This window comes from Cannabis sativa, chromosome 8 (assembly GCF_029168945.1).
Source record: "Cannabis sativa cultivar Pink pepper isolate KNU-18-1 chromosome 8, ASM2916894v1, whole genome shotgun sequence".
Lineage (NCBI taxonomy): Eukaryota > Viridiplantae > Streptophyta > Magnoliopsida > Rosales > Cannabaceae > Cannabis > Cannabis sativa.
Window position 1 is genome coordinate 7146344 of NC_083608.1, and position 72089 is coordinate 7218432.

Here is a 72089-nt window from a genome sequence, read left to right on the forward strand (position 1 = left end):
ACGGAACCACCAACCAAGTGTCAGCCTGATCGGTGAAACCGGTCATACTCCGGCTGCTGGTCATACTCCAGCCTGTACCGACGTGACATGGTTGGATGGTTCGAAGCCAACATACATAACTAATGTAATCTAATAGGCTTCCTACATGCACGCTAAACATGTAATCTACATATGCATACTGTTATACTAATCTTACCTGGATTCCGAATTCAGGTGTGCCGGTCAACCTGACTGGAACTTTAGCTGAGCGGCGGATTACAGACTCCTAAACCATAAAAATCACAACACTATAAGTGACACGCTAAATCACTTCCCGGGGACTTAAACTAGGAACTAAAAGTTTCCCTATCGATAAAAAGCATGGCAATACCCCCTAAAACATAAAAACGAGGAAAAACACGGGTTCTGAAAATTCCCCAACCGTACAGACGGTTGCCCAACCGAATTCCGGTTCGGGAATTACTGGACCCTCATCCGGAATTCCGGTTGCCCAACCGGAATTCCGGTTCCTCGCAGGAATTTTTCAAAAATTCATAACTCGATCAATTCTAACCCAAATCATACAAGATCTTCCAGACCTGTTCTATATGCCCCAAATAACCATTCAAAGGCAACAAAACCACCCAGAACTCACAGAATCACAAAACACCATTAAAGACCAAGCTTTGAGTTCCAAAACTCAAACTTGGTTAGAATCCACTAACATGCAATCAAACTAGATCAAACCTACATAATTATGCATAACTAAGCCTCTGAAAATGAAAACAATCAACTACAGCAAGTAATTTACAGATTCAACATATATTTTCAAAATTCATGCTCTTGAACTAAAAACTCCAAAACTTGATTCCAAGTAATCATCATGCATACACTAACTCTAAACTACTTAAAATAGCAAGATTAAACCTTAGAAAACAACAACAAATCACAGCAGCAAGTATCACAACAATTCACATGCAACCATCACTTTTTACACATTTTTTTCAAGAAATTAAAGAAGGAGGAACAAGAACTAACCTAGCTTGCAATGGACTTTAAGAGGAGATGAATTAACAAGTAAAAATCAATGGAGAAAACCAGCTCCTTGCTGCTCCAAGGCTTGGCCGAAATTGAGAGAGAAAGGGAGTGTTTTTGAAAATTTCTTTCTTTTCTTTACTTAGTATTTTTTTTTTGTTGTAAAATGAAAATAAACAAAGGACACCTAGCATATAACTATTTCAGCCAACTAAACCTTAAAATAAATATTTAATCTTCAAATAATAAAGTCACATAAGACAAAACACTAATGGGGCAAAAAGACCATTTTGCCCCTCCACCTAAAACCACATAAATCATACTAAAGGGGTATTTTTGGGAAATTCTAAATTCCCGGCCATTCCCAACATTCCCAATGTCTAATAAACCGTCCCAAACTAATAACATGCTAAGTTGTGATTTCTATTGAGCCAAACGCCGAGTTCCAAAATACCGGGCACCGGAAATGCAAAATATGAAAACTACTGAATAACATAACCATGCATTTCTGAATTCCATAAATAACAGTATAATAAATTATTTAAATAGCTATAAATAATTTCATAAATAATCATGATTAACTGCTAATTTCCAAATTAACTAAGCGGGCTTTACAATATATAATCTGTGATCATATATTTTCTATAACTCTTTCAGAGTATGTATGGACTTTTAAATTATAGATGAGGGTTTCGTGGAACATTAGTCTTGTTGGAAATTATTTTACCAGGATCTTAGATCTACTCACAAGTATGTTGATTAACACCCTAAATATGAACTTTCTAAAACGATGAAATAAACACATATAAAGTTTAGGAAACCTTACATTGGGTGCAGCGGAATTAAATGACTCCTTCCGTTCAGATATCTAGCCCTTGATTCTTTTCTCTTGCAGAGCATTATCCATATCTGAACCTGGATCTCTTTCTCTGATTCTTTAGTGCTGAAACTCCTTCTTGCTGAAAGTCTTTCTTCACGATCTTCCTCACTATGATTAAGGTATCACTTGCTCTGTGTCGGCACTATTCTCACACTAAGAATTTCAAAATTCAAGAGGGAAGAAAGAGAGAGGGAGTGGTCGGCCAGATAGGGAGAGAGAAGGCTCAGGTTTTTCTCTGAAGGAAAAATAGAAAATTTAAGTGTAAATTTCCTGAAGCCTTCACTATCTATTTATAGCATTCCACTAGGGTTAGCTTTGAATTATTTGGCATTAAAATAATGAAAATATCAGTTTAAATTCCCTAAAAAAGTGGCCGGCCCTATATAGTGGATTTGGGCCTCACTTTTTGCAATTTGGCAGTTTTATCTTTTCTGCATCTGATTTTCTCAAAAACACCAATTTTCAAATTCAACCATTTAAATTCCAATTCTAACTATTTAATAACTCTAAATAATTATTAAATAATATTGTCATTTATCATATTTATTAATTGAACCATACAAAGTATCATAATTAACAAATATGCCCCTAAAACTCTTTCTTTACAATTTCGCCCTTACTTAGTGAAAAATTCACAAATAGACATAGTCTAATTTGAGAATCATAATTGATTAATCAAAACCAATTATATGAGTATTACAAGCAATATTATCTCAATTAGTGCGGGGACCATGGGTCTATATAACCGAGCTTCCAATAAGTAGATCAAGAATTTATTACTAAAATTCACTAACTTATTAATTCTTTGTTGAATCCACGCATAGAACTTAGAATTGCACTCTCACTATATAGAATGTTCTATATGTTCCACCATATAGACACATCATTAGTTATCCATTGTTATAATCCTAATTTGATCAATGATCCTCTATATGAATGATCTACACTATAAAGGGATTAGATTACTGTTACACCCTACAATGTATTTAATCCTTAAAACACTTAACCCCATATAAAGGATATTTCATCTTATGTGAAATGAGATCTCCACCATTTATTTCCGTTTGGTCAAGCTCGAAGGAGATCATCCTTTACTTACTATTCACAAGATAGAAGCTATAGATTCCATGTTTATGTTAGCGCTCCCACTCAATTGCACTACCGTGTTCCTAAAATGTACGTATCACCCTGACCTAAAAGTAGGCTTAACTAACAAATCAAAGAACACGAATAGCCTCTCGAGATTGAGCCTAATCATAACAGGATTAAGATCATTTGATCTAGGATCAACTAGGCGATATTGACTTGAATAGATATTACGGTAAGTTTAATAAATCTAAGTCAAAGTTCAATATCGTTCCCTTCCGATGCATACTCCATGCATCCAACCTGAGCTTTACTTTAACCAATGCTCTGGAAAGAACATAACACTTCTCCAAATGCAAGTAAACTCTGTTGTAGATTATCATATCAGTAAAACCCTGTGTCTGATAAATCTAGGAAACTTTATTCATATAGTCATGTTTACTTTCCAATGTGTTAACAGCACAATAAACAGGATCAAGTATGTGAAAAGGGTTTCAGACGAATTCATACATTATGTACATATAATAATGAAATAAATCATGTGAACCATGCAACATTAAATGTTATTTCTGATCTATATTAATAAGTAAATCTGATTATATTGAAATGAGTTTTATTTAGGGCATAAAACCCAACAAACTCCCACTTGCACTAATATAAAACAAAATGTGCATTTCAAATAATCTCAAAACCTTGATATACAAATCAAGTGTAGTAGTAATAAACTCCTCGTAATAGGATCTGAAAGGTTGAATTAAACACAACCTTTTCTTTACCATTACTCTTCCTTTAATCACAAAATCATTGATAATGTGAAATTCCTCTCTATATGTCTACTCTCTTGGGATACTGGATTCTATACCTTTGGCAACTACTTTTGGTTAATCAGGAAATTAACACTAGTAGTTTAGGCAATTTGGAATGTTGCCAAAGTTGTATAGAACTTTCCTTAGACTGAATAAGTACCTTTCCTGCAACTTTAACATTCAGTCCCTTTCTGGTAGACCTAGAGACTTCAGATAGGTTTTTACACTTCTCCAAAATCACTATTCCACCCCCAGAGTAATCACCATCTTATAAGAAAGATTTTCTAGCACAAAGGCAAATTTCAAAATCTGATGTGGTGTAGTCTAAGAGTTTTAAACACACCCTTATAGACTAACATATAGTTCCTCTTCTTAATCTTAAGATTTACTTGATTGTCTTCCAATGTTGTTCTCCTGGATTAATATGATACCTACTCATTACTCCCACTCAACAGCAGGTGTCTGGTCTAAGGCATACAAAAGCATATCTAAGACCTCTCACTGTTGATTTAAGAAATTCTTTCATGGCTTTATCTTTTCTGGAATAGTTGAGACTTTTCCTTAGATAAATAAAATCTATGCCTAGAAGTCGAGAAGCTTCTATAGATTGCCATTAGAAAGAAAATGCTTCAGCATCTTACTAAAGTAAGTTGCTTGCATTAGAGTAAGTAATTACCAGGTATACCATAAGCCATAGGTTTAGATAAACTCAAACGTATAATACTAGGAACAGGAAGTTTTGTTAAGTCCATTGAATAGACTTATAAACAAAAATTTCCTTTTATGTCCTTGTAATAGAAAACTTTAGGTTACTCCATGTGAATGGATTAAACCATAGTTCTATTGGCTTTTCTTCTTAGTTTCTTTTCTTGACAATCCATTACTTGTTTAAACTCACAATGGATTTTAATCACTAGTGTCTCCCAAGTCATAAGAAGGTGAGTTCCTAGAAACTCTCCCACTACGACAATGTACCGTGAATTATGTCTAAGAAATCAAAATGGTATTAATCTCTTCGGTTGTGACAAGACAACAGAGGCAGTGGGATCATCATATGTCAAATAATATGATAGAACACTTTTGGAATCAAGAAATAAATATCTCCTTTATTTGCTACTTTATTTTCAGACTTAGTCATTTTCTTAGAAAAGTAGTATTTGTTTGAACAAACACTTTCTTATCTATTGACTATGGGATGGTCCACCCCTAATCACTTAAAATAGCTAACAAACCATGGTTATCAGTTCTAGCTTTTCTTAAGATTTTGATTAGGTTATCCATGAATCTAGTAATGATTTACATTAAGTATACAACCATTACATCATTCTGAAATTGTATTACCATAGAAGGATTTAGGCAACGACTAGTAACTAATCATCAATATGCAACTCGAAATTTCTGGGGAGGTAAGTTTGGATATAATTCAAAAATCAATTTAATGATCTTTGAACTGCATATCTGTTGCGTTTTATGCCCTAAATAAAACTCATTTCAATATAATCAGATTTACTTATTAATATAGATCAGAAATAACATTTAATGTTACATGATTCACATGATTTATTTCATGATTATATGTACATAATGTATGAATTCATCTGAAACCCTTTTCACATACTTGATCCTGTTTATTGTGCCGTCAACACATTGGATAGTAAACATGACTATGTGAATAAAGTTTCCTAGATTTATCAGACATAGGGTTTTACTGATATGATAATCTACAACAGAGTTTACTTGCATTTGGTTAAAGTAAAGCTCAGGTTGGATGCATGGAGTATGCATCGGAAGGGACCGATATTGAACTTTGACTTAGATTTATTAAACTTACCGTAATATCTATTCAAGTCAATATCGCCTAGTTGATCCTAGATCAAATGTTCTTAATCCTGTTATGATTAGGCTCAATCTTGAAAGGTTATTTGTGTTCTTTGATTTGTTAGTTAAGCCTACTTTTAGGTCAGGGTGATACGTACATTTTGGGAACACGGTAGTGCAATTGAGTGGGAGCGCTATTATAAACATGAAATCTATAGCTTCTATCTGGCGAATAGTAAGCAAAGGATGATCTCGTTCGAGCTTGACCAAACGAACATAAATGGTGGAGTACTTATTTCACATAAGCTGAAATATCATTTATACGGGGTCAAGTGTTTTAAGGATTAAATACATTGTAGGGTGTAACGGTAATCTAATCCCTTTACAGTGTAGATCATTCATATAGAGGATCAATGATCACATTAGGATTATAACAATCGATAACTAATGATGCATCTATATGGTGGAACATATAGAGCATTCTATATACTAAGAGTGCAATTCTAAGTTCTATGCGTGGATTCAACGAAGAATTAATAAGTTAGTGAATTTTAGTGATAAATTCCTGATCTATTTATTGGAAGCTCAGTTATATAGACCCATGGTCCCCGCACTAGTTGAGATAATATTTCTTGTAAGACTCATGTAATTGGTTTTGATTAATCAATTATAATTCACAAATTAGACTATGTCTATTTGTGAAATTTTCACTAAGTAAGGGCGAAATTGTAAAGAAAGAGTTTTAGGGGCATATTTGTTAATTATGATACTTTGTATGGTTCAATTAATAAATATGATAAATGACAATATTATTTAATAATTATTTATATATATTAAATAGTTAGAATTGGCATTTAAATGGTTGAATTAGAAAATTGGCGTTTTTGAGAAAATCAGATGCAGAAAAGATAAAACTGCAAAATTGCAAAAAGAGGTCCAAATCCAATAAGTACGGCCGACCACTTTTGTAGGGTTTTTCCCTCTGATATTTTCATTATTTTAATGCCAAATAATTCAAAGCTAACCCTATTGGAATGCTATAAATAGATAGTGAAGTCTTCAGGAAAATTACACTTAAATTTTGTATTTTTCCTTCAGAGAAAAACCTGAGCCTTCTCTCTCCCTATCTTTGGCCGAACCCACACTCTCTCTCTTCCTCATTGAGATTTCGAAATTCTTAGTGTATGAGTAGTGCCCACACACAGCAAGTGATACCTCAACCATAGTGAGGAAGATCGTGAAGAAAGACTTTCAGCAAGAAGGAGTTCCAGCATCGAAGATTTAGAGAAAGAGATCCAGGTTCAGATATTGATAATGCTCTGCTACAGAAAGGAATCAAGGGCTAGATATCTGAACGGAAGGAGTCATTATATTCCACTGCACCCAATGTAAGGTTTCCTAAACTTTATACGTGTTTATTTCATCGTTTTAGAAAGTTCATATTTAGGGTGTTAATCAACATACTTGTGAGTAGATCTAAGATCCTGGTAAAATAAATTCCAACAACTGGCCTCAGAGCCATGGTAATTGATATACTTGCAAGAAATTTGGACTTTAAAACGATTGTTTGATGTTTTGGATGGTATCATGTTGTATTGAGTGTTATTTGATGATTGATTGATGTTTGTGAATTTTCGTGAAACATAATTGAATATCTGTTTCTGGAATTATTTTTATTGGATAGTATGGAAAAAATTAAGCAAGTTACTTTTTTATAGAACTCAATTTCGATTTAATTTGAATTAGTTATGATTTTTTGAAGTTTCGAAAAAATCGGGTTGTGTCGCTGCACCACGTGCGCGCGCGGAGAGGCTGCAAGCAGCCCCCTGCGCCTACGTTTCACGCCCACGCATGCTTGGCATACTGTCCGTACAGCTCACAATTTTTTCGTTTTTCTTCGTTTTTTCATGCTTTTTCATGGAATTAACTTCCGATTTTTTGTGTAGTTCTGTATTTATACTATTACTATTCCTAATTCAATTCTAATTATCATAATGAATTAATTTAATATTTTTTAAATTTAATTCAAGATATTAGTGTAATTTGAATTTAAAAATAGTTAGTATCTATCTTTGTTTTGCTTAATAATCTATCTTATTTTTAAATTTGATTATATCTTATCTTATTTTTAAATTTAAGGTCAGATTTTAAATTTTTAAATTAAATCTTTTTTTAAATAATTTGACCTTATTTAAATTTAAAATAAGATAACTATAGTCATGTAATTTTAAATAGATGTAAGATATTTTGCTAACTTTTAAATTTTGTTATTTTATTTATTTAAATTACATTTAAAATCTGAAAAAGATATTCATTTATATTTTTTAATTTTTTATTTAATTTTTATTTATAAAATAACATTTAAATTTTAAAAGTAGTTAGCAAATTTTGAAAAGATATTTAGGTTTGTGGAAACCTAATTTTTTCAAAATTGTAGGTTTAATTTTAAATTTAATTTTTTTTTAAATTTTCTAAATTTTTTTTATTTTATATTTAATTTTTTCGAAAATAAATATTTTTTTATTTAATTAATTATTGCGAAATTAATTATTTAATTTAAAATTAAATAAATCCTACATCCAACTATCCAGCTAACCTTGTTGCAGGAGTATGTGTTTTAGCTTGTGTGTAAGTTTTCGAAACCTATTATTACTTGATTGCAAATAGCCATGGTTACTTTTTGCCAGATCTAATGATCTGATGGCTCCCTTGGTCAAGTAAATAATTTGTAACAGGTATATTTACAATCTTCTTTCATCTGTATATGACCTAGCAACATGATAGGACCCATCCAAAGTATGCTTGTGTGAGCCTATGTGTTTAATTTCATTATAGATGTATATAGGTTGTTGTTGCTAAATAAATTATCATAGTTCTTGATAGATTTTATTTAGGCCGATTTAGTTTTTGGGCCTATTCAATTAATAACAGTTGTTCATTTTAAGGTTAAATTCCTCTCTTTTGGGCCTTGTGTGAGAGTTGGGAGCCACAGTAGTGGGTACGACATACTGAACCCAGCACCCCCTCACATGAACCACCCCAATTGTGAAGGCCCATTTGCCTGATTTGAATAACTGTACTAGGTTAATTAAACTAGTTTAACCTAATAAAATTGATTAGCAACATAATTAATTTCATTTATTTTGAAATTAATTTAAGAAAATTATAGTTTAAAGAATTTTTTATTCTAAGCTAAACTATATGTATTTTCTTGTATTTAATTAAATAAAGAATTATAACCATCTAGATTCTTTCTGAAGCTTAATTTAAATTTTTCATAAAATATTCCTATTTAAGTTGATATTTAGTTATCTACAACTAACCAACTTAAATCTGAATATCTTTTGGATTTAAAATTTTAAAATTAAGTTGAGGAATTTTAGGCATTGGTTATTAAGATTCTTTAGATATTTTTTAAGTTAATATCTTTTCGAATATTAACTTAAAATGGAATATTTTTAAATTAAGTGGTTACAACTTAATTTTTTATATTTAATTAAATTTAAATTTGAAAATATTTAAGTTCTAGATTTTTTCTAATACAACTTAAATTAGATATTTTTTCAAATTTTGTGGAAAGGATACTTAGTCAAATAAGATATTTTCTACATAGTTATTTCTAGACTACTTATTATTTCTAATATTAAATAGGAAAATATTATACATTGTGAAATTAACTATTTATATAATTAATTTTGGTACAATTTATTTTAAGTATATTTTTCCTAGTATTAAACTAGAGATTAATAATTAGGCCTTCTCTACACTTAATTATTTATTTCTTGAATTTAATACATTTAATTAATTTGAAAATTAAATATCTAAGTTGATTTTCATCATCATACTTAAATATTTCTTTTTCATGACACTTAATTATATAGAAAATTATTTTTAGTTGAAATTTATTTTTTCAACTAAATTTAAATAATTTTCAAAATACATTTTTTCTTTATTTTACTAATCAAATTTCGAAATTGCATTTCTTAAATGCTGGAATTTCGAATTTTATTTGAAAAATAGATTAAAGTTGTAAATTATTTATTTTAATTTTGGACCAACTTAAATCAATGATTTTTTCATTTATTGATTAAATTAAAATAAATGAAGTAAAATATATTTTATTTAGAAATTTAATTAATTAGTCAAAGGAAAATCTAGATAGGTGATATTTTTGCTTGAAGTATTTTTCTAGTGTATTTAATTAAATAGAAAATTAATATTTAAGTTGATTTTCATCATCATACTTAAATATTTGAAATTTTTCTTATATATTTAATTAAATAGGAAAATTATATTTTTTGTTGTAAATTAATTTTATTAATTAATTTTGGGCCAACATTAAATTAGAATAATTTTTCCAGGATTAATTTTTTATTTTAACATGTATTTTCAAAAATTGTGTCCTTGAATACTTTAATTTTTCAAAATGCGATATATATATTTATAGAAAATTAAATTTGAGTTGTAAATTAATTTAAATTTATTTTGTAACAACTTAAATTGAATATTTTTCTAAATATTTATTGGAAATTATTACTAAGATGGAAATAATTCATGTTATTTTCATATCCATCTAAGTAAAATTTATAAATATTAAATTAAAATTTATATTTAGGATTTTTCATTCTAAATTAGAAATTTTAATTAAATAAATGTATATATTTAAAATAAATAGAATAAATAAAGAGAATCAAAGAAAATACAACTCTTTTTAAATAATGAGCTTTTAATTAAAAGACATTCGATCTCCATTGTGGGTTTTACACCGCGTTTGTTTTAGTGAGTAATCCTCCCTAATGGAGGAACGTTCATTAAAAATTTTGCACCATTTAATCTCGAATGATAAGTAGTTTGTAAGTGTTTTGTATGGTATAGATCACCCTAATGGTGGCGACCATACTTGACTTGCAAATTATGAAACAATGGTGGAAGCTCATAAGATAGAATTGCCTTGACTCTCGCCTAAACGGGACAACGCTGAATTCAAATCTTGATCGAATAAAAGGTTGCTAGAATGGTTATCATTTTAGATGAGCTGACAACTCTATTCAATGGATGATGCTTTGACTCTCGCCTAAACGGGTCACTCTATCAGTTTGTTGAAAAACCTTGGAGATTATTTAGGATTGTAAGTTTTAGTATTTTCACTTGTCATTCCTACTTGCTATATGTTTATAATTTCTGAATTGTGTATGAATTTATATTGAACCATGTTATTTTCTGTTATTAAGTTGTAGTTTAATTTCGAATCTTCATTGTTGGTCTAACTTGGCTTGTTTATCTAATGAGATAAATCCCTAGTGGATTTTCACCATTAGACATACATAATAGTGTTAGATCTCGAAAGATAAATATTGTATATGCGACATCTAGTTGTTCATCAATTGATGACACCTTAGACTAGTATTTTTACGATATGAAACAAGAAGATTGTATAAATAAGATTACTTTGACTTTCGCTAATCGAAGCATCGTTGGATTCTTATTTTAAACGAAAGTATCCTAATTCCTCTTAGCTTATTCATTTCGAATTAGCTCAATAACATATCATTGGATGAATGGTCTATAAATCATTTCATGTCATTCTATATTTTCTCTTAAGAAATTTAAATGACGCATATGATTATAGTCCCGAAATTCTATTCCCAATTGATATAAATCCTCAATCTTAGAAATCTCCTACTTGTATGGGCAAATCTGACTTAGAGTTTGTATTAGTAGTGGTGGTCCAAGATAGAATTACTCATTATATTTGGTATAAATTTAAGTCTTTGACTTTAATTTTAGATTCCAAATAGAAATTTTCTTATATTTCTAATTCCAGAATACAATACAGTTACACTTTCTCAAGTGTTTAATATCCATCTTCTATTAATGGATTCAAACTGTATGGAGTATGAGTTAGGTATTCTGTGACCAGGATCCACTTGCCGTATTCTAAGAACTCTTTGATGTAACTAAACCTGTGTCATCAAAAGACACTACCACCTTTTTTTTAATCTATGGCACTTGTATCTTGTTCATAGTGGATTTGGCAAGATCAATCTCTGCAAAGAGTTAATATGCCTATATCCACTAGTTCATCTCATTCGTAGATGGATGTACATTCAGGGGTGGATATGAGTTTTTTGTTGTATTCTTAAAACGATAACTCTAGATTATACCTTTTAGCAAGAAATTTGAGATGTTTGAAAATTTTCATTAATTTCTAGCAATGGTTAAAACCATTAAGGTAAGTGGTTAAAGATCTTGCGAACTGATAGGGGTGGAGAAATAGTTAGTAGATATGCAGTTCAAAGATCATTAAATTGATTTTTGAATTATATCCAAACTTACCTCCCCAGAAATTTCGATTTGCATATTGATGATTAGTTACTAGTCATTGCCTAAATCCTTCAATGGTAATACAATTTCAGAATGATGTAATGGTTGTATACTTAATGTAAATCATTACTAGATTCATGGATGACCTAATCAAAATCTTAAGAAAAGCTAGAACTGTTAACCATGGTTTGTTAGCTATTCTAAGTGATTAGGGGTGGACCATCCCATAGTCAATAGATAAGAAAGCGATTGTTTAAGCAAACACTACTTTTCTAAGATAATGACTAAGTCTGAAAATAAAGTAGCAAATAAAGGAGATATTTATTCCTTGATTCCAAAAGTGTTCTATCATCTTATTTGACATATGATGATCCCACTGCCTCTGTTGTCTTGTCACAACCGAAGAGATCAATACCATTTAGTTTTCTTAGACATAATTCACGGTACCTTGTCGTAGTGGGAGAGTTCCTAGGAACTTCACTTCTTATGACTTGGGAGACACTAGTGATTAAAATCCATTGTGAGTTTAAACAAGTAATGGATTGTCAAAGATAAGAAACTAAGAAGAAAAGCCAATAGAACTATGGTTTAATCCATTCACATGGAGTAACCTAAAGTTTTCTATTACAAGGACATAAAAGGAAATTTTCGCTTATAAGTCTATTCAATGGACTTAACAAAACTTCTTGTTCCTAGTATTATAGGTTTGAGTTTATCTAATGGCAATCTATAGAAGCTTCACAACTTCTAAAACATAGATTTTATTTATATAAGGGAAAGTTTGAACTATTCCAGAAAAGATAAAGCCATGAAAGAATTTCTTAAATCAACAATGAGAGGTCTTAGATATGCTTTTGTATGCGTTAGACCAGAAACCTGTTGTTGAGTGGGAGTAATGAGTAGGTATCAGATTAATCCAGGAGAAGAGCATTGGAAGACAATCAAGTAAATCTTAAAATTAAGAAGAGGAACTATATGTTAGTCTATAAGGGTGTGTTTAAAACTCTTAGACTACACCATATCAGATTTCGAAATTTGCCTTTGTGCTAGAAAATCTTTCTGATAAGATGGTGGTTACTCTGGGGGTGGAATAGTGATTTTGGAGAAGTGTAAAAACCTATCTGAAGTCTCTAGGTCTACCAGGAAGGGACTGAATGTTAAAGTTGCAGGAAAGGTACTTATTCAGTCTAAGGAAAGTTCTATACATTTTTGGCACCATTCCAAATTGCCTAAACTACTAGTGTTAATTTCCTGATTAACCAAAAGTAGTTGCCAAAGGTATAGAATCCAGTATCCCAAGAGAGTAGATATATAGAGAGGAATTTCACATTATCAATGATTTTGTGATTAAGGAAGAGTAATGGTGGAGAAAAGGTTGTGGTTAATTCAACCTTTCAGATCCTATTACGAGGAGTTTACTACTACTACACTTGATTTGTATATCGAGGTGTTGAGATTATTTGAAACGCACTTTTTGTTTTATATTAGTGCAAGTGGGAGTTTGTTGGGTTTTATGCCCTAAATAAAACTCATTTCAATATAATCAGATGTACTTATTAATATTGATCAGAAATAACATTTAATGTTGCATGGTTCACATGATTTATTTCATGATTATATGTACATAATATATGAATTCATCTGAAACCCTTTTCACATACTTGATCCTGTTTAGTGTGCCGTCAACACATTGGAAAGTAAACATGACTATGTGAATAAAGTTTCCTAGATTTATCAGACATAGGGTTTTACTGATATGATAATCCACAACAGAGTTTACTTGCATTTGGAGAAGTGCTATGTTCTTTCCAGAGCATTGGTTAAAGTAAAGCTCAGGTTGGATGCATGGAGTATGCATCGGAAGGGACCGATATTGAACTTTGACTTAGATTTATTAAACTTACCGTAATATCTATTCAACTCAATATCGCCTAGTTGATCCTAGATCAAATGTTCTTAATCCTGTTATGATAAGGCTCAATCTTGAAAGGCTATTCGTGTTCTTTGATTTGTTAGTTAAGCCTACTTTTAGGTCAGGGTGATACGTACATTTTTGGAACACGGTAGTGCAATTGAGTGGGAGCGCTATCATAAACATGGAATCTATAGCTTCTATCTGGCGAATAGTAAGCAAAGGAAGATCTCCTTCGAGCTTGACCAAACGAACATAAATGGTGGAGTACTCATTTCACATAAGCTGGAATATCATTTATACGGGGTCAAGTGTTTTAAGGATTAAATACATTGTAGGGTGTTACGGTAATCTAATCACTTTACAATGTAGATCATTCATATAGAGGATCATTGATCACATTCGAATTATAACAATGGATAACTAATGATGCGTCTATATGGTGGAACATATAGAGAATTCTATATACTGAGAGTGCAATTCTAAGTTCTATGCGTGGATTCAACGAAGAATTAATAAGTGAGTGAATTTTAGTGATAAATTCTTGATCTACTTATTGGAAGCTCGGTTATATAGACCCATGGTCCCCGCACTAGTTGAGATAATATTGCTTGTAAGACTCATGTAACTGGTTTTGATTAATCAATTATAATTCACAAATTAGACTATGTCTATTTGTGAAATGTTCACTAAGTAAGGGCGAAATTGTAAAGAAAGAGTTTTAGGGGCATATTTGTTAATTATGATACTATGTATGGTTCAATTAATAAATATGATAAATGACAATATTATTTAATAATTATTTATAGTTATTAAATAGTTAGAATTGGCATTTAAATGGTTGAATTAGAAAATTGGTGTTTTTGAGAAAATCAGATGTAGAAAAGATATAACTGCAAAATTGCAAAAAGTGAGGCCCAAATCCACTAAGTAGGGCCGACCACTTTTGTAGGGTTTTTCCCTCTGATATTTTCATTATTTTAATGCCAAATAATTCAAACCTAACCCTAGTGGAATGCTATAAATAGATAGTGAAGGCTTCAGGAAAATTACACTTAAGTTTTCTATTTTTCCTTCAGAGGAAAACCTGAGCCTTCTCTCTCCCTATCTTTGGCCGAACCCACTCTCTCTCTCTTCCTCATTGAGATTTCAAAATTCTTAGTGTATGAGTAGTGCCCACACACAGCAAGTGATACCTTAACCATAGTGAGGAAGATCGTGAAGAAAGACTTTCAGCAAGAAGGAGTTTCAGTATCGAAGATTCAGAGAAAGAGATCCAGGTTCAGATATTGATAATGCTCTGCTACAGAAAGGAATCAAGGGCTAGATATCTGAACGGAAGGAGTCATTATATTCCGCTGCACCCAATGTAAGGTTTCCTAAATTTTATACGTGTTTATTTCATCGTTTTAGAAAGTTCATATTTAGGGTGTTAATCAACATACTTGTGAGTAGATATAAGATCCTGGTAAAATAAATTCCAACAATATCAACTAACTATTTCTCCACCCCTATCAGTTCGCAAGATCTTTAACCACTTACCTGAATGGTGTTTCACCATTGCTAGAAATTAATGAAATTTTTCAAACATTTCAAATTTCTTTGCATAACGTATAATCTAGAGTTATCGTTTTAAGAATACAACGAAAAACTCATATCCACCCCTGAATGTACATCCATCTGCGAATGAGATGAACTACTTTCAGTGGATATAGGCATATTAACTCTTTGCAGAGATTGATCTTGTCAAATCCACTATGAACAAGATACAAATGCCATAGATTAATAAAAATGTGGTTGTGTCTTTTTGATGACTTAGGTTTAGTTACATCAAAGAGTTCTTAGAATAGTGAAAGTGGATCCTGGTCACAGAATATTAAACTAAAATTCTATACAGTTTGAATCCATTAATAGAAGATGGATATTGAACACTTTGAAAGTGTAACTGTATTGCTTCCTGGAAATAGAAATATAAGAAAATTTCTGTTTGGATTCTAAAATTAAAGTCAAAGACTTAAATTCAACCAAATATAATGAGTAATTCTTTCTTGGACCACCACTACTAATTTAACTCTAAGTCTGATTTGCCCATACAAGTAGGAGATTTCTAAGATTGATGTTTTATATCAATTGGGAATAGAATTTCAGGATTATAATCATATGCGTCATTTAATTTCTTAAGAGAAAATATAAAATGACATGATATGATATATAGACCATTCATCCAATAATATGTTATTAAGCTAATTCGAAATGAATAAGCTAAGAGAATTAGGATAATTTCGTTGTTTAAATAAGAATCCAACGATGCTTCGATTAGCGAAAGACAAAGTAATCTTATTTATATAATCTTCTTGTTTCATATTGTAAAAATACTAGTCTAAGGTGTCATCAATTGATGAACAGCTAGATGTTGCATGTACAATATTTATCTTTCGAGATCTAACACTATTATGTATGTCTAATGGTGAAAATCTACTAGGGATTTATCTCATTAGATAAACAAACCAAGTTAGACCAACAATGAAGATTCGAAATTAAACTACAACTTAATAACAGAAAATCACATGGTTCAATATAAATTCATACACAATTCAGAAATTATTAAACTACAACTGAATAACAAAATATAACATGGTTCAATATAAAATGCATACACAATTCAGAAATTATCTCATTAGATAAACAAACTAAGTTAGACCAACAATGAAGATTCAAAATTAAACTACAACTTAATAACAGAAAATAACATGGTTCAATATAAATTCATACACAATTCAAAAATTATTAAACATATAGCAAGTAGGAATGACAAGTGAAAAATACTAAAACATACAATCCTAAATAATTTCTAAGGTTTTCAACAAACTGATATCAGTGTCCCGTTTAGGCGAGAGTCAAAGCTACCATCCATTGAATAGAGTTGTCAGCTCATCTAAAATGTTAAACATTCTAGCAACCTTTTATTCGATCAAGATTGGAATTCAGCGTTGTCCTCTTTAGGCGAGAGTCAAGGCAATTCTATCTTATGAGCTTCCACCATTATTTCGCAATTTGCAAGTAAAATATGGTCGCCACCATTAGGGTGATCCATACCATATAAAACCCTTACAAACTACTTATCTTTCGAGATTAAACGGTGCGAAATTGCTAATGAACGTTCCTCCATTAGGGAGGATTACTCACAAAAAAAAGGGATGTAAAACCAACAATGGAGATCGAATATCTTAATAATAAAGCTCATTATTTAAAGAAAGTTGTATTTTCTTTGAATCTCATTATTTTATCTATTTATTTTAAATATATATTTATTTAATTAAAATTTCCAATTTAGAATGAAAAATTCTAAATATAAATTTTAATTTAATATTTATAAATTTTACTTAGATGGATACCAAAATAACATGAATTATTTCCATCTTAGTAATAATTTCCAATAAATATTTAGAAAAATATTCAATTTAAGTTGTTACAAAATTAATTTAAATTAATTTACAACTCAAATTTAATTTTCTATAAACATATATTGCATTTCGAAAAATTAAAGTATTTAAGAATACAATTTTTGAAAATGCATGTTAAAATAAAAAACAAATCCTGGAAAAATTATTCTAATTTAATGTTGGCCCAAAATTAATTAATAAAATTAATTAACAACAAAAAATATAATTTTCCTATTTAATTAAATATATAAGAAAAATTTCAAATATTTAAGTATGATGATGAAAATCAACTTAAATATTAATTTTCTATTTAATTAAATACACTAGAAAAATACTTCAAGCAAAAACAGATAATATCTATCTAGATTTTCATGGACTAATTAATTCAATTTCTAATTAAATATATTTTACTTCATTTATTTTAATTAATCATTAAATGAAAAAATCATTGATTTAAGTTGGTCCAAAATTAAAATAAATAATTTACAACTTTAATCTATCTTTCAATAAAATTCGAAATTCCAGCATTTAAGAAATGCAATTTCAAAATTTGATTAATAAAATAAAGAAAAAAATATATATTTTGAAAATTATTTAAATTTAAGTTGGAAAAATAAATTTCAACTTAAAATAATTTTCTATTTAATTAAGTGTCATGAAAAAGAAATCATGACGAAAATCAACTTAGATATTTAATTTTCAAATTAATTAAATGTATTAAATTCAAGAAATAAATAATTAAGTGTAGAGAAGGCTTCTTACTATTCCAAGTAGCAATTGTATGTAAGACTTCTTCAGGAAGTTTTTCAAATAATCATTTTGTGATTCTTTATCACTTTGATTATATTGGATCACTAACAAATATTAGTAGATTATATATCCACTTCTGGAAATATGCAAACTGAATTAAATAGTAACTACACATATACATATCTTGTACAAACAATAGTTTGAAACTATTGATTTCAAGAAATAATAAAATATGTATATATTAATTTGCTTCTGGCATTACCAATATATGTGAAATCTATATTCTTTGAAATAGACTTTCATGTCTATTCATTCTCTTTAGGTAATGATATTTAAATATTCTAAATGTACAATAAGTTTGTACAATTCACATTCTATTCAATAATCAAATATACTTTTCTCTTGATTATAAGTGTGTCCGTACTACAGGTACGCGACTACTATTATTCAATTCCACACATGATATATAGATTTCATGCACTTTGATTGTGTGTGGTATTTCATCTTTTGGTTGTTTCCAATTTCTTCTGGAAATATTTGAGTAGCAAACAATGTCATTGATTATTTAAAATCATTACATTCACTTCGGGGAATGACGTTGAACAAGTAGAACATTATTATAAATTTCTTAAAAATTTATTACTTGTTCATATATAAAAAGAAATTACTCAGCAATTTCTTTAATAATATTTCAAAGAATATATGAATACAATTTTTGCATAATCTCCAAGATGTATGCAAAATTTGATCTTTAATATATGTCACATGCAATAATTTCTAACATTGCAAGTAATAACAATGTATAGTAACATGACTAATACAAATAATCTTTAAAAGTAGTTGGATTCAATTCATATCATTCTCTGCAGGGAATGATGAACAATAAATACATGTCTCATGTATTTAAATAACATTAGTCATGCTCACTGTTATTCTTATACTTTGATGTTTCAATGCAATTTTCTTAACATTCTTTTTAGGTATTCAAAACCCACTATAAAATTGCGTCAATAATAATAATTTTTAATGATTCTTTAGTTGTATTCACATAAATACAATCATTTTTTTCGACAAATATAAAACATTTACTTCAGGAAATGTTTGTCAAAATCTATATCGATATTATATTATATACAAGAACATAGATATAAATATGTATTCATCTCTTTCATTATATATCCATCAACTATATAATTAATATTACGTTTGCATAATCTTCAGGATATATGCAATATTTTATCGAGGATGCATAATCTTCAGGATATATGCAATATTTTATCGAGGATGCATAATCTTTAGGATATATGCAATATTTTATCGATGATACATAATCTTCTGGATATATGTATAATTTATATAGATTTTCTTTATCATATTATAGGCACACATATATTGTAAATATTATGAATGATAAGAATATAATATATATATATACATATGAAATCAATAATAAACATATAAAAATATATACATACATATATAATATATAGATATATAGATAAAAAGAAAAAAGGAAACCAAATGATTCTTAAAACTATTTTAGTCAGATAAGTATATATGTAAATATATATTTAGTGTATCGTCACCTTGAAACAATTCAAGAACTTTAACAAAATGCTTACATTGGGGCTTGGGCAGAGACTCATGCTTGAAGCTTGGGCAGAGACTCATGCTTGAAGTTTGGGCAGAGACTCGTGCTGATAACGTGTTATAAAATAATATAAAATAATATAAAGTAGATGAGAAGAAAGAAGAAGAAGATGAAGAGAGAAAGAGAAAGTGAATGAGAATTTCTATGTTGTTTATTCCAATGGGGTGAACCCCTTTTTATACAAATACAAGAGTGAAATATTAAGAAACTAAGAAAAAAGGAAACTAAGAAAAAGAGGAATGTTGATTACAATTAATGGTAATAAGTAAAAAATTTGGACATCCACATGATTATTAATATTTATAACAATAACAATATAAAAAAATAAAAATTTAAGAGAAAATATTTTATAATAATATAAAAAAATTTTAGTTATAAAAAAAAGTATTTTTAACTCGAACACATAACAATATAAAAATTTAAAATAGTAAAATAAAATTCATAAACTAAATATATATAAAATTAAAAAATATTACTATAAAGTTAATTATTAGAAGATAAATATAACTACTTATACAAATATATAAAAAAAAAAAAATTATTAGGTAAGACATTAATCAATCACCCATAAAAAATAATATTTCTTAGATAAAAGAAAGTAAAATAATAAAACTACTACTTATAACTTATATGGATAACATCTAAAAGGTTTTTAAATTGGGACTTTTAATTTATATGTGTAGTATATTTTTCAAAAAAAATAAAATAAGAGAATGTCTCGCAAAATAGGAAAAATATAAAGAAAAAGAAATAGAATGTCACCTAAACTTTTATTGTGCTTTCCTTTATATATATATACTAGCAAAAAAACTACGTGCGAGGCACGTATATTAAATTTTATGCTAAGTTTTTTCGATGTTATTTGAAAGTGAGATTATTATTGAATACTGAATGCAATATATTAGTGTTTAAGAAAGCTTAATAATTTAAATATATTCTTAAGTTAATCCAAAAATAAACTAAAAATTGATGTTCCAATATTTAAAGAAACATTACTTAAATGGGAGTAAGATAAAAAGAAAATTAAAAATTAATCTCTAAATTGTTGATAATTGAAGATAGCATTAGTCTAAAAATTGTAGATAAAAAAATTAATGATAGTCATTGGTGGATTTCAATCTTCATTTTCTTTGATAGAGACAATAGTGTAATTTTTGTATTTTGCACTTTTCATTCTAGCCGGGTTCGCATATATCTGGATTATGCATTTTTTCTTTGATAAATTGAATATGGTAGTGTCGACAAAGCGGCGATGTTCCTGCAAACAGTGATGTATTTTCATTTAAGATGATTAGACATGGTGTGCATAATTTATGTAATTAAAAAATCAACTTATGAAAGGCATGTAAAACTATTTTATTTTTTAAAAACTACACCTCTGCAGTATATTTCATTAGTTGGGCAGCATTACACGAAAATATTTTTTTCACAATATCTACGAACATGACAGCAGATAGGCTCTTTGTATTGTCATCAAGTTCAACATATGCTATAGAACTGTAAAATGCATAATAAGATTGTCAGTATATTTTTTTTATTTTAACTTAATTTCAATAACATCATATGTTTTTTGTAATATACCGTGGTGTAGGAAATCCTTCTTGGCCGCATGTTGGCTTGTCACATATGATTTTCTCATCGCGATTGTATAAATCTATTTTTTTATGACATGCGTCACATGACATGTAATAAAAATTCTGGAGAGTATCAGTTATTTTTATTGCCGCCTCAATCCAAAAGTATTTTTTCTACATCCAAATCAAATGGTGTTAATAATAGTATGATATTGAAACGAAAGTTTTATAAAGTAAATACTATAGTAGTTTTTACCTCATTCAGTTGCAGATTTTTCGTCAACTCTGAAATTTGGATGTTAGTCACTATTTCGTGTAATCCAACAAAAGATTTTGGAGAAGATTCATATGTCAAGCAGTTTGCTATTGCGTTTTTAATTTCTGTTTCGTTACTTTCCGTCCTTAAAATAGAGTAAGTATTATTATAAATATAGTATATAAATCTAGTAGAATAAGAATGTCCAAATTATAATAGGAAAAGGAATACATAGATATTTAATTTTTAAATTCTTTATGGCGAACTAAATAATAAATAAAAAAAGATAAAAAATAAAACAAAGGTTAAAAAAACAAAAAAAAAAATAAATAAATAAAACAAAAGCTAAATAACAATTGATCTATGGATCACACCAATTATAGTAATATTAATAATAAGAAGAAAAAAAAAAAAGAGGAAGAAATCATCAAAAATTTCACAATGTTGTCTTCTGCTTTTCTTGTGACCACTCTCGATTCAAGCGAATGAGATAATGTTCTTTGGTCTTTTCGAGTCTGAGTTTGCCTCCTTCCATTGTACTTGGCGAAGAGATTGGAAAGTGACTTGGGAGAGGAAGGGAGGAAGTCGACATAGGCTAAGGAGCGACCTTTGGTGCGGACGAAGTCGACAGAGTCAACCACTCCGCCAGTCAACTAAAAGAGCCGACTGAGTTCGTCCGCCGTCACTGACTCCCCTAAACCCCCAACGTAGATCCTCACTTTCTCCTCTTTCTCTTCTTCCATGGTGTTTGGATTGGACTGAACACTCTTCCACTCAAAACTCTCAACCCTTTCTTCTTTCTTTCTCTTGTATATTTCTTGACCTTATATTTTAGAGTTTATGGTCAGGGATTCAAGAATTGGATAGATAACATATAATCAAACAATAAAGACAAAGCTTTCAATCTCAATCATACACTATTATCGATGAAGAGTGAAGACAGCAATTATTGATAACCCATTAACTAATTATGTGACCACATTCTCAATCTTAGTGTCCCAAAGAGATAAATAAACACACGAAGGGATAAGGATTGCAGACACAACATCCATCCTTGCTGTTCAGTAAATAAGGCCTAATTAAAAGAAAGTTTCTAATCATCCATTATCAATAAGATATGATTACCTTCTGAGACAAGTCTTGAAGCCATGTTAATTGGACGCATGTAGTGAGTAATTATTCCAATTGGTAAAGGAGCAGCAGCAAGAGAAAGATAAAGCTTCTTGACCGTTTTCTCCTGATATTCACATAAAACAAATTCCTTATGAAGCAATTGGCCTTGAGATCAAATGGTCCAAGTTACTTAAATGACTATGTACCCATATACACCTGTAACATGTAATTATGAGCTTTTTATTTCTGCATTGCATTCATTGCAATATTGGTCACTTCTGACTGAGTTAATGTTGTATGCCCTCTCTACAAGGGAAAAACTGCAAGAAATAAAACCATATTCACTTACTCTGATTTTTCCATGAAAAACTGAGCAATACTCTTTGGTCCTAGCTAACACAACACTGCAAGAGAATTAAAATAGGCATTATTTCCACACCTTCAATTATCTTGATACACCATCCAAGAAAAATACATCACATGACAGCAACTTCAATATCAATTATACCATTATTCCGTAAAATTATCAATCTGGTGTAAGTCCCTAATGGGCTTAAATTAAATCAAATATCTTAAAACAGCAACCAAGAAGAAACAGATCACATCACAACAACTTAAATAAGAATTACCATCCTTCTGTACAATTGTCAATCTAGTGTGTAGTCCTTAATGGGCTTGTTAATCCCAAGGCACGAGTTGCAAAGGTTGCACAAGTTTCCTCAATGTTGTCAGTGGTTCCTCCTACCTGACCCAAAGTGCGTAGCATCATTCAGTGTAAATAACAAGAACAACAACAACAAAGTTCATCAAGGTTCAAGTTATAACCCCCGCTAAAAACTCTTTGTACATTCAAAACAGAAACCAAAATCTTGTTACTGCTACATAAATTCACAGCAAACACAGCATCTTAATTTAAGTATCTGCCAACCAACTTTTCTTACCTTTTTTCAATTATAGCCACTTACAAAGATGCATAAATACATACAGCAATATTATTTATCCAAGAGAGCTTTTATGTCACATCAACATAATACAAAAGTTATGGAATTGTTACATACTGATGTTGTAAAGACCGCTTACTTTAATTTGGAAATTAGCAGTTAATCATGATTAATTATGAAAATTATTTATAGCTATTTAAATAATTTATTATACTGTTATTATTGAATTCAGAGATGCATTTTTTTATGTCATGTAGTAATTTGCATAATTTTGCATTCCGGTGCCCGGTATTTTGGGAACTCGGTGTTTGGCTCAGTAGAAGTCACAACTTAGTATGTTAGTAGTTTGGGGCGGTTTATTAGACATTTGGAATGTCGGGAATGGCCGGGAATTTAGAATTTCCCAAAAATACCCCTTTAGTGTTATTTATGTTATTTTAGTGTAGAGGGGCAAAATGGTCTTTTTGCCCCAATGATATTTTCTCTTTTAGTGAATTTGTTAATTGAAAAAAAAAATGTTTATTTTAATTGTTTGTTGGCTGAAAAGAATCCATTTTATTTCATTTTACTCTTCAAAGCCTCATTTTCAACACTTAGAAAAAATTGGAAAAAATTTCAAAGAAAACACTCTCTCTTTTCCTCTCTTTCTCTCTCGGCTGGAAGGGTGTTCCAAGGGCTTGGATTTTTGATTTTCAAGCTAGCTTCAACCTAAATTCTGGTAATCTCTTATTGTGGTATGTCTCTCTAGCTTTTTCTCCTTTGTTTCTTGGAAAAAAATGATGAAAATGGTATGATGCATGCATGAATTTTTGGTTGTTGTTGCTGCTGTATGTTGTGGTTATTCTCAGAGGTTAAAGCATGTTTATTAGATGTTAATTAAGCTTCTTGTAGTGCTTGATTGTTAGGTTATTTAAGTTATGGTTTTTCTATGCAAAATATATGATTTTTGAAAGAAATGTCTATGTTCTGTTGCTGTGATGTTGTGGATGTTTGTAATTGTTTCCAGAGGCTTTGTTATGCATGTTTAAGTAGATTCAAGCTGGTTTGATTGCATGTTAGCTAGGTTTGCTCAAGTTTGAGTTTAGAACTCAAAGCTTGAGCTTTAATGGTGATTTTTGATTATGTGCAATCTGGGTGGTTTTGATGCCTTAGAAATGTTATTTGGGTTATATGGAGTAGGTCTGGAAGGTTTGAATTGATTTGGAGTTGATTTGAGCAAGTTATGAATTTTTGAGTTTGCTGCCTGCGAGGAACCGGAATTCCGGTTGTGCATCCGGAATTCCGGATGGGGTTCTGAATTTTCCCAGAACCAGAATTAAGGTTGGGCAACCGGTCTACCGGTTGGGGAAAATTCTGAAACCCTAGATTTCCTCGATTTTATGTTTTAAGGGGTATTTCCATGCTTTTTATCGATAGGGAAACTTTTAGTTCCTAGTTTAAGTCCCCGGGAAGTGATTTAGCGTGTCACTTATAGTGTTGTGATTTTTATGGTTTAGGAGCCTGTAATCCACCGCGCAGATAAGTTCCAGTCAGGTTGACCGGCACACCTGAATTCGGAATCCAGGTAAGATTAGTATAACAGTATGCATATGTAGATTACATGTTTAGCGTGCATGTAGGAAGCCTGTAGATTACATTAGTTATGTATGTTGGCTTCGAGCCATCCAACCGTATCCTGTCGGTACAGGCTGGAGTATGACCAACAGCCGGAGTATGACCGGTTTGACCGATCAGGCGGATACTGTGTCACGTCGGTACAGGCTGGAGTATGACCAGCAGCCGGAGTATGACCGGTTCGACCGATCAGGCTGACACTTAGGTTGGTGGTTCCGTACTATTGACGTATCCCGTCGGTACAGGCTGGAGTATGACCAGCAGCCGGAGTATGACCGGTTCGACCGATCAGGTGGATACTGTAACACGTCGGTACAGGCTGGAGTATGACCAGCAGCCGGAGTATGACCGGTTCGACCGATCAGGCTGTTACTTGTCAATAGTACCGTCCCTATGAACGTTCAGAACTCAGTACCGTGTTGGACACGGCAGTTAGGGGGACTCAGTATCGTGTTGGACACGGCAGTTAGGGTTATGATCAGGGGTATGGGCGTCTGATCATGACCGGGTTTTATGTATGAATGTTATTATGCTTTTCTTACTGATTCTGTCGACTCACAGTTCTACATGTCGGGCTTATGAAGATTGTACATGTCGGGGCGGTTAGGCCTGGAGCGTACGATCCTCGAGACAGCAAGGCTGATTTTTGTAACTAGTCGCTAGGCGACATTTATTTTGTATGAACAGTAAACTTTTGTAAATGTTTTTGTAATCGGGATCCCGAGTCTTTTGTAATTATATTTTACAAGTTTATTTAAAAAGCAAAAAATTTAATTAATCACGTTTTCCATAAACCTCATTGATTAGCAACGAGCTGCACAGGATGTTTAAAAATCACGTAATACGCCTATGTTAGTTAAGGTGTTACAATTTGGTATCAGAGCCGCCAGGTTGTCTTCCGAAGATCGTCACGACATGTACAATCATCATCAGCAGTTAGCTCGTTTCACGGTTCAGTAAGCCTTTATTGCTTTAGTAGTTTATTTATTTATTTATGAATAAGAAAAGCCTGTTAGGAAGCATGTTAGTAGCCTGATAGTAGAGTAGGCGCATGTTTCGTTTTTAATTTCCAAATTAAGCGGCATTAGTAAGCTCTCCTTGAATACGACCTGATATGCCAACTCTTGGTTTCGCAGGAAGTTCTAACTAGATGGACGCCAGGCGGACTACCAGGAGTCAGGGCAATTCAGTGGGGTCGAATCAAGGTCAGGGAGCTCAGTTTCTCCCGCCAGTTAGGGGCCGAGGTAGAGGTCCCCGAGGCAGGGCTCGTGGTCGGGGTGATGAGAACCCGCCACAGGCTGCCCAGGCTCCCCCAGCCGATCAGGGAGCCAAGAATTGGGAGGTTCGGTTTGCTGAGATGCAAGCCCAGATAGAAGAGCAAGACCTCGAGATTCAGAGGTTGAGACAGCAGGGTGCTCCTGCAGTTCCAGTGCCCGTAGTTCCAGTGGCACCTGCCCCTGCTGCCCAGGCCGAGATAGTGGTGGCGGCCAATAGATTGGAACCTTTGTATGAACGGTTCCGGAAGCAAGCACCTCCGGTTTTCTTGGGAGGTCCAGACGTAATGAAGGCCGAGCAATGGCTGACGGTGATTACCAAAATCCTGAACTTCATGGGTGTCACCGGTAATGATAGAGTGGTGTGTGCCACTTTCCAGTTCCAGGAGGACGCTCTGGTCTGGTGGGACATGGTGTCTCAGATTCACGATGTCTCCACCATGACCTGGGAAAGGTTTCAGGAACTCTTCAACGCCAAGTATTACAATGAGGCGGTCAGAAGCGCCAAGAGGAAAGAGTTTGCTCAGCTGACCCAGCGTGAGAATATGAGCGTGACCGAGTATACTACTCAGTTTGACCGGTTGGCGAGGTTAGCCTCGGGAATTGTGTCGACCGATTTCAGCAAGAAAGAGAAGTACCTGGATGGGTTGAATGCGAAGATCAAACATGATTTGATGATCACCACGGACGACAACACCACCTATGCTCAGATGGTGGAGAAGGCACTGCGAGCTGAGGGCGCAGTTGGGTGTATGTCGGAGTCAGCTAGTACTCCGGCGAGTGGCGGGGCTCCTACCCCTCCTGCATCAGGTTTTAGCAGGGGGAGTAGTGGTTCGGCCATTGATCAGTGGAAGAGAGCACCCACTGCATCCGGTAGCTCGAGTCAGAACAAGAGGTTCCGGGGGAACCAGAATAGAGGTAGTCGTTCCGGTGGTACCGAGACCCGATTCTCCTATCCCGAGTGCCCTAGCTGCAAAAGGCACCATCGGGGTGAGTGCAAACGTCAGGGATGCTTTCACTGTGGCATGCCCGGACACTTCAAGAGGCATTGTCCCCAGCTCCGCTCAGAGGCACCGAGAGCTCCGGCGATACCCACTCCAGCCAGGGTGTTCGCCATCACTCAGGCTGATGCAGATGCCAGCCCATCAGTTGTGACAGGTCAGCTTTCTGTTAATAACTCACTTTACTCAGTACTGTTTGATTCTGGGGCTACACATTCTTATGTGGCAGCCAGAGTCTTTAGTAAATTGGATAGACCGTACGATAGTTATGAATTAGGGTTTGGAACCCTATTACCTGGAGGAGAGTTGGTTATCTCCAACAGGTGGATTAGGTCTATGTCGATCAGGATATATGGTAGAGAGTTAAGTGCTTACTTGATAGAGATGAGTTTAGTAGAGTTTGATATTATTTTAGGAATGGATTTCCTATCTAAATATTCGGCGAGCATTGATTGCAAAAGGAAGATGGTGATCTTCCAACCGGAAAGTGAAGAACCATTTGTGTTTGTTGGTTCAGTTCAGGGATCTCGTATCCCGGTGATTTCGGCCATGTCAGCTAGAGAGTTATTGCATGGCGGTTGTTTAGGGTTTCTGGCCGTGGTGGACACCACTCGGCCAGATACCATTCGGCCAGAGGACATCAGGGTGGTTCGGGAATTTTTGGATGTTTTTCCCGAAGAACTTCCCGGGTTACCACCTCAGCGGGATATTGACTTCGTGATAGATTTGGCACCAGGGGTGGAACCGGTTTCCAAAGCCCCGTATAGAATGGCTCCAGCTGAACTTAAGGAATTAAAGATTCAGCTCCAAGGGTTGCTTGACATAGGGTTTATTCGGCCCAGTGTGTCACCCTGGGGAGCCCCGGTTTTATTCGTCAAGAAGAAGGATGGATCTATGAGGATGTGCATCGACTACAGAGAATTGAACAAGCTGACGGTGAAGAATAAATATCCATTACCTAGGATCGATGATTTGTTCGATCAGCTTCAGGGAAAGACGGTCTTTTCTAAGATTGATCTCCATTCGGGTTATCATCAGTTGAGAATCCGAGAGGAGGACATTGCGAAGACGGCTTTCCGCACTAGGTATGGACATTACGAATTTTTGGTTATGTCGTTCGGACTAACCAATGCTCCTGCAGCATTCATGGACTTGATGAATAGAGTATTCAAGGATTTCCTCGATATCTGTGTGATTGTGTTTATCGACGACATCCTCGTTTACTCTCAATCAGAGAGGAGCATGAATTACATCTTCAGATGGTACTGCAACGGCTTCGGGAACACAAGCTTTATGCCAAGTTCAAGAAGTGTAAATTTTGGCTATCTCAGGTGTCCTTCCTAGGGCACATTGTGAGCAAAGATGGGATCAAGGTAGATCCCGAGAAGATCGAATCCGTCAGGGATTGGCCGAGACCGAAGACAGTGACAGAGATCAGAAGCTTCTTGTGTTTAGCTGGGTATTACCGTAGGTTCGTGGAAGGGTTTTCAAAAATTTCAATGCCCCTAACCGAACTTACAAAGAAGAATCAGCGATTTATTTGGTCAGACAAATGCGAAGCTAGTTTTCAGGAGTTGAAGCAGAGGTCGATTACCGCTCCAGTGCTAGCTTTGCCTTCGGACAATGAAAAGTTTGTAGTTTATTGTGATGCATCTAGACAGGGTCTGGGGTGTGTGTTGATGCAAGCCGATCAGGTCATCGCTTATGCCTCCCGTCAGTTAAAGGATTATGAACAGCGATACCCGACTCATGATCTAGAGTTGGCCGCAGTGGTTTTCGCACTGAAGATTTGGCGGCATTACCTTTACGGAGAAAGGTGTGAAATCTATACCGACCATAAAAGTCTCAAGTATTTCTCACTACTACAAGGAAAGGCCTTTTATCCCGGTTTTTAAGGCTTTTTATCCCGGTTTTCGCTAATATGAAAACCGGGATGTATGCCAGTGGGATAAAAGGTATTTAAAAAACCGGGATAAATGGGGTACTTTTTATCCCGGTTTTTTCTAAAAAACCGGGATAAAAAGTACCCCTTTTATCCCAGTTTTTAGAGAAAAGTGGGATAAAAGGGTACTTTTGATCCCACTTTTGATGAAAAAAGTGGGATAAAATGTACCCTTTTATCCCACTTTTTATGAAAAAACTGGGATAAAAATGTGCATTTTATCCCACTTTTTTTTTTTTTTTATAAAATTTAAAAGTGACCTTTAATTTGAAATGTATAGGTTTTTTATTTTTTTTCTTTTAATTTTATTACATTTCATTTCATTTATTTTTTTTCAATAATAATAAATATAATTTTTCTCTTTATAATTATATAGAGTATGTATAAAAAAAACTTAATTTAAAATAAATGATTAATATCATTTTTAATAACAACAATAATAATTTGTAAGTTCAATTCTAAATAACACTTTACATATTATGCATAAATCTCTAAATTAAATACTACGCATTGTCTAAAAAAATACAATAAAAGACTACTAGTTAATTTTTATATATCAAGGGAAGCAATTGACTTAACCACTGTTGTCGAAGCGGTAAGAGATGATCGTCCTCAGAATATTGGGATAGGCCGCCAAACTGTCAATTTAAAAAAAATAAAACTAATTAAGAAGATAATACTTTTATATGTTTGTATTTATAGTAAAAATGAGTATATACTTACTTTTGCTTTTATGGCTTCAATGGGATTTGAATGTTGAAGCATATCACGAATGTAAGTTAGTACATAGTAACCACATTCGTAATTGTATGGTTGCTTTGGACAAGCAAATGTCCATATCTCCGGTCCATTTTTGCCAAATACAATAGCATTTGAACTAATATTTGCATATGCACTGTTAAAGACATTAAAAAAAATTATAATTTAAGCATTTAGAATTTATTAATTGATGATTATATTAGAATGAATAACTTAAAGTTCTAAACTTACGCCTTTATCATCTGAGCAATGTCTGACGGGATTTTAGATTTAAGCGGGTTTAAGAATACAACTCTTCCCGATGTCATTGCTATAATCAACATCCAATGCTTGCTGAAAAAAGTAACAATGTTATATTAATATAAAAATAAATATCATAGGGAAAGTGAAAGAGATGTGTGATTCTTACCCTATGTTCCATGGTATAAAATAATATTGTCCTACATGAGTCATAGTGTTTAACCAAATTGATAATTGATTGATGGCTATCACCTTGTCCTGCTCATTGTTATAACTAAGAAGCTCGACATCATAAAACTTGTATAACTCTTTTTGTCTTTGATTTAAATTTTCCCAAATGCATCTGTTTAAAAAAGAAAAAAAATCAAATAGAGTCCTAAAAAAAATGGGCAGAGTTTCCCTTATTTCCATAACATTCCCGAAATTTTTTTAAGTGCATAGCAATACAACAAATGGGTAGAGTTTTTCCTTATATCTCCACACAGTCAATCAAACCCAGAACCTACTTCCCTACGGATGAATATCTAAGATATTCAAACTCCACTAACATAATATATGACTATATGATATATTAATCAAAGTTAATGAAATACCTTAGTCCCAATAACATAGCTGAACCCGTAAGTTCATCTTGGGTGGCCACTTGTATGACATCTTCGGAAGTTATGTAGATGTGAACCGGTAGAATAAGGATGGGTTAACAGGAACCCTCACAAACTCATTTTTACCTTTTACTCTCATATATTCCAAGAACATGGCCTGAAGAGAAATATGAGTCTTGTCAAGTACCTCTGCAATGAATTTCTCATAAGATTTAGTGGAATCAAGATGTTCCACTATCTTCTCTTTTCCTTTACATTTCTCTTTCCCCTTCGAGTTGTTTGAACTATGAAGCTTCTTAATTAGAGAACCCTACATAATTACAAGTAAAATTGTAATACAATTCATATATAATTTAACATTAATGTAAATACAAGTAAATTATTCCATACCTCTTCAGTCAAAATCAATTCCCTAGGCCAAGGAACCAATTTGTTACATGCATCACAAACATAGCGTATTGCACCTCTTGGATATGGGATTTCAGCTTCCCCTTGAATAACTTGTGTGATTTGAACCCGTGCATAATCATTTGTAATTATGTCACCATGATATGAAAAGTAACCAACCGCCTCAAATGTATCATGATGTCAAAGAATGATGGAGGGAAATATTTTTCAAGATTGCATAGAGTTTTAACTATGTCATCATGCAATGAATTCAATTTCTTCATTTCTAATTCTTTCCCACACAATTGGCCATAGTTTCCCCTATTTCTACAACATTTCTCAATTTAATAACTATCTAACAATGCACGCAAGTAAATTAGATAACAAGAAAAATTAATCAAAATAGCATTTAACAATATAATAATTGTCACCCATCCGACCGCAGTACATTTATATCGCAGAATCTACTTCACTATGGATGAATATCTAACATATTCAAACTCCTCTAATAGCTTTAGAATTAGTAAAATAAGGAGTGTAAATATCAGCGAACAGAACCAACCTTGTCTTAGCTCCTGGAAAGCTTTTCAGAAACTTCACCTTTCTCTCATCATCTGTTGTAATTAAATTAAATTAAATTAATCTACTAATAAATATATATATATATATAATAAGCTAATTGTAATTTTATTAATTTTATTTTATTAGTTTCTCCTGCATCACATTCAAAATGACTTTTTCAAGGACTATTAGTTACTAACTATTACATAAACCAATGTTAGCTAAGTAAATAAATTGTTGTTAACAATGAGTGCCATAAGAAAAATAAATGTTAATTTTTGATAGTTAGACTTGATCACTAAAATTATTTCTAAGACCTATACTACTACTTTTTGGTATTTATCTTTTTTTTTATTTATCTTTTTTTTTTATTCAACTATATCATTTTATTACATACATCTCTCTTTATGTCTCTCACCTACAACAAAAACTAAAAGAATTTTAAAGTTGCAAAAAATTTCATTCCTAACCTTCAAATATAGTAAATACTTGCACTTATAGCACAAGTAAAGATGCTTGGATTGATTTCTTGCATCTTCTAATTAATCCAATTGATTAACCTAGGAAGCTGAAACTTATATAAACACATTAATTTTTACTATGATAAACACATTACAATATCATTACAGCAATAAGAGAAGATTAAGTGTTGTTGAATGTTAGGATCTCAAATTGACTGTATTCTCATCTCTCTAAAGCTAGTCTTTTGGGGTGAGTTCTACCTAAGTGGTGTGGTTCTAACATTGTAAGCCTTTCTACTATTCTAGCAAAACAAGGCTCAATAGAAGTACATACATATATCATAAACTTCAAATTCTACTCACCCTTCAGAATAATCAGCCTGGAGAAGATCAAGGTAAGTGTCCCACTTGTTCCCAATTACCTACACCAACAATTTAAACACAAACCAAAATTAACTAATTAAAATATAATAGATAAAAAGAACAAAAACTGAACTTTCATCTTCTCATTAAGCAATCAAACATACATTAACTAAGCATTTCGACTAAAAACTAAAGGAAAATAGGAATGGCCATCTTAAACATTGAAACTTTAACGGAAAAGGAAAAAAAAAAACTTAAAGCCTATCAAATCCCTAAAAAATAATGAAGTGAAATTAGTTTAATAGACTAATTGCAAGCGGTTGGATACATTGCAAGCTAAAATGATAGCAATGAACCCAAACTGAAACAATCTATTTGGGGTTCGCAATCTATTCTTTAGAGAATAAAAAATTAAATTTATGCTTTGGAACCCCAAGATAATTCCAAATAATAGACTACTGCCAACGAGCCCTCTTCTTTAATAATCCCCAGCAAGCAATATTATAATTTGGCCACTGAAAATTAGAAACTGAATAACAATTTCTTAGCTCATTTTTTAACTACTCAGGCTCAATATCAACTGTTTGATGAAGAAGGGAATTCAGCAATGCATCATATCACCCTTTTATATAACATATATATGAAATGTCTACTGAGAGGGAAAGGGTAACAGAATCAATAAATTGAACCAAACTAATATATTTTGAAGGTTGAAATAGTCATCATTCAAACATCTTTTCATAATGAAATAGTTCATGATTCCCTTCTTGGTGTCTCTATCTTATATGTTTGTAATTAGTACATAAAATAATGGCAAGCAGAACCGCATCTCACAGGAAAATATAGAAATACATTAATATAACACAAATGGACCATTTAAATTCCCTTTTCATCTCTCGAATTGTAGATAAATTTACAAGAGGCTGATCCGGCCAAAAGAACAAGTCTACCTTAAATATTCTCAGGAGTCAACGAGTTTTAATATCTATCCACAACTAAGTCATAGATATACTTTAAACAAAGCAACTGTGCAAGATAATAAACTAAAACTTACTCAGCATGCCTTTTGCCGTTAGCATAAAAATTCCTTTAAACTATACCATCAGAAATGTTCCAAAGCTGAAAAATTCCCCATGAGCCGACTGACAAGGCTTCAACAATTAAGTATTTGCACTTGCTGAAAGATGAAGGCCAGTTAATAAAACTGAATTAATGTAGAAAGAAATAAAAAGAAAGAGCAAACCTGGGAATAAAGTCCAAACGGGAGGCGTTATCAGCTTCTACGGCGCCGTCAATGTCGATTGGAGTGGATGGAATTCTGGAGTTTGGGCTGGGGTTAATTTTTGGGTTTGGGCGAGGATTTAGACGAGAGGGTTTGGGCGAGAGGGTTTGCGTGAGGGTTTGGGCGAGAGGGTTTCTGGGTTGTACGTCTGATATGTCGATCGAGCTGGTTGAGGTTTGGGATTTTAGGGATGACTTTTTATCCCGGTTATTTAGTTAAAACCGGGATAAAAGGGTTTCACACTAAACCCTTTTATCCCGGTTTTTAACTAATAACCGGGATAAAAGGTTTCCCTAAAAAATTTATCCCCTGTTTGGCAAACTCATAAAAATCGAATCTTGAAATTATTTTTTTGCCTTTAATATTTTTTTTTTTAACTTTCTACCAAACAGAGCCCTTGTCTAAAAAAATATTTGCTGCATATTTGAGGTGCCAAATCTAAAAGTGGGATAAAAAGTCTTTATATATCTTTTATCCCATTTTTTATTTTTGTTAACTAAAAAAGTGGGATAAAAGGTCCCCTTTCTTGTAGTGTCTTTACTCAGAAAGATTTGAACATGAGACAGAGACGTTGGTTGGAATTAGTGAAAGATTACGACTGTGAGATCCTCTATCACCCTGGGAAGGCCAATGTAGTGGCCGATGCCCTGAGCAGAAAGGGTCCCGGGCAAGTGGCTAGTATGGTTCAGATCTCACCTCAGCTAGCGGAGGATATGATTAGATCCAGCATTGAGTTTGTGGTAGGTCAGCTTCACAACTTTACGCTGCAATCTGATCTGTTGGAAAGAATAAAAGTCGCTGAGATGACGGATCCAGAGTTAGTGAAGATTAGAGATGAGGTGTTGGCTGGTCAAGCCAAGGACTTTTCAGTGTCAGACAGTGGGATGCTTCTGTATAAAGCTAGGGTTTGTGTTTCGAATAGTGTGGAACTTAGGAATGAGATCTTTGAGGAGGCTCATTCTACCCCATATTCTCTGCATCCCGGCACCACTAAGATGTACCAAGATCTGAAACTGTACTTCTAGTGGAGCGGTATGAAGAAGAATTTGGTAGAATTCGTATCGAGATGCCTCACTTGTCAGCAGATTAAGGCTGAACATCAGAGACCAGCAGGGTTGTTGCAGCCTCTAACCCTACCAGAATGGAAGTGGGAAGATATCACGATGGATTTTGTGGTCGGGTTACCTAGGACCACGAGTTTATTTGATTCCATCTGGGTAGTGGTGGATCGATTTACGAAATCTGCTCATTTTCTGCCGGTTAGAACAACATTTACAGTGGATCAGTCGGCAGAGTTATATGTCAGAGAGATCGTAAGACTTCACGGGGTACCGAAGTCTATAGTTTCGGACAGGGATCCGAAGTTCACCTCCAAATTTTGGCAGAGTTTGCAGCGCGCAATGGGTACAAAGCTGAAATTTAGTACATCATTCCATCCTCAGACAGATGGTTAGTCCGAAAGGACAATTCAGATATTGGAGGATATGTTGCGAGCCTGTGTTATGGATTTTGAAGGCTCATGGAATAAGTATCTACCGTTGATAGAATTTTCTTACAACAACAGTTATCAGAGTACGATAGGGATGGCTCCCTATGAACTGTTATACGGTAGGAAGTGTAGATCTCCCATTCACTGGGATGAGACAGGGGAGAGGAAATACTTAGGTCCGTAGTCGGTGCGGCGCGACCAATGAGGCAATAGAGAAAATAAAAGCTAGAATGCTTGCCTCACAGAGTAGACAGAAGAGTTACGCAGATCCGAAACGCAGAGATGTTGAGTTCCAAGTAGGGGACCATGTGTTTTTACGGGTATCTCCGATGAAGGGGATCAAACGTTTCGGGAAAAGAGGCAAGTTATGCCCTAGATTTACAAGACCTTTCGAGATTCTCGAGAAGATAGGTCAAGTGGCATCCCGGTTAGCATTGCCTCCAGCTTTATCAGCAGTTCACAACGTATTCCATGTCTCGATGTTGAGAAAATACGTTTCAGATCCCTCTCATATACTCAGTTATGAGAGCCTTGAGCGGCAGCCAGACATGACTTATGAAGAACAGCCAGTGCAGATCCTGGATAGAAAGGATAAAGTCCTTCGGAATAAGACCATAGCTTTGGTCAAAGTTCTCTGGAGAAACAGCAAGGTGGAGGAAGCCACCTGGGAGCTAGAATCAGATATGAGAGCTCAATATCCAGAGTTATTCAGGTTAGATTTCGGGGACGAAATCCTTTTAAGGGGGGATAGTTGTAAAGACCGCTTAGTTTAATTTGGAAATTAGCAGTTAATCATGATTAATTATGAACATTATTTATAGCTATTTAAATAATTTATTATACTGTTATTATTGAATTCAGAGATGCATTTTTTTATGTCATGTAGTAATTTGCATAATTTTGCATTCCGGTGCCCGGTATTTTAGGAACTCGGTGTTTGGCTCAGTAGAAATCACAACTTACTATATTAGTAGTTTGGGGCGGTTTATTAGACATTTGGAATGTCGGGAATGGTCGGGAATTTAGAATTTCCCAAAAATACCCCTTTAGTGTTATTTATGTTATTTTAGTGTGGAGGGGCAAAATAGTCTTTTTGCCCCAATGATATTTTGTCTTTTAGTGAATTTGTTAATTGAAAAAGAAATGTTTATTTTAAGTGTTTGTTGGCTGAAAAGAATCCCTTTTATTTCATTTTAGTCTTCAAAGCCTCATTTTCAACACTTAGAAAAAATTGGAAAAAATTTCAAAGAAAACACTCTCTCTTTTCCTCTCTTTCTCTCTCGGCTGGAAGGGTGTTCCAAGGGCTGGGATTTTTGATTTTCAAGCTAGCTTCAACCTAAATTCTAGTAATCTCTTATTGTGGTATGTCTCTCTAGCTTTTTCTCCTTTGTTTCTTGGAAAAAAATGATGAAAATGGTATGATGCATGCATGAATTTTTGGTTGTTGTTGCTGCTGTATGTTGTGGTTATTTTCAGAGGTTAAAGCATGTTTATTAGATATTAATTAAGCTTCTTGTAGTGCTTGATTGTTAGGTTATTTAAGTTATGGTTTTTCTATGCAAAATACATGATTTTTGAAAGAAATGTCTATGTTCTGTTGCCGTGATGTTGTGGATGTTTGTAATTGTTTCTAGAGGCTTAGTTATGCATGTTTAAGTAGATTCAAGCTGGTTTGATTGCATGTTAGCTAGGTTTGCTCAAGTTTGAGTTTAGAACTCAAAGCTTGAGCTTTAATGGTGATTTTTGATTATGTGCAATCTGGATAGTTTTGATGCCTTAGAAATGTTATTTGGGTTATATGGAGTAGGTCTGGAAGGTTTGAATTGATTTGGAGTTGATTTGAGCAAGTTATGAATTTTTGAGTTTGCTGCCTGCGAGGAACCGGAATTCCGGTTGTGCATCCGGAATTCCGGATGGGGTTCTGAATTTTCCCAGAACCGGAATTCCGGTTGGGCAACCGGTCTACCGGTTGGGGAAAATTCTGAAACCCTAGATTTCCTCGATTTTATGTTTTAAGGGGTATTTCCATGCTTTTTATCGATAGGGAAACTTTTAGTTCCTAGTTTAAGTCCCCGGGAAGTGATTTAGCGTGTCACTTATTGTGTTGTGATTTTTATGGTTTAGGAGCCTGTAATCCGCCGCGCAGATAAGTTCCAGTCAGGTTGACCAGCACACCTGAATTCGGAATCCAGGTAAGATTAGTATAACAGTATGCATATGTAGATTACATGTTTAGCGTGCATGTAGGAAGCCTGTAGATTACATTAGTTATGTATGTTGGCTTCGAGCCATCCAACCGTATCCCGTCGGTACAGGCTGGAGTATGACCAGCAGCCGGAGTATGACCGGTTTGACCGATCAGGCGGATACTGTGTCACGTCGGTACAGGCTGGAGTATGACCAGCAGCCGGAGTATGACCGGTTCGACCGATCAGGCTGACACTTAGGTTGGTGGTTCCGTACTATTGACGTATCCCGTCGGTACAGGCTGGAGTATGACCAGCAGCCGGAGTATGACCGGTTCGACCGATCAGGTGGATACTGTAACACGTCGGTACATGCTGGAGTATGACCAGCAGCCGGAGTATGACCGGTTCGACCGATCAGGCTGTTACTTGTCAATAGTACCGTCCCTATGAACGTTCAGAACTCAGTACCGTGTTGGTAACGGCAGTTAGGGGGACTCAGTATCGTGTTGGACACGGCAGTTAGGGTTATGATCAGGGGTATGGGCGTCTGATCATGACCGGGTTTTATGTATGAATATTATTATGCTTTTCTTACTGAGTCTGTCGACTCACAGTTCTACGTTTATGTGTAGGTAAAGGCAAGGCTAGAGCTGATGGACCGTGAGCGAGCTTATGAAGATTGTACATGTCGGGGCGGTCAGGCCTGGAGCGTACGATCCTCGGGACAGCAAGGCTGATTTTTGTAACTAGTCGCTAGGCGACATTTATTTTGTATGAACAGTAAACTTTTGTAAATGTTTTTGTAATCGGGATCCCGAGTCTTTTGTAATTATATTTTACAAGTTTATTTAAAAAGCAAAAATTTTAATTAATCACGTTTTCCATAAACCTCGTTGATTAGCAACGAGCTGCACAGGATGTTTAAAAATCACGTAATACGCCTATGTTAGTTAGGGTGTTACAGATGTACCAGCAGGTTTGTCCAAAACAACATAAGAATTAGCCACAGATATAATTCTTGATTTCCAGTCAATTTCATAACACCTGGTCAACAAGAAGAGTGGAGCTTAGTAAAAAATGAATGGATGCAATATTCATCAAATGTTGTGTTCTACCTTGGAGAACGCTTTGGATGCACATGTATGCGCAAGTATGTTCCAGTTTCAACAAGCTAGTCTACATGTGTTATCCGGAAAGTTTTCTAAGCTTCTCGTATGGTTTTACCTTTGATGGAAGTTCTATTTACCAAAGTTGAAGGTGTTGTGTATTGCTTGAATAACTTTACTTGCTCTGGTGTTGCAGTTGGAGGAGGCCTTGGACATACGAGGGCATAAAATATAGCTCCATAATGGATGAGATCTGCAACAAACCTTCAAACAATTAAAATGTTTTTTTTTCACTAATTACTCAAACTTCTTATAACAGAAATTAATCTTATGCATTGACAAAAATACAACATGACTAAACAGGAACAATTACAAAGGAGGAAGATCCAAAGCTTTACATATATAATCGTGAACACGTCCCCCTTCACTAACAACCAAATGTTCAACTCTTGGAGGTAAATTGTGCGAGGGACAAGGTAGCAAGCGATCATATTTCGGGTAGCTAATTTGAATTCCAGTAGAAGTGGAGGGCTTGAAAGATCTGCTTATCTACCCTTTAGGGTTTGAATTCCAATTTCACTTACTTCTTTGATGTTGATTTATGATTCGGATGGTTGTCAGTGAAGGAACAGACATAGCTAGGGTTTCGTCGATGGACGAAGAAGAGAAGAAAGAGGTTTGAATTGAAAGGGGAACAGCTATTTTTGAGATTAATAGCAGGTTGGTTGTTTTTTTTTTAAATGGGTTGTGATTCTCCAATATTTAAAACTAGGGAATAGATCCGCGCTTCGCGCGGTTTTAATAATTTTTTTAAAATTTTACATTAAAGATATTAATTTTTAGTCACGAATAAAATCTCAATTCAGTCTAATACTATTTTATATTTTTTTATGAATAATATAAAATTATATAATATATTTATGTAAAATTTCTTTTATTTGTGATTAGCACAAATTTTAATCATAATACAATAAAATAAAAGCACATTTCGAATAAGGTTATTTATAATAATTAAAAGCTATTAAAAATATAATATATTTTTTTAAAATGAATCAAATATATATTATAATGGTATAAATTTTTCTATAATTAAAAAAATTATTATTTTTTATTTATTCATTTATAGCAAAACTTAATTTTTTTGTTCATATATATTTAAATTAAATATTTTTATAGTTTTTTTTATTTATATAAAATTATTAATTTAAGTATTAATAATTTAAACATTGTAAATTTTTAACGTGAGAGGTAGATATTTTAAAATATTATTTCTTAATTTTTTCTTTCAACAATTCATTAAATTAATGAATCATGATTTCTTATCTTTTTTATTACTATTATTATTTATAATATTAATTATTTGTATCAATTTTTTAAGTTAGACTAATATTATTATTTTAATTGATGAATATTTTTGTCTCTTCTCTTTTTTAGTGCCACATTTTTTAAACTCAATTAAGATGTATATATACATAAACTAATTAAAATGTATATTTAAAGTAATTATGAAATAAAAAAAAATTACAAATATTATAAGTAAATGGACAAAAATAATCAAATCTATAGAAAAAAAAATATTAATTTTTAGATATTTATATAAAGTTGATCAATAGAATATATATATTTATATATAAATATATAAAATTAATTGGATAAGGTATTCAATTACCCCTATAAAGAGAAACAATATTAATTTTTGGACAAATCGGTGTGAATGAAGAAATATTTTACTTGTTGTATTTTTTTAATGAAATATAATATATATTGTGTTTACTTGTAGTTAATAAGTATAATACTCACATAGTTTGTAAATAATGTGAGACTCTTACAAAATATATATATTACTTAGAAGACATATTATAAAATATATAAAATATTAATAGATAAATAATAAAACATATTCATAAAATGACATCTCATTTGATTTATATTTTTCTTTATATATTGAGAAAAAAAAAATAAATGTTTAGTTTCATTTAAAATAATTTAGTTTGAATATTGTTTTGGGCTAATAAAAATATAGAATTATATATAAAATCTAAAAAAAATTAACTTATAATAAATTATATATTATTATTATTATATATTACATCAAATATAAAAAATTTATAAAACAAATATTTATTAAATAATTACTTTTAAAAATATAAATAATGAAATGTATATTAGATGAAACATAAAAAACTATAAGACATTAAAAATAAAATAATAAAAACTTATAGGGTAAGAAACTAATCAACCACCCATGAACAAAAATACTTTTGGATGAATTATATTTAATATGACTTAAAAAGAATAATATTTATAACCTACATGGATGATGCCTACATCATTTATAAACAATGTGGGACATTTAGTTTCAAGTATTTTTGTTGTTGTTTTCTAAACAAAATAGAAAAAAACTACAAATTTTAAAAATAGTATAAAAAAAATCTAAGATGCCACCTAAACTCATTTTGTGCTTTCCTTTATATTATATATATAGATATATAGATATATAGATATATAGATATATAGATATATATACATTTTTGTAATTGTTCTAGTAAATAAATTTTTAACATTCTTTTTGTCAACAATTAAATAATTAATTAAAATTGCATCTCAATGATAATTGCTATTTAGTGAAATGGTATTAAGGTAAATAATATTTACACACATTATATATATATATGGAAGAGGTTTCAATGGTTACTGTTGCCCCTGAATTCGCCCAATATACGTGGACCGGTCGAAAAGGGACACGTGGGTCAGATAACTTGTAAATATTTGATAAGTCTTTGTATGCCATAAGGAAGCACCCTGGGCATAGGTCCCGGAGGAGGCACCCGGAGTGTAAGGTGCTCCCGGAAGCTCGCATAGCATGAAGCCTCTCCGGGATGTGTCAGGCCTCTCCTGAGCAATCAAGTCGCATTTAATGCCGCATGGGAGGAAGCGTGTTGGGACTGTAACACGCAATAAAGTCTGACGGCACAACCCCCAAACAACAGCGCTACAGTAATGATCATTTAAGTCTAGCGACGGCTACCCTGCGAAGAGTCACGTCAATCACAAGGCAAAAGGACATTCCTCATAAAAACCCTACAGCACCTAGGGATTTGACCATGCATCACCCATGGTATATTCATTGGAAATGCCCAACTTTATGGATATTTGCAGATACATGTGTAAGAACAATCCTAGGGATCACCCCACCAAAACAGTATAAATACCCCCTCAAAACTCATTTAATGGGGTCGAGAATCTTGGGTTGCATAAGAGCAAGAAGAGAAAATACTCACCAAGAACATTCTCTGTATTTACGAGAAAAACATTCTCTCAAGTGTGGAATCTGTATTAAATACATCCATTAATAACAAAGACTCGTGGACTAAGGCTCATTAACGCCCCAACCACGTAAAAAATCCTCATCTCACTTTCCTACAGCTCTTTAGTATAATCATATTTTAACAGTTGCCGAAAATCTCGGTCAACATTTTGGTGCTTTCATTGAGAGCTGAGGAAAGCTGCTACATAACAAACATTTGACTTCACAAGAATGGTGGAGACAAGAAGTACACGTCATCCTCGTCCTCTGGAAGATGCTCAAGATCCAAATGAGGAAGATGTGGCCTCAAGAGCGGCAGAGGAGTCCGAGGAAGAAGAAGAAATAGTCCCCGACGAGAACTACGAGGAAAACCTCGACGAGTATGCCTACGACGGAGGAAGTTACTCAGAGCTGGTGCTCCTCAGACAAAAAGCTATCGATCATGAAGCCGAGATCGAAGCTCAGAAAGCGCAAAACCAAAAAATGCAGGAAGTGATGCTAGCCATGCAGAAAGCCATGGAGGCAGCTGGTATTCACGTGCATCCCAAGGCAATGGCCGCTGGGCTCGACGGGGAGCCAGCGACGTCTTCGCCTAATTCCCAGCAGCAAAGACCTAGGGAACCTAGCCCTATAAGGCACCCTACTGAGGAAAATCAAACAAAAAACCCTACTTCTACCCCTGGGCGAAAGAAAAAGGTGCAGGATCCGCGAAGGGTCCGCTCAGATTTCCCTAAAGGGAAAGGTCCGCAGAGGGGCAAGCCCCAGAGAGGGAGTCTTGGCCCTCAGGATCGAGGGGACCGGAAAAGCGTTTCTGTGCACCAGGAACCAGGGGGTAGAGGAAGAAGAGGACAGAGATGTCCTCCCATTGATCTGAGAAATCAAATCAATGGGAATCAAGGTGACCTCCGGGATCACCTTGACCAAAAAAGATACAGGCCTGTGGTCCCCTCGGGTACTGTAAACGAAGGGATTATGGCGGAACTTGCCATACTTCGAAAAGATATTGCTCGAGTCTCCCGGAGGCAGAAGGGAGACGACTCCGACTCGGACAGCGAGGATCGGGAGCCATGTGCCAAGCATATCCTGGAGGCGGAGCTCCCTAAAAACTTCAAGATGCCCGAAATGGCGGCATATACTGGGAACTCCGATCCCAGTGACCACTTGTCACGGTTCAACCGTGTCATGACAGTCATGCGGGTCAGCAATGACGCCAAATGCTTGTGCTTCCCCCTCACTCTGAGCGGATCAGCGGAGGAATGGTTCAAAAAGCTGGAACCAGGATCCGTGGGTTGTTGGAACAAACTCCAAACCAACTTCCGGAGACAGTTTGTCGCCGCCAGGAAGGTTAACTTGGAGGTTAGTGCCTTGACCAACATCAAGCAACTGCCCACCGAGACCTTGAAGAATTACATCAAGAGGTTCCGAGAGGAAGCCTCGAAGACCAAGAAGGTCGATGACGGACAACAGCTTGCGCTTCTCCAAGCAGGAATCCGCACTGGGACTCCCTTCTGGAATGAGTTGCAGCAAGAAGGCGCTGCTAGCCTCCAGGACTTCCAGAAGAGGGTCCAAAAATATATTAACCTCGAAGAAGCCCAGATCGTGGCTTACGGAGGCTATTATCCCACCGGGATAGCAGGATACATGCCAGGAGTGTCGCCCTCGGGTACTGCCCCGACCGCGACTCCACAAGTAAGTGGCATACAGTTCTCTGCTACTCCCGGATACAGCCAGGGCCAAGCTTTGGCACCGGCATCTTCCCATTACGGCAACCCGTCCGGGGTGAATGGACGAGCTCCTTCACAGGCTGCCCCGACTGCTAGCTTAACAGGCCCCACCCAGGGGTCGAGGAGCAAAAGGTCCTCCAAGGGCAGCACCCGAACGGGAGAGAAGCGCCAGAAGAAGGGGTACACACCCCAATACACTCAGTACACAGAGCTCACGGACTCCCAGGAACGTGTGTACTTTGCCACTAGGCAAAATACGCACTACCGGAGACCCCAGCCGTTGTACAAAGATAGCTCCCGGAGAGATCCGAGTAAAAGATGCGAGTACCACAACGACATTGGCCATAGCACCAATGAATGTAAGAATCTCAAAGACGAGATTGAAAATCTAATCCGCTTGGGCCACCTCTATGAGTGGATCAAAAATAGGTTGCCCCACCTTAATCCAGGGCAGGTGGCCGGGGGTATGCTTCCGGGAACACCAGGGGGTACAGCAGGAGTATTGCCTCCAGCTGCTCCCGCAGGTGACACCCAGCATATTCCCGGGCTACCGCCCCGGCCTAATGGGCGGGTAGCCATGATCTCCGGAGGTCCCCATATCGGAGGAAACACTCGCAAGGAGCGAAAACGATATGCCGAGGCCGCGAAACACAATGAGGTGTGGGAGGTTACACAACTCCCAGCTCAAAGGCCTCGGCTGATGGACCAACCCATAACGTTCACGGAAGAAGACGCCAAGACGATGCGTTTTCCTCACCACGACCCACTGGTCATAGAGACCCCCATCGCGAATAAAGTGGTGGCTAGGGTCTTGATTGACAATGGGAGTTCCGTGAACCTGCTCTTCAAAGAAGCCTTCACGGCGATAGGATTGACCGACCGGGACCTCTCGCCTAGTGGGTCACAGCTCACGGGGTTTAACGGGACGACGCTCATCCCGATGGGAAAAGTAAGGCTCCCGGTTACCCTGTGCCAGGATACCCCCCAGAGCACATTTAAATATTGCACCTTCGTGGTGGTAGACTGTCCAACAGCCTACAACGCGATCCTTAGCCGGCCGGCCCTAGTGGACTTTGGTGCAATTACTTCAATCCGACACTTGTGCCTAAAATTCCCTACCCAGGAAGCCGGAGTCGGAACTGTGAGGGGAAATCAGGGAGAGGCCAGGCAATGTTACAATGTTGCCACCCACCTACCTGTACTCATGCTCCGGGAATCCCCTGGAATAGAGAAGGCTGAAGAGGATGAGTTGGATCCTCGCATAGGATCCGAAAGGGTAATGGAACCAATGGAGGACGTCGAAGAAATACCAGTGTGCGACGACGACTCCACTAAAGTACTCCGGATAGGGAAGAGCCTGGATCCGGAGGAAAAAGACAAAATAATAAAAACACTGAAGGGCGCCATCGACATCTTTGCATGGCGCCAAGAAGACATGACCGGCATAAGCCCTCATGTCATCACCCATGTACTCAACGTCAACCCGGACATGCCCCCTGTACAGCAAAAGAGACGCCCGCTCGACTCGGTGAAAGCCGAGGCCTTAGAGAAAGAGGTGGACAAACTTTTGTCCAGTGGCATGATCCGCGACGTATACTATCCGGAATGGCTGGCCAATCCGGTCCTGGTGCCCAAGCCGAACGGAACTTGGCGAGTTTGTATAGATTTCACAGATCTAAACAAAGCCTGCCCAAAGGACTGCTTCCCGCTACCCAAGATCGACCAGATGGTGGACGCCACGTCCGGATTTAAACTGCTGTCTTTCATGGATGCCTATGCTGGGTACAACCAAATAAAAATGCATACGGCAGACCAGGAGTGCACTAGCTTCAGGACCGATAAGGGGGTATACTGCTACCTAGTCATGCCTTTCGGACTGAAAAACGCCGGAGCAACCTATCAAAGAATGGTTAACCGGATGTTTAAAAGCCTCTTGGGACGAAACATGGAGGTATATGTAGACGACATGCTTGTCAAATCCAAAGCATGCAACAACCATGCAAGCGACTTAGAAGAATGTTTCGAAGTCGTCCGGAGATACGGTATGAAGCTCAACCCAAAAAAGTGCACCTTTGGAGTCAAGTCAGGAAAATTCCTAGGCTTCATAGTCAGCCAAAGGGAAATCGAAGCAAACCTGGAGAAAATCCAAGCTCTCCTGGAGATGCCATCCCCCAAGAAGCATAAAGACGTACAGAGCTTGACCGGAAAGGTAGCTGCACTGAGCCGCTTTATCTCACGCTCCACGGACAAGTGCATACCCTTCTTCAACATACTGAAGAAGTGCCAAAAGTTCGAATGGTCGGATGAATGCGAGGAGGCATTCAAGAGGTTAAAAGACCACATGGCCAAACCTCCTATCCTATCAAAACCCGTCCTTGGAGAAGACCTGTTCCTTTACTTGGCCGTCTCCGAGCACGCGGTTAGCGCTGCCCTAGTCCGGGAGGAAGAAAAAATTCAGCACCCGGTGTACTATGTCAGTAAGCGCATGATAGGGGCCGAGACAAGGTACCCGGTCATTGAAAAATTAGTATTCTGCCTCCTGGTGGCATCAAGGAAGCTAAGGCCATACTTCCAAGCCCATCCGATCAAAATCTTGACCAATCATCCGCTCCGGCAAGTTCTCCAGAAGCCTGAAGCATCCGGAAGACTCCTCAAGTGGGCAATGGAGCTAAGTCAGTTTGACTTACACTACGTACCCCGGATTTTCGTAAAAGGCCAAGCCTTGGCAGACTTCATTACCGAATGCAATGAAGCCGAGGCAACAGCTAATACGCCGGTACCACCAATCCCCACCTGGAGGGTGTTTGTAGACGGAGCTTCTAATGAGAACGGTTCGGGAGCCGGAGTGGCAATGATATCACCAACTGGAATGCGGCTCCAGGCAGCACTCCGATTTAACTTCACAGCTTCAAACAATGAAGCCGAATGCAAAGCCTTGATAGCAGGGCTGAAATTGGCAAGAGCTGTAGGAGCCAAAAGAGTGGAAGTCTACAATGACTCTCAATTGGTCGTAAACCAGGTATCCGGAGAATACCAAACTCGCGGCGAGCGGATGGCCGCGTACGTAACAATAGTCCGAGAACTACTCCACGAGTTCACGGACTATAGAATAGAAAGAATCCCCCGAGAGAAGAACGCTCACGCGGACTGTCTGGCTAAGTTAGCCTCGGACAGCGAAATCGAAGAGCTGGGGGTAGTACCAGTGGAACGCTTGGCAGAACCAAGCATCAAAATAAAAGAGACCACACTAACGGTTGGGCAAGAACCCAGCTGGATGGTCCCCATCATAAAATACATAACCACAGGTGAGCTGCCCCAAGAGAGGGCACTGTCTCGAAAGATTCAGTATCAGGCTCATCGTTATGTAATGACGGACCAAATTCTCTACCGGAGAGGACTCAGCATGCCTTATTTAAGGTGTGTATCGGACCCTGAAGCTAGACAAATCATGCTAGAGGTCCATGAAGGGTTCTGTGGAGATCATACGGGAGGACCCAGCCTCTCAAAGAAAATATTGAGGCAAGGGTACTTCTGGCCAACAATGAAAAAAGATTGTATAGACTATGTCCAAAAGTGTGACTCGTGTCAAAGGTACGCGAACATACCGAGAGCTCCTCCAAACGAGATCACCTTGATGACCAGCCCCTGGCCCTTCGCGGTCTGGGGAATAGATCTCATCGGGTCTCTACCTACAGGGAAAGGAGGGGTAAAGTATGCAATAGTAGCAGTAGACTACTTCACCAAGTGGACAGAGGCTGAGCCTATGAAGACAATAACTGCTAAGAAGGCATTGGACTTTGTTATCAAAAACATAGTGTGTCGATACGGCTTGCCTCACAAAATAGTCTCAGACAACGGAAAGCAATTTGACTGCGAAGAATTTACCGACTTCTGCAACCAACACGGAGTAGTGAAAAGCTTCTCCGCGGTTGCCAGGCCTCAAACGAACGGCCAGGCGGAAGCGGTCAATAAAATCCTAAAGGTCACCTTGAAAAAGAAGCTGCTGGCCTGTAAAAATAACTGGCCTGAAGAATTGCCAAGGGTATTATGGGCCTACCGGACGACCCCCAGAACCACAACCGGCCACTCGCCCTTCTCAATGGCGTACGGTTGTGAAGCAATGGTCCCGGTAGAAACATTATTCCCATCCCACAGGAGGACGACTTACGATCCTGCCACTAATCAGGCACTGCTCCAAGAAGCTTTGGATCAAGTCGAAGAACTCCGGGATGAGTCTCAAATACGGATGGCTGCTTATCAAAAGAAGGTGACAAAGTATTTTAACTCTAAGGTTAAAAACAGAAAATTCGCTATTGGAGATATGGTCCTAAGAAGGGTTTTCCCAGCCACCCAAGAGCCCGGAGTGGGGGTACTTGGACCAAATTGGGAAGGACCATATGAGATCGAGGACGAGATCGGCTCCGGTACGCATAAACTAAAAAGAATGGACGGAACCACCGTCCCAAGAGCCTGGAATGCCGATCACCTCAGAAAATATTACCAGTAGCGAAATAAAACTTAGAGTTTGTTAAAAGGGTTTGTACCGTCCAAATGTATACCTCCTCTATATTAAATAAAACTGAGTGCCTTAAAAACAAAGTTTCTATGCCACTCAGGGGGGTACTAGGGTATACCGCACGGACAAACAGAAAAACAAACTAAGTAAAATATCCTGACCCAAAGGGCAGGTCAGAAAGTATGCACAAAAATAAAAAGCATAAGTATAAAAACCCTGATCCAAAGGACAGGTTAAAAAACATAAGTGTGACAAAAAAAGATCGCATAAAAAAATATCCTAGCCCAAAGGGCAGGTCATATACATATAAACGGCCCGGGGACAGGCCTTAAAATATAATTGTCTCCCCTTCAAATGAAAGCTGCTACCTATATGTAAATTGTTCTAAGGCAGCAGCAAATATGTACAAACAAAAAAAAAAGGAGTTATAAAAGAAACGGGTGGAATCTTGGTCAGTTGTACGGCAGCTCAGTCAGCCCGCAGAGGAAGGCGAGGTCCAATACGCGCCTCTAGCGCGGAATCAAGCTTCTTCTTCTTTTCCCGAAATTTGGCAATCATTTCCTCGGGTTTGGGATAAAAAGTAAGCTTGATATTCTGATCATTGGTGGACCAAGCCATGTAGACACCATCATCGAAGCGCTTCGGGCACCGGGCGCAGGAAACGGGAGAGAGGAGCTCGGCCCTCTTGGCCTTCCTGGTGGATTGTTCTTTGAAACCCCTAAGCTCCTTCAACTCCGCAGCTAGAGCGGCCTTGGACTCAATGTCCGACTGGTGAGTTTCCTCTAAAGATCTCACCTTGGCGACCATTTCATCCAAAGCCTCCCTGGCCTCCCGGAGATCCCGCCTGGCCTTGTCAGCAGCATCGGTCTTAGCCCTTAGTTCCTCCTGATGTTGGGCCTCCATCCTGTCCCTCCGCTGGGCCTCGTCCCGGATCATGGCCTCGGCCTGGGCCTCCCTCCGTTTGGCCTCCTCTTCCTTGGCCTTGGCAGCCGCCTCCTGGCGCTCGGCAGCCTCCTGGTAAATCTGCCTCTCCGCTGTGAGGTCCTGAAGGACCTTCCTGACATCGTTCATGTCCCCAAAGTCGGACAGAACGAAGCCATGGTTTATGATGTTCTTGGAGAGGCGGCCAGCCTCGGCAGCAAGCTGAACCATAATGCAAGGATAAGAAGGAGAAGTTCCTCAAAGGAAATAAATAAAATACAAACAATAAAAGGAAAAGCAAAAATTGCAAAGTACTTACCACCGTGAGAGAATGGCTGAGGTCCTGGACCTGGAAGATGGAGTTCAGGGAAGCGCAAGTGGCAAACCGCTTAGGCGCGCAACGGGTGAGCTGAGAAGCGAACTCGCCGGTCATCTCCGCGGCAAAAGGAGCCAAGGTGGGCCCTAGGAAACGACAGAACCAGTCCGATAAGGGGTCCAGATTAAGGTCCCACGGATCCTGGTAATCCGGGTGGTTGATGCTCGCCTCGACCTCCGCCCGCAGAATCCTCCTAAGAGCTTTCACTTCGGCGTACCCCCGGGAGTACTCATCCATAGCATAGTTATGCTTGGCTATTCGAAGCTCCTGCCTCACCTCGTCCCCCGGAATCGGGGTAAGCACGATGTTGGGAGGAGCAGGATTTTCCTCCATGGGAGAGACCCCGCCGTCCAGACCATGAGCAGGAGTGTCGGCCCTCCGAGGCTTCTTGGGCTCATCCTGGGCAATCATCTTGCCCTTGCGCTTACGAATCAGAGCCACCTCATGCTCCTCTTCGCCCTCCTCAGCTTCCTCCGGAAGGGCTCGGGCCTCTCCCGCACCCTCAGCGGCTTCCTCCGAGAAGTCCCATCCCTTCCCTTGGCCTTCTCCCGGAAGCACCTCCTCGTCATCCACTAAGTCAATAGTGTCGGGGGGAGCGCTGGAAGAAACCTTCAAGGAAGGGGCCGGGGGAGAAGAGGTAAAGGCCGGAGGAGCCACGGGAGTATGAACTCCAGCAAGCTGGTCCAGGATGGCATCCATGGAGATACCTGATTCACAAAATAAGCAAGTGTTAGAAGACCGTGAGGAACCGCTTATACAAGACATAACAAATAAGCTACTCCTACCCGAACTTCCTAATTCAGCCCTAGCAAAGTCCTGAACTTTAATGCTGGCGGCGTCATCTCCGAGATAACTGTCCGAGGGTCGGAACCAGCTGGACGTTATGTAAGCTGATGGACCTAAGGGGATAGGTTCCGGAGGGCCGGAGCCCATCCGGGACCGACCTAGGTAATCTCCTAAGTTCGAAAAATAAAATTCCTTCAAACGATCCCCCCACCGGGTCGACGGCATCTTAAATCTACGAAGACGCTCGTCGAACCCTACGGGCCTACGACTGGTATATTCATCAACGGAAGGAACATGACGAATTATCAAGGGAGACTTACCGCCGGCACCGGAGGTGCTAGCACCAGGAGCCCCCGAGTGTGGTTCGGGGACCGGAGGCTGTGGCCGGGGAGTTTGCTTCTCGGAAGAATCTTCAATACGAAGGGGCCTCCGGGCAGGACGACCCCCAATCTCTTCTTGAAGAATCTTGTCAAAAAATTTAGCCTCGGACTTCCCGGCAATGGCTTGGCTCCGTCGCACCACCGGACTCCCCACGCGAAGTCCTCTCCCAGAGGCTGCCTGGGCCTGAGAGTATGCTTTCTCCTGGGCCTTCCGGTAGAGATAATCTTGGTATTTTTTCTCTGTCGTGGCAATGAGTTCATCCCGGAAGGCCTTCTCCGCAACCGGCGCCCTCACATTGGGGCAGATGACCCGGGAGAGGTTGGAGTCCTCCACGGATTGGTGAGGAAGGATAAGTTTGGCCTTCCTACAATTCTCCGTGGTGACTAAGCCCCCAACGTCGAGATGGGCGCGGTCGTAGGAAGCAAAGGCTTGGGCCCTTCGGAGGAAAGCCTGAGTAGGAGGCGTCCGTTGGTAAGGTGGGATCCGCACCCACTCCGTGAGGAGCTCCGGGTGGTCCACAGCCCTGAACCCGGAGGAGAAGAAAAAGCGATGGCGATACTCCTTAACGTGAGTCTGCCTATTATACGGAACCACCCCCTCGTTAGCAGGATGGATCCGGAACCCATAAAAACCGTCCTTAAGTTTGTCCCCTTTCTTGGGGACAGATACAAGTTCGTAAAAATACAAAATTTCCGCCGGGCTGGGAGCCCCCCAGCCGCGGGCGGTATAAAAAATAAATAAGCCTGAGAGCAGGCGGTAAGCTTGAGGAATGAGTTGGTATGGCGCAAGGCCGACAAATACAAGGAAATTAACAAAATAATCTTGAAGCGGGAGCATGGCACCGGCCATCAAATGAGTACGGCTCCGTGCCCCGAAGCCGTCATAGTTATGATTAGGCGTCTCCGAGTCGCGAGGAGGCGGTGATAGGTCCACGAAGTGGAGGGTTTGATCCCGGCGACTTCTATAATATTCTCCGGTGGTGAGGGCAAGTCAAGGTGGATCGAAGCTCGGCCCGCTTCCCACCCGGTCGCACGGGATTTGTACCCCTCTGGGCAACGAGTCCCGGGGAAACCTCCTCCAACGTGGCCATGTCTTTTCCACTCTTCTTCGAAGATTTCGAACTGAGAGCGTACATTTTGTGTTCTGCGAAAGACAAAAAGGAAAAAAGAAAATTCCAGCAGTTAGGTCCCATACCAAACCCTAAGTCAAGAAAAAGGGAGTGGGGGTCCCCTAACCGCTGGAAAGAGGCGCCCTCCGGACACGTGTCACATGGGAAACCCTAGAGAGATTCCCTGAAAAAGTGTCGGGTGCAGTGAAATCACAGAAAGTGGTTTTACAAAAAAAAAAAGAAAAAAAAAACATTCTATGCCCTAAGCAAATGTTGAACGAAGAACACATGGTTCTCTTCAATAAAAATGCACATTGTAACAGAGGCATGATAATGGCGATCCTACAACTAAAGCAGTAGACATAAAACAGAACACTTGAAGAACCTCAACACTCGCATACCCAGAAATCTCAGAATACGAACCCAGAGAAACAAACAAAGCAAGTAAAGGCATGTCATTATCAAAGGATGCAAAAAACTTACAGTAAATCGTTGAACTGGGGGTGCTGAATGTGGTCGAGTAAAAGTTGAAGAAGAACTGTTGAAAGCAAACACTGGAAAACTGGGAAAAATGTCTAAGTGCTAAGACAGTTCGTGCTGTTTTGGAGAATTTTCTCTAGGAAATTCGAGCAAAAATGGCAAGGAATGGAAAGTAACCAAACTGAAGGAAAGATGGTGGCTTTTATAGGCAAAAGTGCATGAGGAACAGGCGTCACCACCTACCAATCGTACGGTGGGGGAGATGCACGATTCGAATTCCTGAAAACAAACGAATCAGATCAAGCTGCCATAAAGGCGGTGGAAACGTTTGAGTATCCGTCTAACACCATTAATGCGCCGCATCAATCAAAGGGCGTGAAACGAATCGACCTCTGCAAAAAGCGAATCGCTGCATTCAATGCCATCATTAGGCACACTTTCACGCGCCCCAAACTCGTGTCGGGAAACCGAGGAGGCGGCCGGAGACGTCCCTGCAAAAAAGCGAATCGCTGCATTAAATACCATCATTAAATGTGCCCTCACGCGCTCTGGGCTTGAGCCAGGGAAACGAGGAGTCAACCGGAGGCACTTAAGCAAGCCTTGGTTTATTTTTTCCAAGTAAACAAGGCTTGGGGGGTAAATGTTGCCCCTGAATTCGCCCAATATACGTGGACCAGTCGAAAAGGGACACGTGGGTCAGATAACTTGTAAATATTTGATAAGTTTTTGTATGCCATAAGGAAGCACCCTGGGCATAGGTCCCGGAGGAGGCACCCGGAGTGTAAGGTGCTCCCGGAAGCTCGCATAGCATGAAGCCTCTCCGGGATGTGTCAGGCCTCTCCTGAGCAATCAAGTCGCATTTAATGCCGCATGGGAGGAAGCGTGTTGGGACTGTAACACGCAATAAAGTCTGACGGCACAACCCCCAAACAGCAGCGCTACAGTAATGATCATTTAAGTCTAGCGACGGCTACCCTGCGAAGAGTCACGTCAATCACAAGGCAAAAAGGACATTCCTCATAAAAACCCTACAGCACCTAGGGATTTGACCATGCATCACCCATGGTATATTCATTGGAAATGCCCAACTTTATGGATATTTGCAGATACATGTGTAAGAACAATCCTAGGGATCACCCCACCAAAACACTATAAATACCCCCTCAAAACTCATTTAATGGGGTCGAGAATCTTGGGTTGCATAAGAGCAAGAAGAGAAAATACTCACCAAGAACATTCTCTGTATTTACGAGAAAAACATTCTCTCAAGTGTGGAATCTGTATTAAATACATCCATTAATAACAAAGACTCGTGGACTAAGGCTCATTAACACCCCAACCACGTAAAAAATCCTCATCTCACTTTCCTACAGCTCTTTAGTATAATCATATTTTAACAGTTGCCGAAAATCTCGGTCAACAGTTACATTTTTATTGTAACCATCATGGTTACATTTTTTTTAAACCATTGGATTACTATTAAATGGTTGTGATTAATTTGGAAATTAAATAAAAATAAATAATAAATAACTTGTAACCTAAAAGTGACCTACTCATTTATTTCCTTATAAAACTTTAATTAAGATTAATTATATTTTAAAATTAAATTAATTATAATTATTAATTAATTTTTTGCAATTTATTACTATATAAGGATCTTTTAGCAATTTATTTTTTTATACTTAAATTATTTAAAATTTTATAGCAAAAATTTTTATAATTTAAAATTATACACATATAATTTCATAATTTAAATTATTACACTTAATTATTTAATTTTTTTATTTAAATATTTAAAAAGTAAAAAATGAAATAAGTTGAAGGATTTTTTAGAAAAAAAAATGGTTGCACTTGTTATCGATTGATTAACTTGAGGCCTCATACTTATTTCATATAATTGTAAGAAAATAATTAAATATCATTTACAAATAAATAATTATTTGAAAATTTATTATAAGAAGATAATTTTAATTTGTGTCAAAAGAAGTTTAATTTTTGTAAAAAAAATAAATTTTATTGTAAATATTATAATCAAATGGCTTAATTATTAAAATAATTCAAGTAAGGATTTAAATATAAATATAAATTGCTAAAAGAGGTCTTGTTAAATATTTAATTAATTATTTTAAGAAAATAGTTAATTATAATTAAATAATTCTAAAAAAAGGAATGTCTACTATTTAATTAATTATTTTAAGATAATAGTTAATTATAATTAATTAAATTTAAAAAAGGAAAGTTTACCTATTAGTAACCTGCTATTACAGGTTAAAGAAAAATGTAACCATATGGTTACAATAAAAATATAACCATTGAATAGTCACCCTTATATATATATATATATTGTAGTACATACATATATTAATTAAAAAAATAAAATAATAAAATGAAATTAATATCAAAGATAATTGTTATTGGTCACTAATAAATTTTTTTCCTTCAAGAAATATATAGTTAAAAATAAATTTGCGTTTTGGTCTCTAAAATATATTTTATTTAAATAATATTTTTTATAAAGTATTTTTCTTTTTACGAATGCACATATATTAATAATAAATTTATACTGTATAAGATAATTATTGTAATGAAATATGACTCATAAATTTATATTAATGATTGATATTCTTATATGTTACATATATATAAACTAATTTTTTTCATAAAAATGTAGTTATTATGGTTGTAATTATATATATATTATTTTTCTAGGGATAAGCTATCAAGTTAAAAAAAAAAATGTTTTTACCAATTTTTTTTATATTTAATTTTTTTTATAGTTTTCTACTTTTTTATTCTATCTTACCATTAATTATTACTGTTACTTTTATATTTTTTTACCAAAATGTTATTATTTATTATTGTTAGAATAGGATATAAGTTAAAAACATAAATTACCAAAAAATATATTTATATATACCTCACCTTATTTTCTAAATATTGTAAATATTTTTCTCCATGTCTCAAATCACACAATAATAAAGTATTTTTTATTATTAATAATTTCAAAACTATGATGAAAATGTCATATATTGACTTAAGAAAAAAAAACAGCAACCAACAAAATATCTACTTCAAGCGATTAAAAGAATATACACACACTTCATCATATAAAAATCAAATAAAATATTCTTAGAAGATAAGCATATGCAAGAATTAAACTAATTGAAGGTCATCACTAATAATAGAATATATACATATACACGTACAAATAGAGTTACAAACAACAAAATAAACGAATGAAATTAAATATTAAAAATAACACCCATACATATTTAGGAACCATGAACAAAGAGAAAATATTAATACAAAGAGCGAAATATGATGAAAATAAAAAATCAACATAAGATATATATATAAGGTGCATAATGAACTAAAACTGAATCTAAATACATATGCATGTAAAGATAGTTTTAGAAATCAAGATAAAAAATTACCATATAGCTTTGTTGCAAAATATCTGTTGGAGAAACTTGTAAATGAGAATAACCATAAATAATCTGAAAATAAAACATTAAGAATTAGAAATAACAATAAAAAATAATAATCTTAACAAATGAATTGTCATTGTCATGTAATATGAACATAGAACATCAAAATTAGAAAGGACAAAAAAAAAAACATAACAAAAACTTAAAAATTATGAGTAGATACAAAACTTCAACTTGAGTATAGGACATTATATATAAACATAAACTATTAAGAACAATGCAAAGAATACAAATAGTTTTTTTTTTATTTAATGGAAGAATATGAATAGTTTTAATAATTAAATATAGAATAAATATAAATAATATTTGTTTAATGAAGCAATACAAATAATTTTAATATTTAATAATGAAATCTTAATATAATCATAAATGAAAAGAGTTAGACAAAGAATACAAATAGTTTGTTTTTTGTTACAAACTTTTATTTTTATGTAATAATAAAAATTCTAAATAATAAGAAAAATGAAGATATTAGAAAAAAATATATAATAAAAAAAGCTCATATGCAGTACCACATCAGCCTCCTATATCATTCTCCATTATTATTATTATTATTATTGATAGAAAGAGTAAAAGATGATGATAGTTACAATTTATAATTGTATTAATATATCATTATTATTGTTATGTTATTATTATTATTAAGAGATAGAAAAATAATTTAGGGCTAAGAGATTGTTCATATTCATATTAATTAGAGATTTTTACACCTCATGTCAAAATTGACACCTTTTTTATATTTTTATCCATACACGGTTTTTTAAACTTTTTTAACTTTTACATTTTTCAATTTTACTTTTCAAAAAGTTTAATAATTACAATTTTACCTTTTCCCTTCTTCCTTACACACGTACACGCACGCCACCTCATAACTCCTTTCTTATTTTTTTTTTTGAATTTTTCATTTATCTGATTCTTCCACTCTTCAAACCGAGCTTCCCACGATCACCATTATCAAGCCCTAACCAATTTCTTCTTCCCACGATCACCTTCTCCAAGCCCTCACCCACGTTTTCCTCAACCTACATTGTCATCCTCCACTATATTTTCTCTATATAAATGGCAACCACTAGAAGTGGTTCGAAATCACCATCTCCGGCGAAGAAAGTTTCTAAAAAATCGAAGAAGGCTCCAACTGTTACTTCCAAAGTCGAACCTAAGATGGGGTTAAAAAAAATTGCTAAAAATTTAGTGGCTGATGTTCCAGAGACATCGGGCACTAAGAAAAGAGCCCCTCCTGTTAAAGCCGATGCTCCTAAGACTAAGAGAGCAAAAATTTCCAAGTCTGCACGCGATGTAAGTTTCTCTTTGTTGTTTTTAAATTTTTCTTTAGTTTTTTTCTGGTTGTTTTATTTGTGGTGTTACATTTGATGATTTAAAGTTTTCCCCATTTTTTGTTCTAGGTTTCCTCAGATTCTGATTTTGAGGATGAAGTGCATGGTGAGGACCAAAAGCCCAAAGTTGAATCAAAGGTAATTTAAATTTGCTTGCTTTCATTTTATTGTGTTAATTTTTACATGAGCTTTTTAGGTCACTGGTTTAGGTGTTTATTAGGATGTTTTTATGTTTTTTCGGTGTTCTTTATGTATTTCTGTCATGTATTGTGGTTGATGTTGTTTTGTTGTTTTTATTCAGTTGTTGTTTGGTTGTTGAAAAATTGCCCAGTTCAATTCGTATTTTGTTACAGTTTTGAATTGCTTTTCCCCATTGGTTGGTTATATGTTTATTGTGAATTTGTTTTCGGTTGTTTTACACACTATTAGTATTGAGAAGCATTTTACTAATTTCAATTGCAACAAGATCTTTCAGTGTTGTTTATTCTTTAGTTTTGTATATGTTTATTGTCAGTTTTTTCTCGGTTGTTTGTCACACTACTATTATCGACTACCATTTTCGAAATTTCATAACAACGAGCTTGTACAGTGTTGTTAATATTTTAGTTGTTTTTTTTTTAAGTTGTGACAGTGTTGTTACTGTATTTTTTTGAAAGTTATTTATCTCTTACATTTATCATACTGTAAGGGTTTCATAAACGTAGTTTTTAGGTTTTTTATTGGTTGTAATTTGGTTACTACATTTTTATATATTCATTGTTATTGTATCTAAGATTTGTTGCTTTTGTATTTCTTTTTTTTTTGTAGGTCCATGCTAGGACCTCAGTGAAGGTTGAAGGATTTGACCTACCAAAGAAAAATCCCCCTAAGGTGTCCTTTTTTTTAAAAAAAAAAATTATTTTTATTATTTGTTTTCTGTTTTTTTTTTTAGTTTTTTTTGTTTTTGTCCTGATTTATTTTGTTTCTATTGATACAGGAATGGGATTATATTTATGACCAGAAGAATCTATTCATTGCGAAAGCCTTTTCCACTGCTACTTTCCAGGTGATAGAGAACATTAAGTCTTGTCTTTCAGATGTACAGCTTGAAATGTTTTCAAAAACCTGTTTTGGTCATTTCCTTAACCTTCCCGATTTTAAAGTTCAACCCCAAGTGTTTCATGGGTTGTTGCTCCGGGAGGTTCAGCAACCTAATGATGCTGAGTTGTGGGTAATGATACGCGGTGTTAGGCTTAGGTTTAGCATTGAGGAATTTGCATTGATTACTGGGTTAGACTGTGAAGGTGACTGTAGTGTCTTAGATTTTAAGCAAGAGGTTAATAGTCTTTGTGAAAGATATTGGCCAACTTCGTCCTCTATCACTAAGGAATCTGTTAGGGAATGTTTTACCACCAAGAGGTGGGGTGATTCTGATGAGGATGCTGTGAAGTTGGCAGTTTTGTATTTCGTGGAGTGGTTCTTGCTTAGTGGCACTAAGCATAAAAATGTACCCAAGTCTATTTTAGATGTTGTAGATAGTGGGAGGTACAATGAATTTGCTTGGGGCCGGAGTTCTTTTGAATTGACTATTTCCTCATTGAAGGGTAAGCTTGATAGTTGGGTTGAGGGTGTTAGGAAGGCAAGGAGTTCGGGAAAGAGGCCGAGTGTTTTTTACACTTTGATTGGTTGTCCTCATGTTCTTCAAGTTTGGTTCTACGAGTGTTGTAAGTACATGAAAGGTAAGTACTGCCAAAAGGAAAGCTCTCGTATTCCAAGGATCACTCAGTGGACATGCAATAGTCAACCTACTTTCAAAGTTTTGAAGACTACTATCTTTGATGTTTCCAAAGATAAGGTATATCTGTTTGTTGTAATTTGGTTTTTTAGTAGTTATTTTTGTGTTGTTTTTCATTATTAATAATCTTCATAATTGAAATTTTTATTTTGGTGTTTTTTGATCAGCTGCAACTTTCAAATATGAGGCCCACGGCTGGTGAGTTCAAAGCTTTGAAACTGAGCAGTTTCAAGTTCGACACCGACTACAACTCTTACAAGAGTCTTCCTCTTCCCGAAGAGCCAACTGTTGCTCAGAGTGACATTTCTGTCAAGCTTGATGCCTTTTCTGAGAAATTTCATGGGTTGGAGGTCAAGATCGATTCGTTGCATACTTCCCAACAGAAGATTTCATCTGATTTGGTTGAGTTGAAAGAGTTTGTGTCTGCACAGTTTGTTTCTTTTGGTGCTCAGATGGCTTCAATGCAGACACAGTTTTCTACTGTTTTTGCCGATTCCTATGCCAAGGTATTTTAGTTTTTCAATAGTTGTTTTTCGGTTTTTTTTAAGTTGTTTTATACTAATTTAATTTGTAATTTCAATATAGGAAAAAGGCAGTGACTCTTCCAATGATGATGATGGAGGTGGTGATGAAGCAGATTTTGATTTAAATGAATCTGAAGAAACTGATGAAAATGAAGAAGAGAATGTTATGGGTGATGAAGAAGGGGAGGGTAGTGAAGGTGAAGACAAGGATGGTCAAGCCGATGAAGATTCTGACTCAAAAGAAAAAAATGATAATGGCAGTGATGATGAATCCACTGATAGTGAGGAGAAGGTAGATAAGTAGACAATGTAACTAGGTTTTAGTTACTTTGTGTGGTTTATTTTGTTGTAAGTCCGTTTTAGGTAGTGCTCTTGTAATTCTATGTTATTGTTATGTCTCTTGTTATGTTTTATTTTTCAGAAATTTGCAACTATTTTTCAGACTATTTATTTGTATTTATTATGTTATTTATATGGCTGTGTTTATAGATTATGTTGTTCGCAATTTATTGTTGGTCTTCTTATTTTACTTGTTGTTTTTATTTTGTTTTTAAGTTGTTATGTAGTTTTTTTTTAGTTGTTGAAGTCTTTCACAAAAAATAACTTCACTTTTTTTCCATTTTCTTTTTCCTTTATTTTCTGTATCAAGAATTTCGTTGATTTCAATGACGGCCCTACTCAAATAGATGTTGAGGCTACTGTTCAGTCCGGTGTAAAAGTAGTTGAGATTATGGTAATGTTGCTTTTGTGTTGTTTTTTGGTTGTGTAAAGGTTGTTATTTTTTAACCATGCTCTAATTCCTTTTTAATACCATATATAAACAGATGTCTTCAGATGGAATTGGTGGTGATCCTTGTAAACAGATTTCAGTTTCTGAAAATGTTGAGGTTACGGATCGTCGTCTTGTTTGTTTTGAGGTATATTTTTTTTTTGGTTGTTTTTTAGTTTCTTCATACTTTTTGTGTTTAACACTGTCTATTTTCTTTCATTTTTGTGGAAAAAATATATTAGATGGGTGCAACAGGTCTCAATGTTGATTCTAACATTGAACTTGAAGATGACCCAATTCCCGTTGAAGAAACTCCTCTTGTTGACAAGAGGAAATCTAAGAAACCCATAGCGCTGACGTCTCCGTTTGTGGAGTATGACTTTTCCATTTCTAGTTCTAAAGATGGTTCTGGTTATGGAGTTGTTAAGTATGTGGCTGGGTTGTGTCCTCTCGATGATAAGATTGGTGAAGATGTAGAACATAAAGACGAGATTGATTTTGACTTGTGGCTTGGTGAAGGACGCCGATCGAAGAAAGATCCGTAAGTGTTTATTTTCAGCATTTTTGTTGTGTTTTTGTATTTTTTGTTTTTTACTTTACTATTTATGTTTCTTTTTTTTTTTAAATGTTAGGCATGACAAGGAGAAGGTTTACTTGAAGGGTAAGGATAAGATTGTTCCCCCTTTTCGTTTTGGCGTGGAAGATGTTGCAACCAAGATGTGGTTCCACAAGCTTGCATATCCTGGCCAATGTTTGACTAATTCTGTAAGTTAATTTATTTTTTCTTTTGATTTTTTTCAAAAATTTCAGTCTATAGTTTTCTTCATGTTGTTTGTTGGTTGTTTTTTAGTTGTTGAAATATAATTCATTTTCTGATTTTCGAACATTTCTCATTTTTTATTGTTTAGCATCTGGACATCATTTTTTACTATCTACGCAAAAAAGGAAAGTATGCAAAGGAGCCAAAGGTTAAGTTCACAACCACCGATTGCTTATTCTTCAAAACCATTCATGCTTTGTATGAAAAATTTATTGCACAGAAAAAAAATCTTTCTTTGATAAGCACTTGACATGCCATTGCTGATTATATAAGAGGTAGAAAAATGTTATGTGGTTCCCCTTGGCATTTGTGCGATCATGTTTTCTTTATCATCCATATGGAGACTGAATCACATTGGATTCTTGGTCGATTGAATATAGAGGCGTATGTACATGTACAACTCCTTGTCGACTGCTATGAAAGATAGTGCTGCTATCAAAGCTTGTCAGCCATTTGCGGTGTTGTTGCCCCACTTTTTTGCTTTGTTTGATGAGTTCAAAAAGGAAAAAAAACCGGTTTGTTTAGACCCTTTCGAAGTTGTTAAGGTTGATGGTTTGCCTCAACAAACCTCGAAGTAAGTTGTTTTTATTTTTTATTTTCAAATGTTTTTAAAATTTGTAATGTTATTTTCCTTTTTTAAGTTTTTCTCGTCGTTGTTTTTTGGTTGTTTTGCGGTTGATCGTGGTTGTTTCGTTGCATCGTTCGCCGAATACTTTATTGATATGAAACCGATTCCTCCCATATTTGATGTTGAGAAACACCGTGATAGGCTTGCTGTGTTGTTCTATAAGTATGCTCGCATGAAAGAAGTGGATTTTATTGATAGTGAAGATGAGGCTCCTCCAAAGGGTCCAAAGAAGAATTTGTCTTAGTTATCTATTGGTTGTTGTTGGAAATACTACTTTTTTTTATCTAGCTTTTGTTTTTTCTATTACCAGATTATGTTCATAATCATAGACAAGTTGTTGTTTCTATCATGTTTTTTTCTTAATTGGAATTGGTTTTTAATTTGTTCATATTTTTGGATTTTTAATCTTTATATTTACTCTTAGTCATGACAGCATACTATTAACAACCTTATTACAACCATCTGACAAACAACTAAATTGCATTTGTAATCACTTTATGTAGTTTATTTTTCCTTCTTATTAATTTCAACCTTCTTACACTCATTTAATTATTTAACTATAATATTTGATGTTCTTTTGTATATTAATGATAATTACCAATTCCCTATTATCAATATCTCTCCACATAAAAAATCACAATAAAAAAATGTATGTAACAACCAATCGTAATATGCAGTATTTGTTTTCTAAATGTTTTAATATAGTTGTGTTTTGGTTGATGTGTAGTTGTTTCCACTTCTATGCTGTAATTCTTCTGCAGGTCTTTTTGTTATATCCCTTTTGTCCACACTTGCCACACTTGTTTTGTTTCTTTGTTTCCCAAGCTGCTGCCATTCTTCTTTTCCTCGGCCTTCCAGACTTGATTCTCTCCTTTGGAGGCAACACTATGATGTCTTCAAAAAATTCTGGAAGTTCCCATTCTCTTACGTTTCCAACTGGGTATACTGTTTCTTCATATGTTTGCAGCCATGCTTTTGATGTGTAGTATTGTGCACAGTAGTTGTATGTGTTTATGTTCAAGTCCTTCATGACGGCGACTGCATGGTTACATGGCATTTCATCTTTTTGAAATCTATTGCATGTGCACGTCTTCTCCTTCAAGTTTACTATTCTTGTTCTGTCTTCATCTATCACCTCAAACAGGTTCTGGTTTGCTGGTTTCACCTGCATGTTTTAAACCAACTTTAAAACAACCAAAAAACTATGCAAAAACAACTGTTTTTATTTTACTTTATGCGAACGATAATCTTAACTTACTGTTAGTCGCAATGACTGTACATAGTTCCTTATGAGTTTTTTCTGAGATGATGGTGTCAGCCTTGTTGTGCATTTTTGTGCCTCCTTTCTATTATTGTATGTCCACTCTTGCATTTGTGCCCTCAAGCACTCCATTAATGTTGTCACTGGTGTTTCCCTTGCTGCTAAATTTGCTGAGTTCAGTGCCTCAGCTATGTTTGATGTCATGGTAGAGTACCTATAATTTGGACAGTTTCTGTCATAGTTCTACTTTTGAAAAAAAACTCAAACGCAACGCAAAAACAACGCAAATACAACGCTCTAAATATGTGAACATATCATTAATTTTATCCTTCTTATTAGTTTTCACCTGTTGTTTTCTGAATGATACCTTGACCATTTTTCATGGCCAATTTTCTCCAGGTACGGTCTTATGCGCTTATCCAAGTTGTCTAGCTCCCTCATATGGAATTCAAACTCCATTTCTGTGTAAGCTTTTGCAGCTGCAAAGAATGGCACTCTGAAATGCTTTGCATTTTTTTTGAATTTTGTTTTGAGGTTCGACAAGAGGTGGAAGATGCAGTAGCCATGTGTTATTTCAGGGAACACTTTCCTAGTTGCTTTGATGATGCTTTCATGTCTGTCTGATATTAGGCATTGACATTCTCGAACCCCGAATGCTTCTTTTATTTTTTTTAAGAACCACTCCCACGATTTATCGTTCTCAGAATCAACTATGCAGTATGCTAGTGGAAAAATTTTCGATTCTGCATCTTGTGTGTTGGCAGTGAGCAACGTGCCTCCATACGCGGCCTTTAGGAATGTACCGTCTACCACGATGATTGGTTTGCAGTTTGGCCAACCTTTTATAGCAGCATTCAATGCAACAAATGCATATTTGAAACTGTCATCATCATCTTTCTCTATGTCTATTAATGTTCCTGAATTTTAATCAAACAGGATTTTGTCAAACAACATGTACTCAACGAAATAACAACGCAAAAACAACTTTTTTTTCACAAATATTTTCAAAGTAAAATTTTTAAATTTTTTTTACCTGGATTTGTTTTCTGTAGCATGTACAGGTATCTTGGCAAGAGATTGTACGACTCTTTAGCATTTCCATGTAGCTGGGTTTGTGCTCGCTCTTTACTACGCCATGCTTTCATGTAATTCATCTTTATTCCGTATTTGTCTTTCATTTCTGTCTTTATGTACGCAGTGGCTGCACTTTGTTTTCGTGTTCAAGAATTTTGGTTTTACAAAATCTGCTATCAACTTTGATGTAGCTTGTCGTTGATCTCCAAATCTTATTGTAACTGCACATGTGTGTTCTTCTTCGTAGCTCCTTATTATGAATGTTTCTGTGTTTCCATGTTTTGTAGCCTTTAAACTCCATTTGCAGTTTGTGTCCAAACACACTATGTTGTATTCTTTTGTGCAAGATTTCACTACTTTGTATTGAAATGTCTTCTTGATTGCAAAGTAGCATAGTGTACTTATCAATGTTTCTTTGTCCTTGTAAATTTGCCCCTTCTCTATTGTTTCATGTCGTTTGTCATTGATGATCATCATTTCTGTGTTGTCCACTTCCTCTTCTTCTTCCTGGTTGTTTTCTAGTTGCTGTACCATTTCTGCAGCCACAAGCTTTGCATAGTCGGTGAAGTCGAAATCTTCATCTACTGCTGTAGTTTTTTCTCTGTTGTTTTCTGGTTGTTGTATGGTTGATTCTGATGACACTGTTCCTGTTTCTAGGAAAAATGTATCAACTTCACCAGATCCCATCGTCTGCGCAGATAGTTGTTGCTTGGAAGTTGTTGCTGTGTTGTTTCCAGGTTGCTGCAAGTCTTCCTGTGCTGCGTTGTTCTCATACGATTCCATGATCATATTGTTCCACACCATTGTTTGGTTAGGTGGTGCCGTGTTACTGGTTTTGTTCACACACAATGGGTACCTTGTGAAATCAACCTCCTTCGTTAATAGCTTTATGTAGAACAACAGACTTTTGTCATCCTTGATTTGTAGTGGTTGGCCTCCTTCCTTCAGTTGATATTTCAGTTGTAGTTGTGTTGATTCATGGTTGCATTGGAGTTCTTCCATCATTATTCTCATTAGTTCCTCAAAAGTGCACTTGGTCGAAATTAATTCTCCACTTGATTCATAATCAACATAGTTTTTGTTGTCATCCCAATGCCCATTGCTCTGCACCAATATTTGTAATGGTTCCGTTTCCTGAAATAATGTAAATTATTTACTTGGTTCAGTTTTTGTAGTTGCAAACAAATATTTTAATCTGCCAAAACAACCAATAAACAACTCTTTCCACCAATAACTTATGCATGTAACACTTTCAGCTGGCCGACTATTTATATAGGTTAAATCAACTATCAAACAACTATTTTAAAACTGATCAGTAATTAATAACAATAGATTCATATTTTCCAGTTTGTAGATCCCAAACAACTATTATTCCACTGTAAAACAACTTGTAAACAACAGTTTCAGAATAAAACACTGTAGCAACTATTTATATGCCTTAATGTTTATTTTCATGCAAACCGTTGTTGTTTTTTTCTCAGCTTCATCAATATTTCATTATTATTTCAATTTAATCCGGTTTTCATCAATTAATATCAAATTTCTATTCATCTACACTAAAATTTTTTTTCACGTTCATGAAAAAATTTGTTTACCTTCAATTCTCCTTCTGATTCAATCATGGGTGAGTTTCTTTGATTTCCAGCTCTCCTTCTACTCGGTTCTTCTCCTCTGATCGCGATTTCTTTGTTCAATGATTGTTGTTTTTGAGTTTTTTTTGTACATCAATGGAGGTTTCCTGGGTTTTTTTTTTCCTTTTCGTTTTTGATTTTGGATTTTCGGGATTCAGCTGGTTTCCTAGGAGTTCTACATTTTGAATTGAATTTGATTTTGCTGGTTTTTGGAAAAAAAATGGTTGAGATTGGGTTGTTGGGGTTGGACGGCTGGGTCACGAAGAATGGTGCGGCTGGTCACGAAGAAGATGGAGTTTCCGTTTTCTCAGCCGGTATTTTTGTAATTACCAACTTTTTAATTTCCATTTTTGTTTATTTCCTTTTTTGGGGTCATAAATGTAAATTTCATCTATTTTTAGTCTATAATAGAAAAAATCTCTATTAATTATTATTAAATTATTAGGTAACTAATTATGTGTTGTAACTTACTTATTATTAATTAATTGTTATCATCTTTTGTATTTTAATAAAGAAAATAGAATATTAAAAGAAGATAATACCATCTTTTTAAGAAAATAGTTAAATAGCTAAAAACTAATTTGAGAGTGCCACATCATCCTTTTGAAACTCTCCTTTATATGTTTATATATATATATATATATATATTTATTGATATTGATATATACATACAATATAATTAGAAGCTTAAAGATTATACAGAATAAATAAAAAGTGAAACTGTTAGAATCGCTTATAATTAAATCATAATTATAGGTATGTGTGTTTTAGTTTGGTTATGCTCATTACATTTTAAAATTTGTAGAATAGTTGATTAATGCATATGTGCATGCGTATAAATATTTTTTTTTAACAAAAATAAAATATGAAACACTAAAAAAGTGAAAATAGATTAAAAAAAAAATATGTAACACATTACCTTAATTTTTTTTTATTTTGTTGTGTGTGTATTTTTTCAACATGCATATATGAGTATTTTTTTAGATAAAATATGACAAAAAAGTATTTATAGTAAAATATATATCACCTAAAATTATGTTGTTTCTTGGAGAAATGATGTATTTTTCAAAGAAAAAAAAATATTTTCATGTTATCTATAGATATAAATATATATTAAAAAAACTGAATTAACTGAGTTGTTACATGAAAAAATTATGAAAAAATATATTGAGTCATTATGTCAATGGTTGGTGTAAATATATTATACAAAGATAAAGGAACATGAAAAGACATAAAAATGACCAATTTTTTTAAAAAAAGTTGCCTTTGTTAATGATAACTTAAAATTTAATATTATTTAAATTGATAGTAAATAGTATCGTCATTTATTAGTATAGATAATTATGTATTTTTATGAATATAAAGTAAATAAAAATATGAAATTATCACAAAATAGAAAAGGTAGATAGAATGAAATGTAGAATGCCACATAATTTCTCTAATACCTTCCTTTATTTAAATATATAGATATATAGATATAGATTGATTGATATTGATGTTTAAATACTTTATTATTATTATTATTATTATTATTATTATTATTATTATTATTATTATTATTATTATTATTATTATAAGTTTTTTTTATTATTAGATTAGATAAATAAAAAAATTGTGAACCAATAATAATATAAACAGGATAAATTTAAAAAAGTAATAAGTATATCAAGTAATAATAATATGTGCACATATCTTTTACATCAAATTTTATAATATTTGAGCAAGATTATTATTTTTTAAAAAGCAAATTTGAGCAAGATTATTATCTACAAACAAAACACAAAATGGGTTCAAAAATTAGTAATTTATTCAAAATAATAAACTTTGAAAAATAAAAAAAAAAATTGAGAGATATTTTATATCACCTATTGAAATTGAAAACTTATTTATTGTTTTTTTATATGCAGACTTATAATTTTTTATGTTTACATCTTTTTAGCATAATCAATTGAGAACAATTGCATCTTAATTTAACCTTGTACTTTTTATAATGTAAAATGTTGTTAGTGAATATTGTAATCCAAAATCAAATGGAAAAGGTATATTAATTTTTTTAAAAAAGTATTGCTTATATTATATTTTTCTTTCACAAATACATTTATATATTTAATTATAAATTAACGTAATCATATATATTAATAAAAGTTATTATTGGGGTGCTATAAGAGATTTTTTGAATGAAATTTTTATTATTATTATTATTATTATTATATTATTGTTATTATTATTATGGTAGATGACAAATAATAAATTAAAATTAATAAGAAAGTAAATAAGATGAAATACATAAATTTTTAGACTATCACTTAATCGAAAAAATAAATATTAATAGAGAATGTAAATAAGTACATTGGGATAATATTAAAATATTTAAATATATATATATAAAAAAATACATGAATAAAATAGAATACATATAATTTTGACAATATTTACAAAATCAATGTAAATATGTGTACAGACCAAGTAAAAAATAAATGATCACAAGCTATACCAACTTGATTAATTAACTAAAACATAAGATAGAAACATATAATAGTGCATGCCAAAATTTCTTTAGTTTCACATGAATAATTTTTAATACAAACAAACTTGATCGAGTCAATTACAATTGGTGATGAAAGAGACGACAGCTAGTAGAAGCAAGAGGTGGAAAACGACGTTGAGAAACATATCATGCCTTGAGAGTATAAGCTTCTTCAATAATAAAATATATGCCTACATGGTGGGCCAATAATATTTGGTGATGCTCAAATAATATGGTAATAGCTAGTATCACTACTACAAACCAAGCTTTTAGAGGCACTTTTTTTCAGCAAATATTAAAGAACCGACGTCATAGGGTTGGAATTTTTTGGAAGGGATTTTGACACCACCTATGGCGTCGGTTTTTTGGAAATAACCGACGCCATAGGGTGTCCCCCTATGGCGTCGGTTATTTCTAAAAAAACCGACGCCTAAAGGGTTTATAACCCTAGCCCAGCCCATCATCTTCCTCATTCGACCAGCCAACCCAGAAACCCCCAAACCAGAGAACCCCAAACCAGAGAACCCCAAACCCTCTCCGCCAACCACCACGACAAACCACCCCCATTTCACCATTTTTTCACCATTTTAGCTCATTTTTGTTTCTAAATCTTCTATTTTTCATACCTAAAACTATATACCTGAAAAGATCACATTTTTCCTCATTTTTTAGGGTAAACCGAAGGTAGAGGTAGTGGTGGTGGTGGTTATACCTCCGGCCACCGTTTTTAGTGGAGAAAACATTGTATTTCAACGTCTATTAAGGTATAAATCTAATTTCTACTAATTTTGTTACTGTACATTGCTTTATTTTTTATTTTATAAATTTTTTTAGGGTTTTTCTGTATTATTAAATATGTATTGTGCGTATATATTGTGAATGAGAAATGTATTGTGTGTATATATATTGTGAATGAAAAATGTGATATAGGAGAGTATATATGTATGTATTTTGTGTTGTATTGAATATGTATTGTGTGTGTATATATTGTGAATGAGAAATGAGATAAATAGGAGAGTATTTTATATATTGTATATGTATATATTGAGTATTTTAAACTAATAGTTTTGTTAAATATTGTGAATGAGAATGAGATAAGAGAGTATTAAAATAAAAGTTTAGAAATTGTTTTCTAAAAAATTAGTTTAGAAACAAAAGTTTAAAAATTAACTCTATTTTGTATCAATTTTTTTTCTATTTTCAATTTTATTCATGTGTTTTTATTTTTTTTAGTAGCTAGTAGATAGTTAATTACAACTACTTAGCAAGTTACTAATTTTCATTCTATTCATGTATTTTTAACTAGTTAGTAATAAATTAACTAGTTAGTAACTAAATACTCATAAATTATATAACTAGTAAGTAGCTAAATAAAAAAATTTGTAATTTTGTAGTATTTTTTTATGTTGTAGGTTGTGAGGTCAATTTGCAAGGATCTGACTTATTTGGTATTGATCGGTTTCTAGTTAGCTCGAGGTATACACTCACTAAATTTTATTATAAATTAATTATGAATGCTTAGTAGAGTTTGAATATCTTAAATATAGTAAGCTATAAAAAAAATACAAAAAAGGTCTATAATGGGATTTGAACTTGTGACCAAAAGGATAGATTGATAAGTTTTTACCAATATACCAAAACACAATAGAATTAACAAATACATTATAAACATTGATTCTAATACTTAAAATAAGAATTCTATTAGTTTATGTTAAGTAAAATAGCAAAATAAAACACAAAAAATACCCAAGTTAAAAAAAAAAAATCGCCTCAAGCGAACAACTCGATCAAAAGTTATTAATAATGTTCAAAGTTTTCAAAAAATTTCATGCAAATTTTAACCCTTTATCTATAAAAATACAATACTACAAAAATGATACTAATATATTAAAAAAAAATTATAAAAATATACTAATATACTACAAAAATACAAACACATAATATAAAATATTAATAAAAAGATAGCTAATATACAAACACTTAGAGTAATGTAGATGTGTATTTATTCAACTTTTCAATTTAATTTGTATTTATGGTTATTATATATAATTTATACTTAATTTAATTATATTAATAATAAAATAATATATATATATAAATTATGCTAAAATACAAAATTGGAAGCTGAAAAAAAAACCATAGGAAGATCCTATGGCGTCGGTTATTTCATAATAACCGACGCCATATGACCCCTATGGCGTCGGTTATATGAAACAACCGACGCCATAGGACCCCTATGGCGTCGGTTATTATGAAATAACCAACGCCATAGGGGTCATATGGCGTCGGTTGTTTTTAACCCTTTAGCGTCACCCAGAACAGTGTCGGTAGCGAATTTCGCCAATACCGACGCTGAAAGCCCTTAAAAACCGCCTCTAAAGCCCAATTTTGTAGTAGTGTATATATAATATAGATAGTGGTTATATATTAAATATGAGAATATGAAGAAAATTTGATAATAATAATAGATATTTAATTTGATATGGGAGTTATAAAATGAAAAGACATATTATCATTTTTATTTCAATTATAATATAAAAATAAATGTTAATTATATCATTATCATAAATGTTAAATACAAAAAAAAAAGAAAAAAAAAACACCAAAAAAATTAGAAATTAGAAAAAGTAGAACATTAGAAGAATAGAATGCCACATCATCTCTTCAAAACCCTCCTTTATATATATAGTAGTTAACAAAGCCGCACTTCGTGCGGTATGTATAATAATTATAATCTTTTTATTCATACTAAAGATATATTTTTTTTATTAGGACAACAAAACACAACTTTTTTTTGATTGCATATAAAAAATAATAGAATTACAACTTAATACTAAAAATATTAAAAGTACATATAAATAGCAAAAAAAAATCACTAAATTTTCATATATATATATATTATTGCCTTATTAAAAGAGCACCACAATTAAGTTAACATTTGCTCCTAATAGAGAATTTAGTCCTTATTTCCTTAATGTGTATTTTTTTTTGGCATGAATCTCCATGTGTATTTTTATAGAAGACTTTTAAATAAAATAAAAATCTATTTAAACAATATATAAGAGAGAATTATTTATAAATTTTATATATATAAGTTATGGGTGACTATTCAATGGTTACATTTTTATTATAACCATATGGTTACATTTTTTTTTACCTGTAATAGTAGGTACGAATAAAGAAAAATTCTATTTTTAGAATTAATTAATTGTAATTAACTATTTTTTAAGTAATTAAATAAATATTTAACAAGATATTTTTTAGCAATTAAAATTTATAAATAATTTTTTTTATTTATATATAAATCCCTTAACTTAATTATTTTAACAAACATATTATAAATAATTATGGGTTAATACAACAAACATATTTATTATACGAATCATTTTTGAGTTAGACGCGAGCCTCTCCAACTTCGATAGCGTGTTTGAGAAATTCAGGTCAGAAGCATCCTCACCTAAATTCATCCTCTTCTTGGCTGACAATGATCACTTTCATGTTTTTCAACCAACCTTATTTAATCAGATTCACACACAACCCCATTCAATCCATTCACAAATCTCCTATCCTATCAATACCATTTGTATTAGGTACCATCAAATTTAAGTTTTGACTTAGAATAAAACGCAAATATTTTCTGGCAAGATTCTAGTATTTTAATCACTCGCCAAACATTTAGTCGTTTTTTGTCTTTGATTGAAGAGTGAATTTGGAAAGATAATTATTCTTAAAAGTTGCTTGCACCACCACCAAACTTAATTATTATATTTTTCTATGAATATGATGTAGACTTGTACTCATAAAATGTTCATAGCTGGAGAT

At 34.5% G+C, this 72089-nt stretch overlaps 4 protein-coding genes, 1 long non-coding RNA gene and 1 pseudogene across 6 annotated transcripts; 2 read left to right on the plus strand and 4 right to left on the minus strand.

The window, feature by feature from the left end:
* Nucleotides 1-21704: 21704 nt before the first annotated feature.
* LOC115699821 (RNA pseudouridine synthase 6, chloroplastic-like) lies at nt 21705-52411 on the minus strand (annotated as a pseudogene).
* Nucleotides 29782-31569, minus strand: LOC133030124 (uncharacterized). 2 transcript variants are annotated; one of them, XM_061102344.1, is made up of 6 exons: nt 31391-31569; nt 30992-31310; nt 30568-30741; nt 30390-30491; nt 30123-30294; nt 29782-30037 (listed from the first exon to the last, which is right to left on the minus strand). In XM_061102344.1, exons 2-6 carry the CDS (start codon nt 31006-31008, stop codon nt 29942-29944), a joined length of 561 nt encoding a protein of 186 aa, XP_060958327.1. In that variant the 5' UTR covers nt 31009-31310; nt 31391-31569; the 3' UTR covers nt 29782-29941. The 2 variants fall into 2 exon arrangements, with proteins under 2 accessions (XP_060958327.1, XP_060958326.1); XM_061102343.1 differs by lacking the exons at nt 30992-31310; nt 31391-31569 and having other exon boundaries at nt 30568-30961.
* On the minus strand, nt 32202-34533 carry LOC133030125 (uncharacterized). The gene is made up of 3 exons (XR_009683993.1): nt 34016-34533; nt 33827-33949; nt 32202-32831 (listed from the first exon to the last, which is right to left on the minus strand). It is a non-coding gene; the product is annotated as an uncharacterized LOC133030125 (long non-coding RNA).
* A 4190-nt stretch (nt 52412-56601) lies between the features above and the next one.
* Nucleotides 56602-59991, plus strand: LOC133029038 (uncharacterized). The gene is made up of 6 exons (XM_061102345.1): nt 56602-57221; nt 57329-57397; nt 58067-58129; nt 58236-59093; nt 59201-59539; nt 59619-59991. The coding sequence occupies exons 1-6, from the start codon at nt 56985-56987 to the stop codon at nt 59859-59861; spliced, it is 1809 nt and encodes a 602-aa protein (XP_060958328.1). The 5' UTR covers nt 56602-56984; the 3' UTR covers nt 59862-59991.
* A 390-nt stretch (nt 59992-60381) lies between these two features.
* On the plus strand, nt 60382-61114 carry LOC115719885 (uncharacterized). Its single transcript, XM_061102346.1, has 2 exons — nt 60382-60474; nt 60569-61114. Exons 1-2 carry the CDS (start codon nt 60382-60384, stop codon nt 60869-60871), a joined length of 396 nt encoding a protein of 131 aa, XP_060958329.1. The 3' UTR covers nt 60872-61114.
* Nucleotides 61115-62513: 1399 nt separating this feature from the next.
* On the minus strand, nt 62514-65844 carry LOC133030375 (uncharacterized). The gene is made up of 6 exons (XM_061103107.1): nt 65705-65844; nt 64337-65243; nt 64069-64236; nt 63382-63952; nt 63033-63249; nt 62514-62939 (listed from the first exon to the last, which is right to left on the minus strand). The coding sequence occupies exons 1-6, from the start codon at nt 65729-65731 to the stop codon at nt 62514-62516; spliced, it is 2316 nt and encodes a 771-aa protein (XP_060959090.1). The 5' UTR covers nt 65732-65844.
* Nucleotides 65845-72089: the final 6245 nt, after the last annotated feature.

Excerpts from the sequence above, each read along its gene's own strand:
- LOC115719885 (XM_061102346.1), top strand. The coding sequence starts at position 60,382 with ATGTCTTCAGATGGAATTGGTGGTGATCCTTGTAAACAGATTTCAGTT. Across the intron at positions 60,475-60,568 it reads GTCGTCTTGTTTGTTTTGAG|ATGGGTGCAACAGGTCTCAA; the intron begins GTATATTTTTTT and ends AAAATATATTAG.
- LOC133029038 (XM_061102345.1), top strand. The coding sequence starts at position 56,985 with ATGGCAACCACTAGAAGTGGTTCGAAATCACCATCTCCGGCGAAGAAA. Across the intron at positions 57,222-57,328 it reads TTTCCAAGTCTGCACGCGAT|GTTTCCTCAGATTCTGATTT; the intron begins GTAAGTTTCTCT and ends TTTTTGTTCTAG. Across the intron at positions 59,540-59,618 it reads TTGCCGATTCCTATGCCAAG|GAAAAAGGCAGTGACTCTTC; the intron begins GTATTTTAGTTT and ends ATTTCAATATAG.
- LOC133030124 (XM_061102343.1), bottom strand. The coding sequence starts at position 30,809 with ATGGAAATAAGGGAAACTCTGCCCATTTTTTTTAGGACTCTATTTGAT. Across the intron at positions 30,492-30,567 it reads TTTATACCATGGAACATAGG|CAAGCATTGGATGTTGATTA; the intron begins GTAAGAATCACA and ends TACTTTTTTCAG. Across the intron at positions 30,295-30,389 it reads ATTGCTCAGATGATAAAGGC|TGCATATGCAAATATTAGTT; the intron begins GTAAGTTTAGAA and ends TGTCTTTAACAG.
- LOC133030375 (XM_061103107.1), bottom strand. The coding sequence starts at position 65,731 with ATGATTGAATCAGAAGGAGAATTGAAG. Across the intron at positions 64,237-64,336 it reads CTACGAAGAAGAACACACAT|CCACTGCGTACATAAAGACA; the intron begins GTGCAGTTACAA and ends AACAAAGTGCAG. Across the intron at positions 63,953-64,068 it reads GCTACAGAAAACAAATCCAG|GAACATTAATAGACATAGAG; the intron begins GTAAAAAAAATT and ends ATTAAAATTCAG.